Below are 72,089 nucleotides of genomic sequence, written 5' to 3' on the forward strand. Positions count from 1 at the left end.
CTCGAAAGGAGCCCAGAGGTGCCCTCCCATGCCCCCAGGGACACCCCCTGTCACCCTTGCCCACCCCAGGAGGACGCCCAAGGATGGAGGGACCCATCCCAGGGAACTTAAGGTAAGTTCATGTAAGTTTTTTTTTTTTTTTGTGGCATGGGGGGCCTGATTTGTGCCCCCCTCCAATTGCGATTTGGAATGGCGTTAGCCGGCGTTAAATTTTTTGACGCACAACTGCGTTGGCGCAGTTGTGCGCCAAAAAGTATAAATACGGCCCTCTGTGTGTAATTAGGTTCACAGGAGTTAGTACGAATGTTAGTTTTAGAATTTTGTTATGTTATATTTATTATAGGCTTTGCTCAATTATACTTAACAGAATAAACTCACCATTTAAGAAGAATCGCATCGTGTATCATTCTGAACGGTAGCGAGCCGATGTAACAATGCCTTGTCAGGTTTCTGTATTGGCTGCACCCCCAGGAGGTCGTTCTTAATTGTTGCAGCCAAATTATGGAACACACTGCCAGTAGTCTACCATCATGATGAAGGACAATTATTGGTTCACAAGAAAAATAAAGCATGGTTTCATTCTATTTAATAGTACTGGTCAGGATCCTCTGCAAATGAAAAGTGCTTTATCAGTAGCAAGAGGCTTTGGCATGTATGTGCTCTAAAAATAAAATTAACCTTAACTGCATATATGTCAACCGGTGAAATAATGTCTCACCTCAGGTCCACTCCGAATATGGCATAGAAGGTCCTACTACAGTGCTTAGTGGATGAAACGTGCAGTTTGTGTCACTTAGAGAAAACGGTCGCACTTAAAAGAAATGTCTGCATACTCCAGAAGCATGCCAGCTGGTTGTGGTGAAGTCAAACCAGCGAAGAATGAGCAAACACTTTTCTTTGTGTCAACTCAAGTCATGTGATACTGGGTGCAGTGGTCAGTTATTTGCAGCCCAAGAATTCCTTTGAGAACTTTACACGTCACACTTAAAGTATTTACAAACAACACAGTCTTCATCCATATTTTCTCTAAGCAATTCTTGTAAATTTGGTAATTCAGTGTTTGGAAAGATTCCTTTATTGTAGTGTAAATGGCGGTTTACTTCAACAGAGACTTTGTTTCTCTTCCCTAATTATGTAGTGTGTTTTGAACTAAAGGACGCATCAGTAAAACTAATGTACCCCACATTTCTTTGATGAAGTATTATCAGTTCCAATAGATCTGGTGGTAACTTAAAACAAACATGAGACATATCAGCTTTCCAGTGCTTCTTTATATTGCAGGCCCAATCTCATGAGTTAGCAGTTTCATACTTTTCACCTGCCCAAGCTATGAGATTTAATTAAATAGAATACATTAAAAAATATTCTCAACCAAATGTGCTAATTGCATGCGCTAAGACCTTTGAAAACCTGCTATCAGCAGGCTGCAGTACCAGAGAACACTACTAGAGGCCCCGAGACCTTGAGTCAGATACAAGTCCTTGCTCCTGCAGTCTGCAGTATTTCCTGCTGACATCCATATTACTAGCTTATTCGTGTGAGGTAAGAGCCAGATGACTGCTCCCCTCCTCATCCTTCCCCCTACTCCCCTGGCGCCCAAGAAAAATTTCACACTGGGTATGCTCTGTCCAGAATCCTTCAGCTGGGACCAGGGTCAAGCTCCCAAACTCAGAACCTTCTATAATGAAGGCGAATTACGAACTAACGAATCTATGAGAGAGATATTTACCCTATCCCAAAATGCGACTTACCAAATAGGACAAGTTTTACATTGAGCTGGTCACCCGAAGGCCTGCCGGGCCTTAGAAAGTAAGGAAACACCCATAGAATCACTGTACCTCTCAAATATTAGACACAAAAGCATCTCATGGCTTTACCGCTACATTCTCAAGCTCACCGTCGCAAAGAAGCATGCATGCATGGTAGAATGGGAAAGAGAATTGGGAACAGACATCTCCGAGAATATATGGGAGCAATTGGCAACAGGTGTCTAAATCCTCAGTTTGCCTTTTGCACAAAGAAAACTCCTATACACATGTTTCACAATGGTATTTGACACCAGTATGGCATCACAGAATGACTGGGAGTTCGATTTCTCTGCTGGAAGAGATGCGGAGAACAGGGCACATTTCTACACACATGGTGGACTTGCCCGAATATACAGTCTTTTTGGGATGAAGTCTTACTCATCATACACAGCATAACTAATGTCACAATTCCTTGCGATCCACTGCTTGTCCTCTTGGATGACCCAAGCACAGAGAGGGCTATCCTCACAAGCACTCCAAAGGGGAGGTTTCTGTCCCACCTTCTCTTAGCAGTATGACTCTGCATAACACAAATGTGGAAACAGCCGCAGGCACCCACTCTAAATCTATGGTGGTGAAAACTATGGAATTTATATGCCATGGAAAGACTCACTGCTACTATCAGGGACAGAGTGCCTAAGTTCGAGGCTAGATGTGCTCCTTTTTCAAACATATTTGGAGTCAAAATAGAGCAGGAGGCATACATCTTACTATGTCTAAGATGTTAAAAGCTTCTGACATTTGGGTCTTCTCTTCCTCATGCTCCGCAGATGACTTTCCCTGATTTGTCCACTTCTTAGGCCCAACCTTCTGTGTTGTTGCATTGTTTTGGGAGTGAGGTGACATCTACAGTTGGGTATGATTGTTGCTGTTGCCACAAGGGTCGACATAATTTTCTTGTGGGAGGCTGGTGGGAGGGAGGGGCCTGATGGGTCCTTTTAGAACATTTTTGAATTATCTTTTGATGTTCTGCTACATATCCTTGGGGTGGCTTCCTCTACGAAGACTTCTTGCCACCAATGATAATTGATGACACTAAAGTTTTTCTTATATCAAAAATGCTAAATAAAGTTGTTAAAAAAGAATGACCTTCTGGCTACCCTTGTAATTGTTATGATGGTGCTACCTTTAAGTAACCACTAACTGAGCGTAACACCCATAAGTCTCTCCAATTAGGTCGTAATGAAGATGGGTCCTAATCCACAGAGATCTCAAGTACAGAGTAAATTAGAATGGGGATGGAATAGATCCTTGAGCAATTCTGTGCTTCAGCTATTGTGTCTTTAAACAGAAAACATATAATCTGCTTACACTGATAACAACTGTGAGAGGAGCCATCGCGAAATGGTTCATGTAACCCATCTAGGGTTAATCTTCAAAGGATGAGGTGGTGGTACATGGTGTGATACCCTACTGGTAAATCATGAAGAATAACCACTTCAAAACTACCACTATCAGCTTCTCACGTCAGATCATCCAGTACAGACAAAACTGCAAGCATTACATTTTTCTCACGCCTAAAACCAGCATGGGAAGAGGCAAGTTTCATGAATTAGCAAACACTCCTCAGGCTAATAAAAAAAAGTAACTAGACTCACTGGCAAAAGTGCATTAACGAAGCGCTCGACTTGTGCCCAGCGAGATCGCGCTCCGAAAACAGAGAAAAAGTAGTCCACAACCCCAGCGAGCCTCACATGTTTTCCGTACTTGGTCGCTGCGCTCGAGGAGGGCTAACCACGGAAAAGGCATGACGTATGCATCCCTTCCACTAATAAAAAGAAGCAGATTCTAACAGGCAAGCCAACTTGCCAATGAAAGACACTCACGTGACGTCGACGGGGCTCCGAGCCCTTTTCTAATACCTTAAGCGTCTCGCTAGTGATACGCATGCGCTAGCGCATGCGCTGCAGACTCGACCCTAAAAAAAGCCCCATAAGCTTGGCCCCACAATGTAAAGCAAACTTCATTCACATTGTAACCTGCCAAGGCAAAGTGACCAAAGATTGCTTTTAGATATGTTTTCTTACTACATCAGTGGCTTCTTTATACAGCATAGCAGTTTGCTGTCGCCAAAGACCCTATTGGTAACAATATGTATATTAATTATTTAGCAGACTTCTCCCCTATAGCCATGTAAATCATGAGCAGGTCCAGATCAGAGAGTAATACAGTTGAATTAGCCTAGTTGTTTCTTGGCATTACAAGATAAATAATGATGCAGGATGACACTCACTTCCATAACAAGACATTGAGCATCTTTGTAATCTTTGTAATCTCTCTGAAGAACAGAGTAGCATGAAGGTGTGCTAAGTGGTTATCATTAATAGTTTATCTGTTGTGATCAAATCTTAAAGGGGTGCAAATGTATCTCCATCAAAGCACATTCTGGACATGCGGTGGGATTGTCCTGCTGGAAAGAGGAGTTTGAGAGCTTTGAAATGAGACAGGCGGGAGAGACAACTAATGAAAGGTTACTAGTAACGAGATACTCAATGAAAGGTACATAGAAGGGAATTAAGAACAGGGAACAAGAAATTGTTAAGAAGAATGAACGAGGAAAGGAAAGAAATAAAAGTTCTTTTGAGGCTGGAAAAACTTCATCCCAAGGGGTTTTCAAAGAGCAACAAAGATTACACTCTGGTAATCACTGATATTTACAACATAATGAATATCCCATCCTCCTTATTACAAGTGCATTATGTCCTAATGCACTTGGAATAGAGAGGATAGGATATCTGTCACGCCTGTCAGGAACTATTTTATGAAGGTTACAGAACAGGGATAGGCCAAGTGTGTGTAACTGTTACATACTTATACAAGTCACTATGTTAGTATGTTTCTGCCACAATGCAATCAGATGAAATTAGATTCTCTGTGGGACATAGAATGTAAATAGAAAAATACAGATTGCATTGTTTCAGGCTACCACTGACAGCTTTGAGCTCCTATATACTTGGAGGGCATGGTAAAAAAATAGGTGGTCATTTAGACATTGGTGATAAAAGCCACCTATCCCCGCGGACACAGCCACCAAAAGACCGTCACTGTGGCTACCATCTGTCCGCCAGACTATGAGCACTGCCGGACTTCCGCCACAAGAAGGGCAGAAATCCGGCAGTGTTCAGACTGGCGGTCGGTGGTAATCTGGCACTGCTACAACCAGTACCGCCACACCAGTTAAACACCGCCAGTCATATCTTGACCTGTGATATGGCCTGACAGTGTTCAGCTGGCGGGCGGTGCTCATCTCGTTCTCTGCCAGAGGACCTCCCCGGAGCGGGTAAGGTGATCATCCGACAGAGGGCGGGGGGTGTTGTGCGTGTGTGTGTGTATGTCTTGAAGAATGCGTGTATGAATGCATGTATGCCAGTATGTGTATGAATGCATGTATGGATGAGTGTAAGTTAATGGGTGTATGCATGGTGCATGTCTGTGTGCATGTATGGGGTTGGAGGGCTGTGTGGATGAATCAGAGGGGGTAGGGGCTTAGTGTGTGTGCATGGAGGGGTTTGGGGGGGTGTCTGAATGTCAGGGGGGTCAGTGTGTGTATTGAGTTTGGATGGAGGGGATGTGGGGGGTGTCAGGTGAGTGTTGGAGGGGTGGGGGAGCCGCCTACCTGTGACAGGGAAGGCATTCCCTGTCACCAGTGGGGCCTACCGCCATGATTTTCCTGGCTTTGCTAATGCCACAGAAAGCATGGCGGTAGGCTGGCTCAGGGGGCGGTACTCTGTTGGCCGCCGGGTTAGGGATTCACAGTTGATGATCGACAGGGACATAATGAGGGCCATAGTGTGGGCAACTTTGCTTTTACTAGCCCTCTTCTCTGGGAGGTTCAGCATACTTGCACTACTTCTGCCCCCTTCCAGTTGAGAGGTCTGGTCGTGGTTGAAATAGATTACAGTAGAACAGCTCTAACACTTGGGAACAGGGTTAAGGGATCAATCAATTGAAGGATACAAGGAATTAGATAAAGCATTCATCTGACATGACGGGAAGATGACTCAATGCGATTCAAATATGACGTAGCAGACCACAGACTCCCAAATTACTTAACAAGAATGCAAAATAGGGAGACCTCACAAATGTAACAATATAACCAAGGGGCAGCTCCATTTTTGCATTTTCTTTCTTGTGGCCAGGTCTGGATTTTATAGCCAGAGTGTGCTGGAATTTTCTTTTTAATAATATCTGCTGACTGAGAAGGAGCAATAGCTTGTGAAGCTCTGGAAGATCTCAGAACAGCTAAACAGATGACACACCCCAGCTGGTCTAAATAATGTTAAGTAAAGGGAAGCATAGTTCCACCACCAGTCAAGTATCAGCATGGTCCCCTGATGATTTGACGCAGAAACCCCAAAAACAATTTTTAAAAGTCTGGTATTTGCACCACATTACTCAATTTGCATTTATCACTCATGCTATTAGTAATCATTATTTAAAAACAATAGCAACTGTAATGTGCAAGTCTTTCCTCATTGGAGTAGGTAGCTGAGGATGGATCCTCATCTAAGCTGTCTGAGGTTGAGAGTCAAGGCAAATAGAGAGTCAAGGCAAATAGGTCTCAGAGCAACACAAGATGTGATAGTCTGATCAACATTATACAGTCTGTAGTTAATGAAAAGTGATAAGGTTACTCAAAAGTGTGAGAGTAAAATTACATGTGATGTATTCATGGGTAAGACTACCTTTGTGAAAAGGCCCCATTGTCTGCAGCTCAGATATTTGTCTATATACCTGAAATGAGAAGCACACTCCTTCATTGCTTTGGCAACCATTTATAGCAGTTGGCCATTCAGCTGTTCCAGAACAACAATTAAAAAGTAGTCTTGAATGGAGCCTCCCATTTAGGACAAATAGACATCAGAAAACCCTTGCCTTCCACCAATGAAAATGGGAGAAGAGCCAGTGCCAAAATGTTTTCGTCTGTTTCCATTTGTATAAACGGACCAAACATTGGTACTATTGGAATATTCTTTCCTTGCACAAGATAGTCATGATAGTGCTGTATTTTTTGGAAGTCAAACCTAACATGACTTCTGTATTTCTATGCTTCTTGGACTGTGATATCACCGTTTCCATGTGCCAGCAGAGGTTACTGCTGGAGCCGGTTGCATGCTACGAGGAGCAAAGCCTGCTGCCCTGAAAAGAACATCTTCTTAGTGAATGTCATCATCTACTTCAAGTTCTTCTATTTGATCAGCAACCATTATTCTTAGTTGCTGTTCCTATATCACTGCATGCATTTTTACACAAGTGAATGGACCATCAATACCATGATGTCTACCAGAGATCCCATAACACACTAATATGAGAAATAGTTATGCTTTCTGCAATGTGTTCCTTCTTCAGCCTGTTATGGAGGCCCACCCAAGGGAGGAGAACTTATGTACTGGTAGCACAGGCATGGCAGAATAGTAGTGCCACTTTCAAAGGGGATGATGACAGATTCATCCACCTCAATGTTAACTCTTTTTTTAAGAATGTTCATTTTTCGTTGTCTCACAGTTGAACAATGTTGTCCATTTCATCTGAAGTTGAACTTGGATATGCTGTGAGAGAAGATGGCCATCTTGTCCATGGGTAGTGAGTACAAGCAATGCAGTAACAGAGTTATGCTGTGCATCAAGCCCTCCTTTGTGCTCTTCCACTACCTCAAGAGATTCAGATGTAGCAGACTATTGTTATTTTTCTGTTTGCTGAGAATTTATTTTTGCTGATACTCTTCCAATTCTGACTCACTGGTCTTATCCATGATGCCAGTCAATGCAGCTTTGATAGATTTGAACTTTGGTTTTTGTGGTGGTACTATAATTTTTGTAAAGTTTCCTATTACTTTCTGCCTAGATAAAGGTGTATGAAGTACATCACATTGTGCAGTTTAGCAAAAAAGAAAGGGGTGGATTACTCCTCATCAATAGTTTTTCTCTTGACAGAAACTAGTTACTTGGGTGACTTCTTTTAGCTTCCCTTTGACTAAAAGAAAGGTTGAGGCTCTGGTATCAACAAGTTCACTCTGGAAGCTCTGTTTCAGTCTCACTGACCCACAGGTAATAAAAAATAAGAAGGTTCATGGGCAGGTCTGGCAATGCAAATAATCATAAAACATAACAATAACACTATTTGTAAAATATTTTGTAGAATAATCCCCAATGTAAAAAAATATATATATATTCATGAAATACTGATATTACACAAATGTAAAACACTGTTTTAATCTTGAAAGTGCTTTTAACTAACAGCTGATACAAAGATACAATAGTTATGTCAACATCCCCCTCACTACAGTCATAGACCAATAGTTGTCACAGTTCCGAGCAGGTCTGTCAGGACTCTGGTAGGGGCTCCACTTGAGTTCACAGAATATGTCCCAAAGAGGTAGTGTACCGAAGCAGAAGAGCAGCTAAAAGCATACACAGGGAATGGGCAGCTATGGTAAGGCACAGAAAACAGGAAGGTGAAGGCAGAGCAACCTCAGTGTGAACAAACGAGGAACTAATCAGTAATGGACAAGCACGCTGGGGTTATCACTAAGGTTGTACATAGGGTAGGGCTCAGAACATCCCACAGCAACAGGGAACATCAATGCCTCTGTGCAGATTACTCTTACAGATAGTCACCCCGCAAGCTCCATAGAAAGAAGGCAGCAGAAGTGATTATTTTTCTGGACTCTTAGGGCACAAACAAGGATTGTTCTTACATACACAAGACTAGCCCTTGTGGGTCCAGCTGTAAACACAGTGTCAATTCCTGGAAAACAGCAATAGCACACTGTCACTTTTAGGCACTAAAGACTACATATGACACTAGACAAAGGATGGGGGCTGGAATTGCCTCCTGGAAACCAGGAGCCAACCCCAATACAAAGGAAAATACTTATACACAGGTGAGGACTGATAGTACACTTACCAGACACAATCACCCAAGAGGAAACAGAAACAGAAGGAAGAAACTAGGAGGCGAAGGCAGGAACAAGGAACAGGCTCAGGCTGCAGCAAAGGCATGAACATGACTGGAAAATCAGGGAGCAGACTCCGGCTGGAAAAAGCAGGAAAAGGACTGTGAAACAGAGAGCAGGCTCTGGGTAGAAAGAGCAAGAACAGGACTGGAATACCGGGAGCTGGAACAAGTGGGAACAGGACTGGGAAACAGGGAGCAGGTTCAGGCTGAAACAAGACAGGAACAGGACTGGAAAACAGGGAGCAGGCTCTGGCTAAAACAAGTAGGAACGGGGCTGAGAAACAGGGAGCAGACTCTGGCTGAAACAAGCAGGAACAGGGCTGAGAAACAGAGAGCATGTTCAGACTGAAGCAGAACAGGAATAGTACTGGAACACAATCCAACAAGGGGTCTGGTACACAAAGGAATTGAACTCCAATACACGAGAAGGAGCTTTAGGAAATGGCAGCTTATAAGCAGTTTCAGGCAGCAGCAAACCCAGGGTGGAGTCACATGTCTGGGTTGCACAAGATAGGTCATAGGTGTCTGCAGTTTCAGTCTCTCACAAGCCCTTGAGGAGAAAATACAGTGCAAAGGAACAAACAGGCTTTTCCCATAGGAAGCAACGGACAGAAGATTACAGGTCTTACCGACTACTAGGCAGTGTATTTTGGGGCCTCAAGTCCATGGGAGCAAATGTAGTTCTTCTGTAGCATGCCATATTGAAAAGGGACTCAAACAGGAGTCAGAAAAAGACTCTGGGTGAGTGTTAATGATGATTCCCAGGCTACGGATAGTCAGATTACGCGCCCCCTAGAGATGGGATGACAGAAACGAAATGATAGTAGACAGAAGGGGCTAATACTTGGTATCCCTCCAAGCCCTATAAGATCTATATGAAAGCATTAAGGATGCTGGCAAAAATTGATGAAATGTTTTAAAAACAATAACCATAGCTTTCAAGCCTGTCACACTGTCAGGAAAATCCTGTAAAATAAATAAGTAACAATAGTTAGTCTGCCTCTAAGATTCATGGGACCCACTTAAGAGCACAGGGATGCTGACAAAAATTGGCTACATTAATTAATAAGCAGAACGTACAGACTACAACCAATTGGTAAGCACAATAGCAGAAAATACAGACAAACTTACTAAAGAGTTAGAAAACTGACTGTGGGATTCAGAAGGCCCCTAGCACATAATGGGGCTAGGCAAACATTTTTAAAAGTGTCAGAATTGGTCAGAAGTAATTATTAATTAGATACACATGTATTTATTTAATAATATAGTGTCTGAAAACTTGGGTCCATATTTATAAAATGTTTGCGCTGCCTATAAATAATTTTTACGCTAAAACGGTACAAAATAACACCATATTTATATTTTGACGCTAGACCCGTCCAGCATCAACATTTTGGAGCTAGAGCCATTTTAAGGGAGCGCAAAAACACCTTGCATCTCATTATGACAATGAGATGCAAGGTAGGCACTCCCTTTGAAAAAATTATGCTAGCCCTTTAGTGCCATTTTTATCTACCAATGCAAAATCAATGCTAACCAAGGAAGCAGACTTAAATATAAGTCTGATTAGAGTCATATTTTAATGCCTGTTCAGACCAGGGGTTAAAAACAGGCCCACACACCACCACTCAAGGAAAACACACTTTGGGGGTCATTACAACCCTGGCGGTCGGTGTTAAAGCGGCCGTAAAACCGCCAACAGGCTGGCGGTAAAAAAAATTGAATCACGACCGTGGCGGAAACCGACAACATAGACAGCCACTTTAACACTCCGACCGCCACGGCGGTACAAACAAACAACATGGCGGTCACCGGCAACAGACAGGCGGAAGACAATGTACCACCCACAGTATCATGAGAGGCCAATCCGCCAACTTTTCTGGGGCGGATTCACCACCAACAAAAACACAGCGGAAACAGGACTCGGAAGGGGAACTGCTCACCTCCACACACCCCACCAGGAACCAGGACACCATGGAGCCGGAACTCCATATTCTACCTGCCATTGTCTTCTTGCTCCTCTACCAGGAGCACGAACGCCAGCGGTGAAGACCACGGTAAGTACTGCACCTACGACACAGGGGAGGGGAGAGGGGAAAGAGAGTGACACACACATTACAACCCTGGCGGTCGGTGTTAAATCGGCCGTAAAACCGCCAACAGGCTGGCGGTAAAAAAAATGGAATCACGACTGTTAGAAATGGGGTTTTTGGTTGGCAGTCAGGTTGCCCTCTGTCCAAGCAAGAACCCTCACTCTAGTCAGGGTAAGTCACACAAAATCCAAAATCAGCCTGTGCTCACCCTCCGGTAGCTTGGCACGAGCAGTCAGGCTTAACGTAGAAGGCAATGTGTAAAGCATTTGTGCAATAAATCATTCAACACCATAGCATAACACCACAAAAATACACCACACAGTGTTTAGAAAAATATATAATATTTATGTGGGTATCTTCAGGTCAAAACGACCAAGGTGCAATACGAATTTGTAAAGTTATCACTGAGAAGTGATAGAAAGTGTCTTAAGTCTTTAGAAAGTAAACAAAGTCTCTTTCAAACACAAAGTACCTGGTTTCTGGTGGAAAATCTCCTCAGAGGGCCACAGGAGAAGAGGTGCGTGGAAAACTGGTGTGTGCGTCGATTTCTCCTCAGCACACACAGACTTGCATCGTTATTTTCCACGCGGGGAGTCGGGCGTCGTTTTCCGGCGTGCGGACAGTCTCTTACTGTGGTTTGCGGGGAGTACCAGATGTCCCGGGTCTGTGCGTGGATTTTCCTGCTTGTTTTCCGGCTGCGCGTCGTTCTGCGGGGCTGCGCGTCGAAGTTTCGATCTCACGCCAGGCGTCGCGTCGATTTCTCCGGCGGAGTCAGGCAGCGTTGTCCTTGCGAGGCCGTGCGTCAAAGTTTTGATCTCACGGCAGGCGTCGCGTCGATTTCTCCTGGAAAGTCGGGCGGCGTTGTCCTTTCGAGGCCATGCGTCAAAGTTTCGATCTCACGGCAGGTGTCGCGTCGATTTCTCCTGAGGAGTCGGGCGGCGTTGTCCTTGCGAGGCCGTGCGTCAAAGTTTCGGTCGTCCGGAAGACGTCGCATTGATCAGCGTCGGTGTGCGGTGTTTTTCTTGCCCCGGAACAAGCTGTGCGTCGAAACGTTCGGCGCACGGAGCGTCCAAGAGGAAGAGAGAAGTCTTTTTGGTCCTGAGACTTCAAGGAACAGGAGGCAAGCTCTATCCAAGCCCTTGGAGAGCACTTTCACAGCCAGACAAGAGTTCAGCAAGGCAGCAGGGCAACAGCAAGGCAGCAGTCCTTTGTAGAAAGCAGACAGGTGAGTCCTTTGAGCAGCCAGGCAGTTCTTCTTGGCAGGATGTAGTTTCTGGTTCAGGTTTCTTCTCCAGCAAGTGTCTGATGAGGTAGGGCAGAGGCCCTGTTTTATACTAAGTTGTGCCTTTGAAGTGGGGGTGACTTCAAAGAGTCTCTAAGAGATGCACCAAGCCCCCTTTCAGCTCAATCCTGTCTGCCAGAGTCCCAGTAGGGGGTGTGGCAGTCCTTTGTGTGAGGGCAGGCCCTCCACCCTCCCAGCCCAGGAAGACCAATTCAAAATGCAGATGTATGCAAGTGAGGCTGAGTACCCTGTGTTTGGGGTGTGTCTGAGTGAATGCACAAGGAGCTGTCAACTAAAACTAGCCAGACGTGGATTGAAGGGCACAACAAGATTTTAGTGCAAAGAAATGCTCACTTTCTAAAAGTGGCATTTCTAGAATAGTAATATTAAATCCGACTTCACCAGTCAGCAGGATTTTATATTACCATTCTGGCCATACTAAATATGACCTTCCTGCTCCTTTCAGATCAGCAGCTGCTACTTCAACAATGTATGAGAGCAGCCCCAATGTTAGCCTATGAAGGGAGCAGGCCTCACAGTAGTGTGAAAACGAATTTAGGAGTTTTACACTACCAGGACATATAACCACACAAGTACATGTCCTGCCTTTTACCCACACAGCACCCTGCTCTAGGGGTTACCTAGGGCACACATTAGGGGTGACTTATGTATAGAAAAAGGGGAGTTCTAGGCTTGGCAAATACCTTTAAATGCCAAGTCGAAGTGGCAGTGAAACTGCACACACAGGCCTTGCAATGGCAGGCCTGAGACAAGGTTAAGGGGCTACTGAGGTGGGTGGCACAACCAGTGCTGCAGGCCCACTAGTAGCATTTAATCTACCTGCCCTAGGCACATGTAGTGCACTCTACCAGGGACTTACAAGTAAATTAAATAGTCAATCATGGATAAACCAATCAGTAGTACAATTTACACAGAGAGCATATGCACTTTAGCACTGGTTAGCAGTGGTAAAGTGCCCAGAGGTCAAAAGCCAACAACAACAGGTCAGAAAAAATAGGAGGCAAAAAGTTTGGGGATGTCCCCGTCAAAAAGCCAGGTCCAACATGACCCCCTACCAGCCTAAAGCCAGGGGAGAACAATCACTATCCTGATGTACTTTCCTGTTTGAGGCGACAGAACAAGGACCCAGGCCCACAACAGCAGGGGCATGCTCCAGTTCTTCGCCTTCCTGACTCCAATTGGATCACTCTGTCCATACTCTCAGGGCCCACTAAGCCAACCCATGGGGAACCTTTCTCCTTACCTGCGGATCCCATCTGTGCAGCACCTAACCTTACTTTGCTCACAGATGTATCCCAGGAGCAGGATAGTACCACCATGACCAACACAGTGGTGTTGCCCACTCTACCCCCGGGGTGTGACACTTGTCCCCTCCCCAGGGATAACTCTGTCCACCCGGACAGCAAGCCACAGTGATTACTGACAGCTGCCAGGGATGAGAGCCAGGCCCCAGGCCTCTCAAAGCTCTCCAACCACTGTGGCTGTGGAGAGTGGGGGGCGGTAGCCCCAGGTGCTGGGCACCCTTTAACCACTCTCCCTTCAACCAGGTCAGGGATGACAGCCTGAACCTGGTCCTCCCCTCTGGGGCTCTGTACCCTCCCTCCTGGAGCGGTACCCCCAGAGTCCAACATGGTCAGGATGCTTACAGAAGTCGCCCTGTACCATTCCTCCACCAGTGCAGGGCTGTTAACCTGCAACTGGCCCTCCAACCTGGGGCCTGTACCTTCAGGTTGGACTAGGGCCGGGGCGAGGCTTCCCTCCCCCTGCCCTCCCTTCTGGGGTCCAGCACCCTACAACTAGGAGTGGCCTCCTCAGAAGACAACATGGTAGGGGCACTGTTATCAGTAGCCCCTCCCTCCAGGTCCGGGGAGACACCCTGAACCTGGTCTTCCAGCCCAGGGTCTGTACCCTCAGACTGGCTCACTGCCTGGCAAACCAGGACTTCCTGGGGGGCACACCTACCCCCCACCAGGTCAGAGTTTAACCTCTGCACCTGACCATTCAACTCAGAGTCACCACCCTGAAGTTGAACAATTGCCTGGCACGCCAGGACTTCCTGGGGGGCACACTGACCCTCCACCAGGTCAGAGTTTAACCTCTGAACTTGGCCATTCAACTCAGAGTCACCACCCTGAAGTTGAACAATTGCCTGGCACGCCAGGACTTCCTGGAGGGCACACTGACCCTCCACCAGGTCAGAGTTTAACCTCTGGACCTGGTTCTCCAACCTAGGGTCACCACCTTGAGGTTGGGCAACTGCCTGGCACGCCAGGGCTTTTTGGGGGGCACACCTACCCCCCACCAGGTCAGAGTTTAACCTCTGAACCCGGTTATCCAACCCAGAGTCAGCACCCTGAGGTTGGACAACTGCCTGGTACACCAGGACTTTCAGGGAGGCACACCTACCTCTCATCAGGTCAGAGTTTAACCTCTGAGCCTGGTTCCCCAACCCAGGGTCACCACCCTGAGGTTGGGCAATTGCCTGACACTCCAGGACTTTCTGGGGGGCACACCTACCCCCCACCAGGTCAGAGTTTAACCTCTGAACCTGGTCATCCAACCCAGAGTCAACACCCTGAGGTTGGACAATTGCCTGGCACAGCAGGACTTCTTGGGAGGCACACCTACCTCCCACCAGGTCAGAGTTTAACCTCTGAACCTGGGTATCCAACCCAGAGTCACCACCCTGAGGTTGGCCAACTGCCTGGCACACCAGGACTTTCTGGGAGGCACGCCTACCTCCCACCAGGTCAGAGGTTAACCTCTGAACCTGGTTCTCCAACCCAGGGTCACCACCCTGAGGTTGAACAATTTCCTGGCACGCCAGGACTTTCTGGGGGGCACACCTACCCCCCACCAGGTCAGAGTTTAACCTCTGAACCCGGTTATCCAACCCAGAGTCAGCACTCTGAGGTTGGACCACTGCCTGGTACACCAGGACTTTCTGGGGGGCACACCTACCCCCCAACAGGTCAGAGTATATCCCCTGAACCTGGTTAGCCAATCCAGAGTCACCACCCTGAAGTTGAACCATTGCCTGGCAGGCCAGGACTTCCAGGGAGGCACACCTACCTCCCACCAGGTCAGAGTTTAACCTCTGAGCCTGGTTCCCCAACCCAGGGTCACCACCCTGAGGTTGGGCAATTGCCTGGCACGCCAGGACTTTCTGGGGGGCACACCTACCCCCCACCAGGTCAGAGTTTAACCTCTGAACCTGGTCATCCAACCCAGAGTCAACACCCTGAGGTTGGACAATTGCCTGGCACAGCAGGACTTCTTGGGAGGCACATCTACCTCCTACCAGGTCAGAGTTTAACCTCTGAACCTGGGTATCCAACCTAGAGTCACCACCCTGAGGTTGAATCTTTGCCTGGCATGCCTGGACTTCCTGGGGGGCACTCTCACCCCCCACAAGGGACATACCGTCCCCAAGGGTCACACAAGAGTCTGGTTGGCGCAGGTCTCCCAACCTCTGCCCATCCGGCAGAGTCTGGGTTTCCCCCAAACCAGAAACGGTTTCACCTGGGTCATTCCTGGGGGGCTCTGCTCTCAGAGCTGTCCCCTGACTCTCAAGGTCCTCCACTGGGGTCTGCAACCCCCTCTCAACCCTATGTCTGGACTTCTGCACCCCCTCACTAGGAGGGGTACTGCCAGACACCAGAACTGGTGGGATGCTGGCTACAGTCACCCCCCCAAGTTCTTCTGACACTGCGGGGCTTCCCTCAAAAGATGGCCCTACGGTACAGGCTAGGCTTCCCTCCTGGTGTTCCCTCATGGAACCCTCTAGGACCTGGGACCTACCTGGGACACTACAATCCTTTCCCACCTTACTCGGTTGGGAACCACCTAGACCACTCCCTTCAGGAGAACCCCCAAATGCCTCTTCAGACTCTCTGGTACTCACCCAGAAGTCTGCCTCCATTGTAAGTTCCCTGGGGTCAGAGAACTCACACTCCACCTGGTGTTGGCGTAGCTCTGGAAAATAAGGACCAGACATATGCTCTCCAGCAATTACATCATTCTGCCCTTCACGTGTATTAACCACAGTACCCTTCACCCAACCACCCAGTAACTCCACCTTGGAAAAGCACTCTACTTCACCCTCCTGAGACTGGTGAGACAGTATCTGTCTGTCCCTGACACTCAACCCATACTCTTCTGGGATGTCTCTACACTCTATATCCAGGACGTCCACCAGGGGGGAACCCTTTTCTCTGTCACTCTCTGCTAGAGTCAGTAAAGTGTCCCTCCCCCCAGTAGGAATATGACTCCCTGTGCCAGTTCCCCAATCCTTCTCAGGGACCCTGTGCATAACGGGAACTACCTCATACCCTTGAACTGCCTGGGGTGTGTCAACTCCCTTCTTCAAGTTGGGCACCACATCTCTGGGCTTGTGCCCTTCTTCAGCAGTACTAGATGCAAGATTTTTGCTGCCACCATCTGAACTGGACTCAGCCCTTCCGGCCTCCAGTTTCAGCTCTTTACAGCTCAGCTCTTGAGCTGTAATCTTTTCTTCTTCCAGGGCTAAGAGTCTTTTTGCCTCAACCTCTGCAAGATACTCCTCTAATTGTTGCTCCTGTCGCCTTTGACTTCGGAGCCATTCATCTATTTCTGGGTCACTGTCCAACTCTGAGTAGTCTTCCTCCTCATCTGAGTAGTCTTCCTCCTCATGTGCGTAGTCCTCCTCCTCATCTGAGGGGTACTTAGTCATTTGGTTTCTTGCTGCCTCTCTCTCTGCCCATCTTTCCTCCCCCCAGACTATGTAGTGATGGAGCATCTCTGCTTTAGTAGATCTCCTTGCTACAGGAAGGCCCCATTGTCTGCAAAGCTTCCTTAGGTCAGCCTTAGTGAGGTGGTCAGTACGAACAAAGAATGAGTAGGTAAGCAATCCCATTCTGATAAGATCTTACTAGCAAAAAACAAAATCCAAAGTCCAAAATATCAATAGTATATCCAGGAGGACATCAGAGAACCAAAAGCCAAAAAAGATGAAAAATCAAGTTGACCTTCAACTGTGGGTAGGTAGTGAAATACTTAGCTACTGTATGTCACTGCACAAACACAAGTCCTATCCTCACCGCTGATCACCAATGTTAGAAATGGGGTTTTTGGTTGGCAGTCAGGTTGCCCTCTGTCCAAGCAAGAACCCTCACTCTAGTCAGGGTAAGTCACACACAATCCAAAATCAGCCTGTGCTCACCCTCCGGTAGCTTGGCACGAGCAGTCAGGCTTAACTTAGAAGGCAATGTGTAAAGCATTTGTGCAATAAATCATACAACACCGTAGCATAACACCACAAAAATACACCACACAGTGTTTAGAAAAATATATAATATTTATCTGGGTATCTTCAGGTCAAAACGATCAAAGTTGCAATACGAATTTGTAAAGTTATCACTGAGAAGTGATAGAAAGTGTCTTAAGTCTTTAGAAAGTAAACAAAGTCTCTTTCAAACACAAAGTACCTGGTTTCTGGTGGAAAATCTCCTCAGAGGGCCACAGGAGAAGAGGTGCGTGGAAAACTGGTGCGTGCGTCGATTTCTCCTCAGCACACACGGACTTGCATCGTTATTTTCCACGCGGGGAGTCGGGCGTCGTTTTCCGGCGCGCGGACAGTCTCTTACTGTGGTTTGCGGGGAGTACCAGATGTCCCGGGTCTGTGCGTGGATTTTCCTGCTTGTTTTCCGGCTGCGCGTCGTTCTGCGGGGCTGCGCGTTGAAGTTTCGATCTCACGGCAGGCGTCGCGTCGATTTCTCCGGCGGAGTCGGGTGGCGTTGTCCTTGCGAGGCCGTGCGTCAAAGTTTTGATCTCACGGCAGGCGTCGCGTCGATTTCTCCTGAGGAGTCGGGCGGCGTTGTTCTTGCGAGGCCGTGCGTCAAAGTTTCGGTCGTCCCGAAGACGTCGCGTTGATCAGCGTCGGTGTGCGGCGTTTTTCTTGCCGCGGAACAAGCTGTGCATCGAAAAGTTCGGCGCACGGAGCGTCCAAGAGGAAGAGAGAAGTCTTTTTGGTCCTGAGACTTCAAGGAACAGGAGGCAAGCTCTATCCAAGCCCTTGGAGAGCACTTTCACAGCCAGACAAGAGTTCAGCAAGGCAGCAGGGCAACAGCAAGGCAGCAGTCCTTTGTAGAAAGCAGACATGTGAGTCCTTTGAGCAGCCAGGCAGTTCTTCTTGGCAGGATGTAGTTTCTGGTTCAGGTTTCTTCTCCAGCAAGTGTCTGATGAGGTAGGGCAGAGGCCCTGTTTTATACTAAGTTGTGCCTTTGAAGTGGGGGTGACTTCAAAGAGTCTCTAAGAGATGCACCAAGCCCCCTTTCAGCTCAATCCTGTCTGCCAGAGTCCCAGTAGGCGGTGTGGCAGTCCTTTGTGTGAGGGCAGGCCCTCCACCCTCCCAGCCCAGGAAGACCCATTCAAAATGCAGATGTATGCAAGTGAGGCTGAGTACCCTGTGTTTGGGGTGTGTCTGAGTGAATGCACAAGGAGCTGTCAACTAAACCTAGCCAGACGTGGATTGAAGGGCACAACAAGATTTTAGTGCAAAGAAATGCTCACTTTCTAAAAGTGGCATTTCTAGAATAGTAATATTAAATCCGACTTCACCAGTCAGCAGGATTTTATATTACCATTCTGGCCATACTAAATATGACCTTCCTGCTCCTTTCAGATCAGCAGCTGCTACTTCAACAATGTATGAGAGCAGCCCCAATGTTAGCCTATGAAGGGAGCAGGCCTCACAGTAGTGTGAAAACGAATTTAGGAGTTTTACACTACCAGGACATATAACCACACAAGTACATGTCCTGCCTTTTACCCACACAGCACCCTGCTCTAGGGGTTACCTAGGGCACACATTAGGGGTGACTTATGTATAGAAAAAGGGGAGTTCTAGGCTTGGCAAATACCTTTAAATGCCAAGTCGAAGTGGCAGTGAAACTGCACACACAGGCCTTGCAATGGCAGGCCTGAGACAAGGTTAAGGGGCTACTGAGGTGGGTGGCACAACCAGTGCTGCAGGCCCACTAGTAGCATTTAATCTACCTGCCCTAGGCACATGTAGTGCACTCTACCAGGGACTTACAAGTAAATTAAATAGTCAATCATGGATAAACCAATCAGTAGTACAATTTACACAGAGAGCATATGCACTTTAGCACTGGTTAGCAGTGGTAAAGTGCCCAGAGGTCAAAAGCCAACAACCACAGGTCAGAAAAAATAGGAGGAAGGAGGCAAAAAGTTTGGGGATGTCCCCGTCAAAAAGCCAGGTCCAACAACGACCGTGGCGGAAACCGACAACATAGACAGCCACTTTAACACTCAGACCGCCACAGCAGTACAAACAAACACCGTGGCGGTAACCGCCAACAGACAGGCGGAAGACAAGGTTCCGCCCACTGTATTACAACAGGCTAATCCGCCACCTTTTCCGGGGTGGATTCACCGCGAACAAAAACACGGCGGAAACAGGACTTGGAAGGGAAAACGCTCACCTCTACACCCCCCACAAGGAAGCAGGACGCCATGGAACCCGAGCTCCAGATACTCCAAGCCTTTATCTTCCTGCTCCTCTACCAGGAACAACAAAGACGGCGGCAAAGACCAGGGCAGGGTGAGTACTGCACCTACGACACAGGGGAGGGGGGAGGGAAAAAAGAGTGACACACACACGCAACACGCTACACTCCCACCCCCACCCTCACCCACTACAACACACACACAAGTACAAAAAAATAAATATATATATATATATATATATATATATATATATATATATATTTACACTATAAACAAATATATACATCAAGAACACAAGTCCAACGTATTCCACCATCATAGTCCGTGGACCACTGGGCCCAAAATACATGGGTGAGGCCCACACTCAATACCCCATCAAAACAGAGAGAACACTGCTGGTGCATCAGATAGTAATACAACAGGCACCTCAGGGGGGATGAAAGGGGGGGCACCTCAGCCGGAGGAGTGCACAATGCCAGATCCACGAGGGGGCTCCATGCCCACTGCTGTATCCAGGGGAGTGCAAAGCCACAGTCTCTCAAGTCTTTCCAGTGGGTGGGTTCCCCACTGCAGCATCCTGGGGAGTGCAAAGCCACAGTCTCACAAGTCTTTCCAGTGGGTGGGTTGCCCACTGCTGCATCATGGGGAGTGCCAAGCCACAGTCTCTCAAGTGGATGCCTTACTCCACTGGTTCTGGAGTGGGCTTTGTGCGCAGAGTGCATCATCCTGCCAAGGACTGAGGTAGTGGATGTGATACTCCACTGGTTCTGGAGGGGGCTTTGTGCCCAGAGTGCTTCATCCTGCCAAGGACTGAGGAAGTGGATGTGATACTCCACTGGTTCTGGAGGGGGCTTTGTGCCCAGAGTGCTTCATCCTGCCAAGGACAGAGGTAGTGGATGTAAATCTCCACTGGTTCTGGAGGGGGCTTTGTGCCCAGAGTGCTTCATCCTGCCAAGGACAAGGGTAGTGGATGTAAATCTCCACTGGTTCTGGAGGGGGGCCTTGTGCCCAGAGTGATTCATCCTGCTTGTGGTGGCCTCAGTAGCATCGGAAGCTTTGGCGCTCATTGGCCTGTGGTGCTGGTGGCGGCGGTGTCCTGTTCAGCGGTGCTGGTGGTGGCAGAGTCCTTGGCAGCGGTGCTTGTGGCTGCGGTGTCCTTGGCAGCGGTGCTTGTGGTGGCGGTGTCTTGTTCAGCGGTGCTGGTGGTGGCGGTGTCCTGTTCAGCGGTGCTTGTGGCGGCAGTGTCCTTGGCAGCGGTGCTGGTGGCGGCGGAGTCCTGTTCAGCGGTGCTGGTGACGGTGGTGTCCTTGGCAGCGGTGCTTGTGGTGGCGGTGTCCTTGGCAGCGGTGCTGGTGGCGGTCTTGTCCACCGTGCAGGTTTTCGCCGACTTGCCTGTTTTTCTGTGCCCCCTCCCAACCTAGGATGGTGGCGCAGCTGTCTTCCCACTCCCAACTGTACCCCTGGCAGAGGCTTTGGTGGTAGATGTTTTGCCCCTCTCCCGCTGGGCACTGGCCAACTTTTTGTGCTTTTGAGGTGGGGGACTGTCCGTGGTCTGGCTTCCTTGGCACACTAGATGCCCTGCTGTTTGTCGCACTCCAGAAGCCGGTTACTACTGGCACTACTGTTCCCGCAGATGTTGTGGCTGAGGTGCTGGGTTGGGACCTGGAAAGGCGGGCCCTGGGAGACTGAAGGGGTGGGGGAGGTGAGGGGAAGAGGACAAGATTGGACAGGAAAAGTTTTTGGGACACACTGGGATGAGTAGATGGAGGGGGTTTGGGAGTGAAGGAAGAGTTAGTGGTTGTAGGAGGTGTACGTTTGCTGACTTTGGGTGAAGGTGCATGGGCTGGAGGCTGTCGTGAGGTGGATGGCTGTTGGGTGGGCGTGTGTACCTTGGGAGGTGGGCTCACAGACACACTGGGAGAGGACACAGGGGATGTGTGAATGTTAGTGGGGGTGGTGACTGCACATGAGCGGGGTGTGGTGGTGGTGTGCTGGTGATGGATTTAGTGGCTGAAGATGTAGTGCATGCAGGTGTGAGTGGAGACGAGACTGGGAGGGAGGAGGGAGACGAGGATGAGGGTCACAGTGGAGGCAGTGGATGTTGGTATGTCTGCATGTGTATGATGCTTGCTTGAGTGCCTGTGGGATGTGTGGTGCTTATTTTTGCCTGAGCTTCCCTTGTGTATTGACGTGTGTGCATGCTGGTCTGATGGTGTGCTTGGGATAGGCTGAGGTACAGGGGTTTGGGTCTGGGTGGAGGAAGTTGGAGTGGGGAGGCTAGAGACAGGGACAATGGCTGCCATCAATGCTGAGGCCAGAGTCTGAAAAGCTCGCTGTTGGGCTGCCTGACCAGAATGAATGCCCACCAGGTATGCATTGGTCTGTTGCAACTGCCTCTCTACACCCTGGATGGCATTCAAAATGGTAGACTGCCCAACAGTGAGGGCATCCGCCATCTTCTTGCTCCAGCGTCGAATGTCCTCCCATCTTTTACGGCAGTGGGTGCTCTGTCTGTGGTGGACCCCCAGGGACCAGACTTCCTTGGTGATGGCACGCCAAATATCCTTCTTCTGGTGGGTGCTGACCTACAGGAATAGTACAAGGGAAAAGGGGAAGATATTATTATCCGCACCGTCACAGTCATTGGCCTGCATCCCTACCCTTGCCATGACGCACATGCACTCACCGTCTTTTCATGCACGCCTCATTCTCCCCCCCCTATCTTTCATCAACACCACTCCAAATAGGCATTGCCCATTCGGCATGCTCACAGTGTACTTACCTGCTTGTCTGGAGGACCGTAGAGTAGCGTCTACTGGGGGAGGACCCCATCCACTAGTTTCTCCAACTCCTCCGTGCTGAAGGCAGGGGCCCGTTCTCCAGACACACGAGCCATTGTCTCTTCCAGACTGAGGTCACAGCAGCACTTGCAGTGTAGGTCCTCTCCTGTCGAAGATCAGGTATCAAGTGATTGAACAAAGAGAAAATGGCGGTGACGTCCGCGGCGGTGCGTACTGTCACCGCCGGCGTACATCGTCAGTGGCTCCTGGGACCCATAGGGTCACTGTTAACCAATGCAGGATTGCGACGGGGTCATCGACTGCCTACCTCGACGGTGTACAACGCCAGCGCAGTTACCTCATATCCCCTTGTCCCATATTACAGGTCAGGCAGCCGCCATTTCAGGGGGCCACATGGCTTTAATTTAGAATGCGTCACACATATCTAGGCCTTTGCTTAAACACTAATACATCCATATATCGATTTTCAAACATTTTGCTATAAAGTTGTGTTTACGTACCTCAGTGTTCTCGCTGTTCTCCTCCATAGAGCACGTCCGCTGGGGCAGGTGAGGAGATGGCGGCATCCTCCGGTGTACAGACCGCTGGTGGACCTGTCGACAATTAAGGAGCAACATGTAATTGTCACATACAGACTTGATCGTACCACAATCCTGGAACTGTGTGCCCAGTTGGAGCCAGACCTGATGTCAGCTATCCGCCATCCTACACGAATCCCCGCTCTAGTGCAGGTCCTGTCAGTACTCCATTTCCTAGCAAGTGGGTCTTTTCAAACAACAGTGGCCATTGCATCAGGGATGTCCCAGCCTATGTTCTCCAACGTGTTGTCCAGAGTGTTGTCTGCCCTGCTGAAACACATGCGCAGCTACATCGTGTTCCCTCAGGTGGAGGATTTGCCTACAGTGAAAGGTGACTTCTATGCCCTGGGACATATCCCCAACATCATAGGTGCCATTGATGGGACACATGTGGCCCTGGTCCCCCCCGCAGGAGTGAACAGGTGTACAGAAACCGCAGAGTTACCATTCTCTGAATGTGCAGATGGTGTGTTTGGCCGACCAGTACATCTCCCATGTGAATGCCAAGTTTCCTAGCTCAGTGCATGACGCTTACATTCTGTGGAATAGCAGCATTCCTTATGTGATGGGGCAACTCCAGAGGCACTGTGTGTGGCCATTAGGTGAGGACATGGACCCAATACAGTGTGACTAGGTGTCTGGGTCTGGGGATGTCCCTAAGAGTTAGTCTGTGTCTAACAGTTGTCCCTCGACATTTGCAGGTGACTCTGGTTACCCCAACCTGTCATGGCTACTGACCCCAATGAAGAATCCCAGGACAAGGGCAGAGGAACGCTACAATGAGGCCCATGGGCGAACCACGAGGATTATAGAGAGGACCTTCGGCCTCCTGAAGGCCAGATTCTGGTCCCTCCATATGACAGGTGGTTCCCTATTCTACTCACCAAAGAAGGTGTGCCAGATCATCGTGGCCTACTGTATGCTTCACAACTTGGCTTTGCGACAACAGGTGCCTTTTCTGCAGGAGGATGGTCCAGATGGAGGTGTTGTGGCAGCTCTGGAGCCTGTGGACAGTGAAGACGAGGAAGCAGAAGAAGAGGACGTAGACAACAGGAACACGGTGATCCAGCAATACTTCCAGTGAGACACAGGTAAGAAGACAACACTACCTGCTACATCTGATTTAATTCTTCTACCTCTCATCTGTCTGTCATTTTCACCCAGTGTATGTACACTGAGTTGTCACTTTCCCTTACGATTTCACAGATGTGTGTCCCACTGTGTGACCTCTGCTTTGTTTCCGCATGGACTAGAGCTAAGTGACATAGGTATGTTGACATTACATTGGATATAGCATTTTTCCACAGTTATTGCAAATACACATTTTTGAAATCACAGACTGACTCCAGATTGTTTTGTGATTTAAGGGTGTTTATTTAAGAGCTAAATAGTGGAGGGGGTTGTAAAATGGTCAGGGGTGATGGTGGAGGAATATCCATGGCAGAGTCCAGTCTATTAGTCTCACAGGTGCATTGTCCAAATGGGTATAGGAAGTGGAGCTAGGGCAGTTTAAGTATGGACAGGGTGAAAAAGTGGGACAGAAGGATTACAATCAGGGTGGTCTAATTTCTTGGCGGGGTCTTGGCATTGTTCTCTGTCTTTGTCCTGGATCTCAGGGACCGCTTGCGGCTGGTTCTCCATCTGCAGGGGGTGGGGTGCTGGTGTCGTGGTGCCTCCTGTCCACTAGCGCTGGTGGAGGTGGTGGGCAGTTCATCGTCCAGGCTAGTGTCAGGGGCCCCTTGTTGTGCCACAGTGTCCCTCCTGGTGTTGACAAGTTCCTTCAGCACCCCTACAATGGTGCCCAGGGTGGTGTTGCCGTTGCCATCGTCTCCTGGGAATGGTGGTAGGCTCCCATGATGTTGGAGAGGGCCTCGTGGAGAGTGGGTTCCCTGGGCCTATCCTCCCCCTGTCGCGCAGCAGCCCTCCCAGTTTCCCTGTGTTCCTGGGCCTCTCTCCCCTGAACCGTGTGCCCACTACCACTGCCCCCAGGTCCCTGGTGTTGTTGGGGTGGTGGATTAGCCTGGGTTCCCTGTAATGGTGGACACACTGCTGCTTGACGTGTCCTGGGGACAGAGGGATGGGTCCGCTAGGTGGGTGCTGTGCTGGTGTTTCCAGAGGGTGGAAGCTCTGTGGTGGCCTGTGCCAGTGTGAGGGGAACCGACTGTCCCGAGGTCCCAGATGGGCCGGGCTGGTCATCTAGATCCAGTTGGACAGAGCTGCTGTCATCACTGTGGGCCTCTTCTGTGGGTTTAGTGGACATGTCTGGACCCTCCCGTTGGGTAGGGGTCCTGCAGGGGTGGAACGGCATGATTATTGCATCTGTGTATGCCATGGTGTGCAATGGGTGGGTCACCCTGTACCCCAGTGCTTTCATTCTTGTGTGGGACCTTCTGTGATAATGGTTTAGGGGGGTGTATGGGTATGTGCATTGGACATGCTTTGGTGATGGGTGTCCATGCTTTGGTGTTGCATGTAGGGCTTGGGTTTGAGATGTGTGGTTTGTGATAGTGGGACATGTGTGAGGAGTTGGAGTGATGGGGGTGAGGGCGAGGGTGGGGGTATGTGATTGCATGCAGGTAAGGTGGGGGATATGGTAGTTAAAGGTTTGACTTACCAGAGTCCATTCCTCCTGCTACTCCTGCGATTCCCTCAGGATGCAGTATAGCCAAGACCTGCTCCTCCTATGTTGTTAGTTCTGGGGGAGGAGGTGGGGGTCCGCCGCCAGTCCTCTGAACTGCAATCTGGTGTCTTGAGACCACGGAATGCACCTTCCCCCGTAGGTCGTTTCACCTCTTCCTGATGTCATCCCTAGTTCTTGGGTGCTATCCCACAGCATTGACCATGTCCACGATTCTGCGCCATAGCTCCATCTTCCTAGCTATGGTGGTGTGCTGCACCTGTGATCTGAATAGCTGTGGCTCTACCCGAATGATTTCCTCCATCATGACCCTGAGCTCCTCCTCAGAAAACCTGGGGTGTCTTTGCGGTGCCATGGGGTGGTGTGGGTGATGTGTGGGGTGGTGTGTGTTGTGATGTGTGGGGTGATACTTAGAGGTGTGTTGTGTGAGGTGCATGGATGTTGTGTGAGTGATGGTGTTGAGTGCCTGTGGATGCTAGTGTTGTTTCTGGTGGTGTCTCTCTCTGACCTTCTGTCGCAATTGTTGTCGTAGGGGTTTGTTGGTGATGTGGGTGTGTGTTTTATATTGTATTGGGTGTGTGGGAGTGGTGTGTGTATGTGTATCAGGTGTGTGTTTTTCAATGTGTCCAATGTGGTAGTATTTTGAAAATGTGTGTTTATTTTGAGCGCTGCGGTGTGTACCGCCAATGGAATACCGCGGTTGAAAGACCGCCGCTTGGATTCGTGGGTCGTGATAGTGTGGGCGTATTCCTGTTGGTGTGACAGTGTAGGTTTTGTTATCGCCAGTTTATCACTGACCTTTGGTGTGGCGGACTTGTGTGGGTGTCTAGATTTTGGCGGATTCCGAGCTGTGGGTCATAATAGCTGTGGCGGAATTCCACGGCCGTGGCGGTGTGTTGGCGGTCTTCTGCGTGGCGGTAAGCAGCTTTTACCGCCAATGTTGTAATGACCCCCTATGTTTTTTACTGCTCCACCTTGGCATCAGCGAAGACAGCAGGTACTTTCACCACCACTGCTGCAACCCCAAACACTACCAGAGCAGCCACAAAGGCAGCACAGAAGGAAGGAGAGGATCTTCAGACAGTGCACAACCATCCTTGGACTGAGGGAATAAGATGTCATCCGGATGTACAGACTCAACCGGGAGTCCATTGTACACCTGCTGCTCCATATTGCGCCACACATCACAGCAAGGGAGCAAACTTCCACTAACATTCCACCCATAACGAAACTCCTCACTGTCCTCCATATGTTGCCATCTGGATCATTTCAGATAACGAGTGCACAAGTGGCTGGTATCTCCCAGTCATTCTTCTCGGCCCTTTTACCTAAGGTCCTGTTAGCTATCATACTCCTCACACCCCACCATATCTCCTTCCCAGCACCCAGCATTTGCAGCACGAGACCAAGCAAGGATTCTGCATTTGTTGGGTGCAATGGACTGCACCCATGTGCAACTGGTACCACCTGCAGCAACTGAACATCTATATAGAAACCGCAAGCACACACATTCTGTCAATGTGCAGACCATCGTGGACCACCATGGGCTCTTCACCAGCCTCCTTGCTAAATGTCCTGGCATAGCCTTTGATGCATACATATTTTTTAATTGCACCATCAATGAGTGGTTCCAGGATGGCCAATATGGCAATAGACTACTCATGGATAAGCCACCATACCAATCATAACACACAACACACCAACCATCTAGGACAAACAAGGCAAACATCACACTTAGTACACATGGGCAGGCCCACATAGATGTACAGCCAACAACACATATGCAGCATGCCACACTGCACTGCATACATTGCACTTCACAAACACATAAACCTACATGTACATAACACAGCCACACTCTGACTGGCACCCCACATGTGGACAGGTGGAGTCAAGTCCACTTTGGACACAGAAGCTGCTCACAAACCACTACAAGTGTCCACAGGTTGACAACTAAATACAGATCACGCACACACATTACACCAATCAAAGACGCACCCAGGCATGTCAATGGCATAGGCCATGGTCATTTTGAGTGAGTCACTCATAGGCACAGTCCCATGTAAATCATGGTCTGCAAGCCTCTGGCAGAACCTAAATCAAATTCTGCCCAAGTGGTGCCATAAGCAACTGCATATCATTCACACATACCTGTAGTGGAGACCACGCCAAGGATGAAAAGTCTAACACGTGTCTCCCCCCAGCTGAAAGTGGGTGCAACTACCCAACCTCATGGGAGTTCTCACCACTAAGGTGGAAGAATCTGGACAAACCATCAGCACTGGCGTGTTCAGTACCAGGGCGGTGTTCCACCGTAAGGTCCATCTCCTGTAGGGAAATGGACCACCTCAACAGCTTTGGATTCTCACCCCTCATCTGCATTAACCATCTGAGGGGCCTGTGGTCGGTCTGAACCCGGAAGTGAGTTCTAAATAAGTAGGACCTTAGCTTCTTCAGTACCCAGACCACAGCAAACACTTCACGTTCTATGGCACTCCACCTACGTTCCCTGGGAAGTAACCTCCTGCTAATGAAGGCTACGGGTTGATCTAGGCCCTCTTCATTAAGCTGTGAGATTATTGCTCCACTACCATGCTCTGAGGCATCTGTTTGCACAACAAACTCCTTGGAGTAGTAAGGTGTCTTAAGCACAGGTGCTGTGCACATGGCAGCCTTCAGGGCACCAAAAGCGGTCTGGCAAGCTTCTGTCCAGATCACCTTTTTGGGTTGCTTCTTAAAAGTCAACTCAGTCAAGGGGGTAAAAATGGTACCCTATCCCTTGACAAACCTCCTGTAGTGGCCAGGGAGACCTAAAAAGGCTCTCACATTAGTCTGGGTTTTGGGAGGTTCCCAAGCCAGAATGGAGTCAATTTATGGCTGTAGGGGTGCCACCTGGCCACTTTCTTCCTGGTGTCTCAAGTACACCACAGAACCCTGCTATATTTGGCACTTGCTTGCCTTAATAGTGAGTCCTGCCTTCTGCAGGGCCTCCAACACTCTACAGAGGTGTTGCAGATGTTCCTCCCATGTGGAACTAAATACAGCAATGTCATCCAGTTAGGCGGCGCTGAACTCGTCCAGCCCAGCCAACACCTGGTTGACCAACCTCTGAAAGGTGGGAGGGGTATTTTTCACCCCAAAGGGCATCACTTTAAATTGAAAGTGCCCATCTGGGATAGGAAATGCACACCTCTCCTTGGCCCCCTCAGTTAAGGTGATCTGCGAGTACCCAGAGGTTAAGTCAAACTGGCAAATCCCAACCAGTCAATGAACTCATCAGCTTGGGGGATGGGGTGTGCGTCAGTCTTGCTGTCCCAGTAGTCCACACAGAACCTGAGTTCTGGAATGGCACAAGGTGCACCAGCCTTTGGGACCAATACCACTGGGCTGGACAAGGACTGCTGCAATGCTCAATAAACACTAGGGATAACATTTTGGAAACTTCATCCTTAATGCTAGCAGCCCTGACCCTGTCAGTCACCCGGTAAACTTTCTGTTTAATGGGTGGACTGTCCCCAGTGTCCACATCATGTGTGCAAAAGAGTGTGACCCCTGGGATCAGGGAAAACAGTGAGGCGAACAGTTCCAACACCTGGTGACAGTCCCTCTGCTGCTCTGCAGTCAGGGAGGGGGAGAGGATCACTCCCTCCACAGACCCATCTTTTTCTCCTGCAGACAGGTCAGGAAAAGGCTCACTCTCCTCCTCCACCACATCATCTGTTGCAAGGAGCATGGACAGTTCAGTCCTCTCAAAGAGGGGTTTGAGGCGGTTAACATGCAGGACCCTTAAAGGGATCCAGGGAGTCTGCAAGTCCACCAGATAGGTGACTTTACTCTTGCACTCCACCACCTCATAAGGCCCAGTCCACTTGTCTTGGAGCACCCTAGGCTCCACTGGTGCCATCACCCACACTTTTTGACCAGGTTGAAACACAACCAGAGTGGCATTCCAGTCATACCACCGTTTCATATCCTCCTGGCTTGCTTCAAGGTTCTCCTGTGCGAGACTCCTGAAGCGAGCCAGCTTGTAGCCAGCATGTAGCTAAATACATCCTGGGGGGTTTACTAGGAGATTTTTCCAAAGCCTCCTTCACCAGACTTAAAGGTCCCCTCACAGGGTGGCCATGTATCAGCTCAAAGAAACTAAACCCAAGTCCCTTTTGAGGCACCTCCCTGTAAGCAAACAGAAGGCATGGCAAGAGGACGTCCCACTTCCGCCTCAAGGGCTCTGACAGGCCCATGATCATGCCTTTCATGGTGCGGTTGAATCTCTCAACCAGACCATTACTTTGGGGGAGGTAAGGGGTGGTGAACTTGTAGGTTACCCCACACTCCTTCCACAGAGACTTCATATACGTGGATATGAAGTTGGTACCCCTATCAGATACCGCTTCCTTGGGGAACCCCATGCGGGTAAAAACCCCCATCAAAGCACGAACCACCACAGGGGAAGTGATTGACCTCAGAGGAATGACTTCTGGGTACCGGGTGGCATGGTTCACCAAGACCAGGATGAACCTGTTGCCCATGGCTGTCTTGGGATCCAGAGGCCCCACAATGTCAATACCAACCCTTTCAAAGGGGGTACTAACAACAGGAAAAGGTTGGAGGGGACCCTTACATTTCCCCCGACTATTGCCACTTGTCTGACAAGTTTGGCAAGACCTGCAATGTGCATCTGAATGCCTGCGCTTTAGGGGCCAGTGAAAGTGGGTGGCAACCCTCTCAAAGGTCTTGTCCCACCCCAAATGTCCAGCTAAAGTCACATCATGAGCCAACCCCAGTAGTAAGGCACTGAAGCACTGGGGTACCACCTGACCCAGGCTCAGGAACTTTAGGCTCACTATACAGGAGGCCATCCTCCCAATAGATCAGGTGACATCCTGGCTCCTTGCCAGCACCTGGTCTGCAGCCAGCTGCTGCAAACCCTGCAGAGTAGGGCATGTCTTCTGTGCTGCACTGAATGCTTCCCTGGTGGGTCCTCCTTCCTGCTGTCACTGCGACAGCTCAGGAACCTCCCCAGTTCAGCTACCTGTTCCCCTGTAGGCTCCGGAGCATCACCCTCAGGCTCCATCTCCTCCCGGACCGTGGAAACTTCTGGGGCCGGTTTCCTGCGCCCCCTGCCCTTCTTCTTCTTGGGGTCCCCTGGGCCACTTTTTCAGGCTCCATGGGCTCTTGACCACCCTGACGGGCTGCCATTGACCAGGTGGATACACATACCCAACCAGGCAGACCCAACATCTCCAAGTGAAACCTGTGTTCCACCTCCTTCCATAGGGAATCCTCCAGGCCATTGCCTAGCAAACAATCTACAGGCATGGTTGGACTTACAGCTACCTTCAAGGAACCTGAGACCCCCCCATTCATAGGGAACCTTTGCCACTCTGCACAGGTACTCTGAGTTGCCCACTGCAACTACTTGGTGAAATACTGTTGGAAAATGGGTTATTGATAGGGCAGGTAGGTACCTACACCTAGCAACAAGCCACAAACCTCCACAAAAGTACAGTTAGGTCTCAGTAAATTAATCCCAGCTCTACCCTTGGTAGCTTAGCATCGAGCGTCAAGGCTTAACTTAGGAGACAAAGTGTAAAGCATTCAAATATCACACAACAGTAATTAAATAAAACACAGGAAACAGTTTAAAAATCCAAAACCAATTTATAAAAATAGCTTATATTTTTATCTTTAAAATGACACAAAAACGATTAAAATCGGTTCAGGGGAACCGGAGATATGAATTTTTAAAGTATTATTATTTTCTAGCGCTCAGAAACGAAAAGCGCCAATCGGGTCATCTGGTTGCACCAGGACCGGGGCAAAGTCAAACTTTCAGGCCGACCGCGATGGAGCCCTGCTCGGCTACAAGTCGCGGGAGGCCTCGGTCAAAAAGTTACCTTCTGACTTAGTCTCTTTTTCGATGTTTTTCTTCCCCGGGACGAACCTGCCAGTTGGATCCGACCTCCTGGAGCCCTTGTCCGGATACGCGAAGTCGGTTTCCTCGGTGGTGATTTTTACCTTCGGACTTAGTCGTTTTTTCGAGACGAAAATCCTTCGACCGGGGTAAACCTGGATCTTGATCCGACGTCCGTGGAGCCCTTCTCGGATACGATGGCTGGAAGGTCCCGGTCAACTTTTTACGTTCGGACTTAGTCTTTTTTTCGGATGTTTTTCTTGACCGGGACGAACCACGAATTCAGGCCGGGTCGCGGTTGAGGCAAGCCGGCTAGAATTTCCGCGTCGAGTCGGTCACTTTATGGAGCTTTTTTCTAAAATTTCTCCAATCTTTTCCAAACTTCTGGGGCTTCACCCAGATGTTCTTTTAAGGTTCTTTTGGGGTCCACAGCTCACCCCAAGGGTCCAGAAGTTCTGTGATGGTCCTTGGGAAGTGCGGACTTCAACTCCCAGAGTGCACCTGGCGCAGACTCCTTTTTGGCCACTGGACAGTGGTCAGCTGGTCACTTTTTCAGGAGTTGGTGCAGGGGACTCTGGTTAGCAATTTTTCACCTGTAGCAAACAGGGAGTCCCTCCTTGAACCAGTTGAAGCCAGGCAAAGTCCTTCTTGTGGTGAAGCCCAAGTGTGCAGCTGGTGCAGTCCTTCTGAGTGCAGGTTCCAGGTGCAGGCCAGGGGTCCAGCAGGGCAGTCCTTCTTCTTCTTTAGTTCCTTTCTTGTTGAATTCTGGAGGGGATCTGAGGCGTGGGTGCAGGTCTGCCAGTTTTATCCTTGCTCCTGGGTGAAAAGCAGGGGGGCCCTGGTCCTCCAATCAGGGACAGGGTCGTCCCCCTGTGATGACCACTTCCTGGGAAGTGTGGCAAAAATCCATCCCAGAAGGCAACAGTCTCTAAAAATCCAAAATGGATGAATCTGATTTTTAGAGGAGAGATCTGGCTGAGCCCACCCACTGGTGTGGCTAAAAATCATAAACACACCCCTCTCCTGCCCTCTCCTAATCTAATCAAGGGGGCACCTAGCTGTCTGGGGTTGCTGGATGTGGGGGTGTTGCTGGGTGCTCCAGATGTCCTTCTCTGCCTTTGAAGACCAGTTTGGCAGCCCTCCCCCTTCCTGCTTCCCCATCTGCTGAGGGGAGATTCTCTCCCCCAAGCACATTCCTTTGTGTGAAGTCAGGCCACTTCACACCTCATTAAAGTAGCCTGGCAGAAGCTGCTGCAGGCTGGCCAATCAGAGCACAGGAGCAAAAACAATGCAGAGCTGAAATTGGCAACTTTTTAGGTAAAGTCTAAACTTTTTACCTGCACTAGTTATATTAAATCCAACAACTGGAAGTTGTGGGATTTATTATAACAATCAATTTGATACCAAATTCTTGGTATGTAACATTTAAGGAGACTTTAAAATTTAAAATAAAGTCTGCCCATTCTAGCCTATGAAGGCCATTTACTTCAATGAGGGAAAAACGAATTTGGCTGTTTTTACCTCACCAGGGCTTATAAATCTATTTTTATAAAGTCCCTGCTTATAGTTACATGGCACCCAGCCCTAGGGGCACATAGGGCACACCTTAGGGGTGACTTATATGTAAAAATAAGGTAGTTTAAGACTTTGGAAGTACCTTTAATTCCAAAGTCGAATTTGCATATAACTTTAATTTAAAAGCAGCCAGCAAGGCAGGCTTGCTTTTAAAATGACACTGGGCACCTCAGCAATGCACCTAGGTGTGCACCACCTATGCTGTGGTCCCTAAACCTACATGCCCTACCATATACTAGGGACTTATAGGTAGGTTAACTTAGCCAATTATAATTAGCCTAATTTGCATATCCATTTTACACAGAGCACAGGCCCTGGGACTGGTTAGCAGTACCCAGGGCACCATCAGAGTCAGGAAAACACCAGCATAAAGTGGAAAATGGGGGCAAAAAGTTATGGGGCACTTGTAATCAGCCCCAGTTTCTCACACAACCCCCCCCCAGCCCACACGCCCAGGAGACTCAGCCCAACCCTGGGAGAGTCTTCCTGGCTTGTTAGGCGAGGAAGACAGTGAAGAAAACTGGCTGTCCCTTTGCAGGGCCTACTCTGCCTTATATCCTCCTGTCAGGGTCACTCCCTCTGGGTAGTGAAGCCATCCCAACAGTAAAAGGACCCAAGTCAAACTGAAACTTCCCTCTAGGGGGGTCTTCCTCCTCTCTCTCTGCCAACTTGGGTAGTGAGGTGCCCACCTCCCCTACTCCAAACTTTGCTAGGGCAACACCTAGCTTACCCAAAGAGGTCACCCAACACTTGAGCAACCCCACCATGACCAACAGGGTCAGGGGGCCTACTTTGCTATTGGCCCTGGGGTCTGCCTCCCAGGCCAAGTACAGTGCTGCCAGGAAGGCTAGCACCCAGCAGAGGCTACTGACAGCTGTCAGTACCCAGAACCACACCCTAAGCTCTCCACTGACAGGTGGCTGAGCTGCTTTAGGGGCATCTTTGGGGTCCTGGCACCCCTCTTGCTGTCTTGAGTGGGGGGCTACCACCTCCTGTGGCAGACACCCTCCTTCCACTCTCCCTTCTGTCAGTGCAGGGGCAACACCCTGCATCTGGACAGCTGCCTGACTACTCAGGACTTCCTTGGGGTCAGGTGAGGCCTCACCAGTGCCAACTCTGGGCTCCCCCCCTACTGGGGCAGAAGGCCTTTGGCTCCCTGGAACTCTCTTTAAGAGTGGCCTACCCTTCCTTTTCTTCTTTCCTTTTCTTGGGGACCCCTGTCTCCTAACTGTAGGGACTGACTCCCCAGGACTTTGGGTTGGGGGGGCGCCCTGGGCGACCACCCCATCTGTGACCAGACTCTCCTCTGGGAGGTCATTGCCCAGGATACAATCTAGGGGAAGGTCAGCACTGACTACCACCCTAATCCAGTCAAGGATACCCTCCCTCTCTAGGGGCACTATGGCTACAGGTTTGGAGGTGACCTCCCCTGTGGCTATCCTGACTTTCTTTGTCTTTCCTGGGACATACATGTCTGGGGTCACTAACCGGTCACTCACTACAGTGTGACTGGCACAGGTGTCTCTCAGGCCAGTGGTAGGGATCCCATTCACTTGAATGTGGTGGAAGTGCCTACTCCCACCCTCAGGGATCACCAGCTTACCATCTGGTCCTGTCTCCCAGCACAATGCTAGGAGGACTTCATCATCTGAGGAATCCTCCTCTATGGCTACACTGGACAGCCCAGTGCTAACCACCTTCTTTGGACAGGCTGCATCTCCTCTGAAGTGACCTGTCTGCTGACAGTCAAAGCAAGCCCTACTGTCCAAGAGCTTTTTTAACCCTGGGTCTCCCTGTCTCTGCATGTCAGAGTGGGAGTGGGATTTACTCTCCTCCTTCTTAGGGTTCTGGGGTACAGAGGGAGTCTCTGTGGTGGGCTTACCACCTCCCTCCTTAGGTTTTTGGGGACCTGTCCCCCCCTTCTTGGAGTCTCCCCCCTGGGACTTGACAACCACCCTGGTTCTCAACCACTCATCAGCTGCCTCCCCTAGCTCTCTAGGGTTGGTCAGCTTAGAGTCCACTAGATGCTGGCGTAACCTTTCTTGGATACAATTGGTCAAGATGTGCTCTCTCATGATCAGATTGTATAACCCCTCATAAGTATTTACTTTGTTGCCAATAATCCAGCCCTCTAGTGCCTTTAGTGAGGTGTCCACAAAGTCAACCCAAGACTGGGTACTGACCTTCTGGGTGTCCCTGAACTTCATTCTATATTGCTCTGGGGTCAGACCAAACTTCTTGACTAAGCACCTCTTCATACTAGGGTATGAATCTGCCTCCTCCCCCCTTAAGGTCAGAAGCCTATCCCTCCCTGAGTTGGGGACCAACTCCCACAAAAGGGAACCCCAGTATTGAGGCTTAACCCTTCTCATTTGGAGTGCCCTCTCAAAGGCCCCTAGCCACTTATCTATGTCATCCCCCTCTACATAAGCAGGAACCACCCCCTTGGGTAATCTGGGGCAAACTCCCCCACCCATGGACACCTCAGCTTCTTTATCGCTGCTTTCATCTCTTTTTTCTTTGTATGCCCACTTTTTCTTCTCTAGGGCCAGCTTCTCTGCTTCCAAAGCTATGTAGGCTAGCTGGGCTTCCAGCTCTCTTTCCCTGATGGATGGGTTCTCTCCTCCTGAAAGGACCCTCTTCCTACCACTAGCTTTGGGTCTGCCCCTAGTGACTGTATCCAGTGAGGACCGTTCCTCCTCTTCCTCACTTGGGGTCTGATGCCTTCCCTCCCCTGAGTGGTTAGAGTTAGCATCCTCCCTTCTTTCTCCCTCCTCTGGAGCTTCTTCTGACTCTACCTCTTGGGCCTCAGCCCATGCTGTCAGGGATGTGATCAGGATTTGCTTCCTGAGATCAGTGGTTGCAGGCAACCCTCTCTCAATACACAACCCCCTAAGCTGGACTACTGTTAGTGTGGGTAGGCTAGCCAGATCAAGCTCCATGGTTCCCTAGTTTTGTGTCAACAAAAACTTTTTGCAAAAATTGGAAACAAGAATTTAGAAAAATTACAAAAATTCAATAATTGAAATTAATCCAAATTAATTTTTAAAAAAATATTTAAAATTAAAAATTAAAAACAATTTTTGCACTAGGACAATTTAAAGGATTTTTAATTTGTTTTATCTAAAACTGTAACGTGATATTGAACACAAGTACAGGATCCCGTCGCTGCTTCCAATTATGTTGGAAAATGGGTTATTGATAGGGCAGGTAGGTACCTACACCTAGCAACAAGCCACAAACCTCCACAAAAGTACAGTTAGGTCTCAGTAAATTAATCCCAGCTCTACCCTTGGTAGCTTAGCATCGAGCGTCAAGGCTTAACTTAGGAGACAAAGTGTAAAGCATTCAAATATCACACAACAGTAATTAAATAAAACACAGGAAACAGTTTAAAAATCCAAAACCAATTTATAAAAATAGCTTATATTTTTATCTTTAAAATGACACAAAAACGATTAAAATCGGTTCAGGGGAACCGGAGATATGAATTTTTAAAGTATTATTATTTTCTAGCGCTCAGAAACGAAAAGCGCCAATCGGGTCATCTGGTTGCACCAGGACCGGGGCAAAGTCAAACTTTCAGGCCGACCGCGATGGAGCCCTGCTCGGCTACAAGTCGCGGGAGGCCTCGGTCAAAAAGTTACCTTCTGACTTAGTCTCTTTTTCGATGTTTTTCTTCCCCGGGACGAACCTGCCAGTTGGATCCGACCTCCTGGAGCCCTTGTCCGGATACGCGAAGTCGGTTTCCTCGGTGGTGATTTTTACCTTCGGACTTAGTCGTTTTTTCGAGACGAAAATCCTTCGACCGGGGTAAACCTGGATCTTGATCCGACGTCCGTGGAGCCCTTCTCGGATACGATGGCTGGAAGGTCCCGGTCAACTTTTTACGTTCGGACTTAGTCTTTTTTTCGGATGTTTTTCTTGACCGGGACGAACCACGAATTCAGGCCGGGTCGCGGTTGAGGCAAGCCGGCTACAATTTCCGCGTCGAGTCGGTCACTTTATGGAGCTTTTTTCTAAAATTTCTCCAATCTTTTCCAAACTTCTGGGGCTTCACCCAGATGTTCTTTTAAGGTTCTTTTGGGGTCCACAGCTCACCCCAAGGGTCCAGAAGTTCTGTGATGGTCCTTGGGAAGTGCGGACTTCAACTCCCAGAGTGCACCTGGCGCAGACTCCTTTTTGGCCACTGGACAGTGGTCAGCTGGTCACTTTTTCAGGAGTTGGTGCAGGGGACTCTGGTTAGCAATTTTTCACCTGTAGCAAACAGGGAGTCCCTCCTTGAACCAGTTGAAGCCAGGCAAAGTCCTTCTTGTGGTGAAGCCCAAGTGTGCAGCTGGTGCAGTCCTTCTGAGTGCAGGTTCCAGGTGCAGGCCAGGGGTCCAGCAGGGCAGTCCTTCTTCTTCTTTAGTTCCTTTCTTGTTGAATTCTGGAGGGGATCTGAGGCGTGGGTGCAGGTCTGCCAGTTTTATCCTTGCTCCTGGGTGAAAAGCAGGGGGGCCCTGGTCCTCCAATCAGGGACAGGGTCGTCCCCCTGTGATGACCACTTCCTGGGAAGTGTGGCAAAAATCCATCCCAGAAGGCAACAGTCTCTAAAAATCCAAAATGGATGAATCTGATTTTTAGAGGAGAGATCTGGCTGAGCCCACCCACTGGTGTGGCTAAAAATCATAAACACACCCCTCTCCTGCCCTCTCCTAATCTAATCAAGGGGGCACCTAGCTGTCTGGGGTTGCAGGATGTGGGGGTGTTGTTGGGTGCTCCAGATGTCCTTCTCTGCCTTTGAAGACCAGTTTGGCAGCCCTCCCCCTTCCTGCTTCCCCATCTGCTGAGGGGAGATTCTCTCCCCCAAGCACATTCCTTTGTGTGAAGTCAGGCCACTTCACACCTCATTAAAGTAGCCTGGCAGAAGCTGCTGCAGGCTGGCCAATCAGAGCACAGGAGCAAAAACAATGCAGAGCTGAAATTGGCAACTTTTTAGGTAAAGTCTAAACTTTTTACCTGCACTAGTTATATTAAATCCAACAACTGGAAGTTGTGGGATTTATTATAACAATCAATTTGATACCAAATTCTTGGTATGTAACATTTAAGGAGACTTTAAAATTTAAAATAAAGTCTGCCCATTCTAGCCTATGAAGGCCATTTACTTCAATGAGGGAAAAACGAATTTGGCTGTTTTTACCTCACCAGGGCTTATAAATCTATTTTTATAAAGTCCCTGCTTATAGTTACATGGCACCCAGCCCTAGGGGCACATAGGGCACACCTTAGGGGTGACTTATATGTAAAAATAAGGTAGTTTAAGACTTTGGAAGTACCTTTAATTCCAAAGTCGAATTTGCATATAACTTTAATTTAAAAGCAGCCAGCAAGGCAGGCTTGCTTTTAAAATGACACTGGGCACCTCAGCAATGCACCTAGGTGTGCACCACCTATGCTGTGGTCCCTAAACCTACATGCCCTACCATATACTAGGGACTTATAGGTAGGTTAACTTAGCCAATTATAATTAGCCTAATTTGCATATCCATTTTACACAGAGCACAGGCCCTGGGACTGGTTAGCAGTACCCAGGGCACCATCAGAGTCAGGAAAACACCAGCATAAAGTGGAAAATGGGGGCAAAAAGTTATGGGGCCCTTGCAATCAGCCCCAGTTTCTCACAAATACACAGGGATCAATCTGCTCTTCAGACACTAGCTGACTCCTCACTGTAGTCACACTGGCTCCTGTGTCTCTCAGAGCATCCACCCTTTGTCCATTGATGGTGAACCACTGCCTGTACTTTTTAGTGTTCTGAGGCATGAGGGTTCTCACTGACTCCTAGTGAGACAAGGGTAATCTCAGCTGGCTCCCACCCACCTGGAACCAACTCCTCTCCAAGCGCTACACTAGCAAAAACCTGGGGCTGCGCACCGCTGGGTGCCTGTATACTCTTGGGGCATTTGGGGTCCCCCCTCACATGACTCACCTGGTCACATGAATAACACTTACGTGGGGGGGGCCCCTGCCACTGGCTTCCCTTTGGAGAACCATGGCTTCTTCTCACTAGGAGGTTGGGAAGCTTTACCCTGGGAATCGGTTTAGGACCCTTTAGAGAACTCCCCCTGTTTACCCTTACCTCCCCTTTCTTCTGAGAGGGACCCTGTCCACCCTTGGCGTGGTCTCCCCTACACCTCTTTTGGACCATGGTGCTCTCCCAGTGGTCCGCTTCCTGCGCAACCTTCCTGGGATCAGTCAACTTGTTGTTAATCAGGTGCTGGTGCAGCTCTGGAAAACATAAACTGTACAAGTGCTCCCAAGCAATCAGATTGTAAAGCCCCTCATACGTCACTACCTTACTGCCCTTCACCCAACCATCCAGTGACCTGCAGTAAGAATCAACACATTCTAACCATGTTTGGGATTCCTTCTTCTTATAGGACCTAAACTTGTCATTATATTGCTCAAGGGTGAGACCATATCTTGTGAGTAGGGCATCCTTCAGGATACTGTAGGTGAGATTCTGAGCATCCCCTAAGGCTGCCAGTGTATTCCTCCCCTCTACCTGAAAGTGCTTCCACAGACCCCCCCAATGAGCTTCAGGGACCAGATTCAAGGTACCCCTTGAACCACAAGTATATGCCATCCTTCCTTTGTAATCCTTCACAAGCTCTTTAGGAATGTACACCCTCCTCTCTGGCTGCACTGTGATGTGGCTGCCAATATCTCTACTATACTGGCTCCTCTGATCTATTTCTCTTAAGCTACATTCATGAGCCAACAAGATCTTTTTCTCCTCTAGGACCATCCTCATTTTCTCCAACTCCCTCTGGCACTCCCTCTCTGCCTCTCTGTCCTGCAATTGTTCAGAGATCAGACCCTTAGATGAGACACTGCTACCTGCCCTGGACACCCTCTTCCTGGACATAACAGGCCCACCCACAATACCATTGTCTATGAAATGCTCTTCCTCCTCCTCATCCTCCTCATCCTCCTCATCCTCCTCATCCTCCTCATCCTCTGTGTGCCCTTCAGTGTTCTTGGCTATCAGCCATGCCCTCAGCGCCTTTTCCAGCTCCTTGTTCTTGGATGAGCTCTTAATGGGACAGTCAAAACTTTTACAGACCTGCTTCAACTGAGCCACTGCATAGTTCTCTAATTTCTCTAGGTCAAAAGCAGCCCCAACTGATGTATCTCCAGATTGGGACATGATGAAAAGTCAACAAAAGTGCAAAATTCCAAAAGGCAGAAAACAAGTTCCCAATGAAGTTCAGAAGTCAATCAAAGATTACCACAAAAATGGATGTAGGGAAAAATCCAAGAAAAAGAGAAAAAGCAAAAATCACAAGACAAGTAGTATGTGGTCCCGTAGTGGTCTGAACTCAAAAGTGAACACTTAATCACTGTATGTCAAGTAGAAATACAAGTCCAGTCCCACAGCTGCCACCAGTGTTAGAAATGGGGTCTTTGGTTGGCAGTCAGGTTACACCCTGTCCAAGCAAGGACCCTCACTACAGTCAGGGTAAAAGAGACTCACCCTCAGCTAACCCCCGCTCGCCCGCTTGGTAGCTTGGCACAAACAGGCAGGCTTAACTTCACAGTGCTAGGTGTAAAGTATTTGTACCAACACACACAGTAACTTAATGAAAATGCTACAAAATGACCCAACACAAGTTTATAACAATAGAAAATATTTATCTAAACAAAACAAGACGAAAACAACAAAAATCCACAATACACAAGTCAAGTTATCATTAAAAATGCAAAGAGAGTCCTATTGTAATTTTAAACACAACGTTAACGCTGTTACCATTAAAATGCACCTGGGCGCGTCAAAATTAACCCCGCATTCCCCTAAGTCTCCTGATAAAAATGGTACCTCACTTGTGTGGGTAGGCATAGTGCCCGCGACAGGAAATGCTCCAAAACACAACGTGGACACATCAATTTTTCGACAGAAAACATAGGTGTTTTTTGCAAAGTGCCTACCTGTGGATTTTGACCTCTAGCTCAGCCGCCAACTTGGGAAACCTACCAAACATGTGCATTTTTGAAAATTAGAGACCTAGGGGAATCCAAGATGGGGTGACTTGTTGAGCTCTTACCAGGTTCTGTTACCCAGTATCCTTTGCAAACCTCAAAATGTGGCTAAAAAAACACTTTTTCCTCACATTTCGGTGATAAAAAGTTCTGGAATCTGAGAGGAGCCACGAATTTCCTTCCACTTAGCGTTCCCCCGAGTCTCCCGATAAAAATGGTACCTCACTTGTGTGGGTAGGCATAGTGCCCGCGACAGGAAATGCCCCAAAACACAACATGGACACATCAATTTTTTCGACAGAAAACAAAGGTGTTTTTTGCAAAGTGCCTACCTGTGGATTTTGACCCCTAGCTCAGCCGCCACCTAGGGAAACCTACCAAACCGGTGCATTTTTTAAAACTAGAGACCGAGGGGAATCCAAGATGGGGTGACTTGTCAAGATCTCTCCATGTTCTGTTACCCAGAATCCTTTGGAAACCTCAAAATGTGGCTAAAAAAACACTTTTTCCTCACATTTTGGTGACAGAAAGTTCTGGAATCTGAGAGGAGCCACAAATTTCCTTCCACCCAGCATTCCCCCAAGTCTCCTGATAAAAATGGCACCTCACTCGTGTGAGTAGGCACAGAGCTTGCGACAGGAAATGCTCCAAAACACAACGTGGTGTTTTTTCAAAGTGCCTACCTGTGGATTTTGGCCTCTAGCTCAGCCGCCACCTAGGGAAACCTACCAAACCTGTGCATTTTTAAAAACTAGAGACCTAGGGGAATCCATGATGGGGTGACTTGTCAAGATCTCACCAGGTTCTGTTACCCAGAATCCTTTGCAAACCTCAAAATGTGGCTGAAAAAACACTTTTTCCTCACATTTCGGTGACAGAAAGTTCTGGAATCTGAGAGGAGCCACAAATTTCCTTCCACCCAGCATTTCCCCAAGCCTCCCAATAAAAATGTTACCTCACTTGTGTGGGTAGGCATAATGCCCGCGACAGGAAGTGCCCCAAAACACCATCTGGACACATCAAAATTATCAAATAGAAAACTACCTGTTTTTGAGGGGGGCACCTGCGTTTTTGGTCCTGGACTCAGCAGCCATCTAGGGAAACCTACCTAACCCAGACATTTCTGAAAACTAGACACCTGATGGAGTCAAGGGAGGTGTGACTTGCGTGGATCCCCCAATATTTTCTTACCCAGAATCCTCAGCAAACCACAAATCTAGCTAAAACATCACATTTTTCCCACATTTCTGTGTGGGATCACTGCATGGGGACAAATTTCCTACCACCCAGCGTTCCCCTCAGTCTCCCGGTAAAAATGATACCTCACTTGTGTAGGTGGGCCAAGTGTTTGTGACAGGGAAGAGCCAAAAACACGTCGAAATTGAGGGGGAACCAAAGTGGATCCAAAAGGCCAGTTTGAAAAAAAACATTTTGAGGCTGACAAGTGCAGCAGAAATGTTATTGCTATAGATGAGACAATGCTGGGTGGTAGGAAATTTTGTGGATTCCTGCAGATTCCGTAAGGTTCTTTCACAAAAATGTGGGAAAAATGTGTGCTTTCCAGCAAAGTTGAAGGTTTGTAGGGCATTGTGGGTAAGGAAATGGTGCGGGGTGCATGTGAAGCACACCACCCTGGAATCAACTAGATGTTTAATTTTCAGATGTGTCTAGGTCTTGTGGATTTTTCTATATGCCAGCGTCCCAAAGTAAAAAAAAGTGCAGCTCTCACCATTCAAAGTGGGACGATTTTGAGAGTTACCTAGCTCTCATGAACCAAATCTAAAACAAAAAACAAAAATAATCAAATGTCCTCTTGCTTGCTATGGGATAAGATGTTTTAGTGTGCGGGGAGAGCTGAAAGACTGTTAGCCCCTTCAGTTCGGGTGGGGGCATAACCAGGCCCATACTGGTTGGTAGCCACCACCCCACTATTTTCTTTAATTTTTTTTATTCCCTGGCATCTGGTAGACTTTCTGTCCCCCTGGGGTGTGGATCCGGGGTAATTGCCCAATCTGCCCACTGGTGGGCTGAACAACTTTGGGCCCATTTATTTGGGGTGGGGGTATGGCCATACCCCCAACCTCTTATTTTGAAAAAAAATCTTCCCTGGTCTCTGGTGGGCTTTCTGCCCCCCTTGGGGGAAGATGGGCCCTCCAAAATAGGTCAGTCTGCCCCAAGGGGGCAGTTATGGCCAACAGTAATGTGCCCCCACGGGGAGGGACCCTTGCCCAAGGGTCTGCCCCCTCCAAACAAAACACACACACCAATCATGGTGTTTAGAGGTTTCTGCCCCAAAGGGGCCAGATTGGCCTAACAAAAATAGGCCGATCTGCCTCCAAGGGAGGCAGATATGGCCTAGACTTTTTTTTGCTGGGGGAGCGATCCTTGTCTAAGGGGTCGCTCCCCATACATAAAAACATAAAGTAAATATATATATATATCCCTGGTGTCTAGAGGTTTCTGCCCCCGGGGGCAAATCCGCCAAATTATATTAGGCGATCTGCCTCCGGGGGGGGGACGTAAAGGCCTAAAAATATTTCCCACCCCCGGGGAGTGGCCCTTGCCAAAGGGGCCGCTCCCCTAATGCGTTAGTATAAAAAAATAAAAAAAATCCCTGGTGTCTTATGGTTTCTGCCCCCAGGGGGTGCAGAAATGGCCTAATAATAATTTGCCCCCCCTTGAGCGACCCTTGCTGAAGTGGTCGTTCCCCAACAAAACAAAAGAACAAAAATAAATAAAGAACATTTTCCCTGATGTCTAGTGGATTTCTGCCCCCCCTCCCCGGGGGCAGAGCGGCCTAATAATATTAGGGGGGGGCAGAAATGGCTTAGAAATAATTTGCCCCCCAAGGAGCATCCCTTGCCCAAGGGTCTGCTCCCCTTACTTCAAATACCCCAACAAAAATATATATTCCCTGGTGTCTAGTGGGTTCTGCCCCCCCTGGGGGCAGAGTGGCCTAATAATATTAGGGGGGGCAGAAATGGCCTAGAAATATTTTGCCCCCCCGAGGAGCATCCCTTGCCCAAGGGTCTGCTCCCCTTACTTCAAATAGCCCAACAAAAATATATAGTGTCTAGTGATTTCTGCCCCCCAGAAATGGCCTAGAAAATGTTTTGCCCCCAGGGGTCGCTCCCCACAAAATAAAAAATAAAAACCTGGTTTCTGTTTTTTTTTTGCCTCCTCCTGGGGGAGGGGTGTGCCTGGCCATCGGGGGAGCACTAGTGCTCCCCCGGGGGGCCCATAGCAGGACGAGGTGGTCTTGTCCAGGGCACACAAGGAGTTAAGCAAGAAAATGCTCACTTTCTAAAAGTGGCATTTTCAAACACACAATCTCAAAATCAACTTTACTAAAAGATGTATTTTCAAATTGTGAGCTCAGAGACCCCACCCCGTCTATCCTCTCCCAAAGGGAATCTACACTTTAAGCATATTTAAAGGTAGCCCCCATATTAACCTTTGAGAGGGAAAGGCCTTGCAACAGTGAAAAATGAATTTAGCAATATTTCCCTGTCAGGACATATAAAACACATTACTATGGCCCTCGTTACAACCCTGCCGGTCGGTGTTAAAGCGGAGGTAAAACCGTCAACAGGCCGGCGGTAAAAAAATTGAATCACGACCTGGCGGAAACCGCCAACATAGACAGCCACTTTAACACTCCGACCGCCACGGCAGTACAAACAAACAACATGGCGGTCACCGGCAACAGACAGGCGGAAGACAATGTACCGCCCACAGTATCATGAGAGGCCAATCCGCCACCTTTTCTGGGGCGGATTCACCACCAACAAAAACACAGCGGAAACAGGACTTGGAAGGGGAACTGCTCACCTCTACATACCCCACGAGGAACCAGGACACCATGGAGCCGGAACTCCATATTCTACCTGCCATTGTCTTCTTGCTCCTCTACCAGGAGCACGAACGCCAGCGGCGAAGACCACGGTAAGTACTGCGCCTACGACACAGGGGAGGGGGGAGGGGAAAGAGAGTGACACACACATGCAACACGCAAACCCCCCACCCCAACCTCACCCACTACAACACACACACTAATACATGTTGATACATTACAGTTACACTCCCCAACCCCCCCTGGAAGAATGCAAGGACAAAAGGAAATGAGTTGAACAATTGTAATCAATAAAAATCCATTACTCAAAAATATATATACACTATTAACAAATATATACACCAAGAATTCAAGTCCATGTACTGCACCTACATAGTCCGTGGACAACTGGGTCCAAAATGCATGGGCGAGGCTCACACTCAATAACCGATCAAAACGGAGAGAACACTGCAGGGGCATCAGATGGAAATAAAACAGGCACCTCAGGGGGAAGGGAAGGGGGGCACCTCAGCCGGATGAGTGCACAATGCCAGATCCACGAGGGGGCTCCATGCTGTGCCACAGTCTCACAAGTCTTTCCAGTGGGTGGGTTGCCCACTGCTGCATCCTGGGGAGTGCAAAGCCACAGTCTCACGAGTCTTTACAGTGGGTGGTTTGCCCATTGCTGCATCCTGGGGAGTGCAAAGCCACAGTCTCCCAAGTGTGTGACATGTTCCACTGGTTCTAGAGGGGGCTTTGTGCCCAAAGCGCTTCATTCTGCCAAGGACTGAGGTAGTGGATGGGATACTCAACTGGTTCTGGAGGGGGATTTGTGCCCAGAATGCTTCATCCTGCCAAGAACTGAGGTAGTGGATGGTATAATCCACTATTTCTGGAGGGGGCTTTGTTCCCAGAGTGCTTCATCCTGCCAAGGACTGAGGTAGTGGATGCCTTTCTCCACTTGTTTTGGAGGAATCTTTGTGCCCAGAGTGCTTCATCCTGCCAAGGACAGAGGTAGTGGATGCCTTTCTCCACTGGTTCTGGAGTGGGCTTTGTGCCCAGAGTGCTTCATCCTGCCAAGAACTGAGGTAGTGGATGGGATACTCCACTGGTTCTGGAGGAGGCTTTGTGCCCAGAGAGCTTCATCCTGCCAAGAACTGAGGTAGTGGATGGGATAATCCATTGGTTCTGGAGGGGGCTCTGTGCCCAGAGTGCTTCATCCTGCCAAGGACAGAGGTAGTGTCTGCCTTTCTCCACTGGTTCTGGAGGGGGCTTTGTGCCCAGGGTGATTCATCCTGCCAAGGACTGAGGTAGTGGATGGATACTCCACTGGTTCTGGAGGGGGCTTTGTGCCCAGAGTGCTTCATCCTGCCAAGAACTGAGGTAGTGGATGGGATACTCCACTGGTTCAGGAGGGGGCTCTGTGCCCAGAGTGCTTCATCCTGCCAAGGACAGAGGTAGTGTCTGCCTTTCTCCACTGGTTCTGGAGGGGGCTTTGTGCCCAGAGTGATTCATCCTGCCAAGGACTGAGGTAGTGGATGGATTCTCCACTGGTTCTGGAGGGGGCTTTGTGCCCAGAGTGCTTCATCCTGCCAAGGACAGAGGCAGTGGATGCCTTTCTCCACTGGTTCTGGAGGGGGCGTGGTGCCCAGAGTGCTTCATCCTGCCAAGGACAGAGGTAGTGGATGCCTTTCTCCACTGGTTCTGGAGGGGGCTTTGTGCCCAGAGTGCTTTATCCTGCCAAGGACTGAGGTAGTGGATGGGATACTCCACTGGTTCTGGAGGGGGCTTAGTGCCCAGAGTACTTCATCCTGCCAAGGACAGTGGTAGTGTCTGCCTTTCTCCACTGGTTCTGGAGGGGGCTTTGTGCCCAGAGTGCTTCATCCTGCCAAGGACTGAGGTAGTGGATGGATACTCCACTGGTTCAGGAGGGGGCTTTGTGCCCAGAGTGCTTCATCCTGCCAAGAACTGAGGTAGTGGATGGGATACTCCACTGGTTCTGGAGGGGGCTCTGTGCCCAGAGTGCTTCATCCTGCCAAGGACAGAGGTAGTGTCTGCCTTTCTCCACTGGTTCTGGAGGGGGCTTTGTGCCCAGAGTGATTCATCCTGCCAAGGACTGAGGTAGTGGATGGATTCTCCACTGGTTCTGGAGGGGGCTTTGTGCCCAGAGTGCTTCATCCTGCCAAGGACAGAGGCAGTGGATGCCTTTCTCCACTGGTTCTGGACGGGGCTTTGTGCCCAGAGTGCTTCATCCTGCCAAGGACTGAGGTAGTGGATGGGATACTCCACTGGTTCTGGAGGGGGCTTAGTGCCCAGAGTGATTCATCCTGCCAAGGACTGAGGTAGTGGATGGATTCTCCACTGGTTCTGGAGGGGGCTTTGTGCCCAGAGTGCTTCATCCTGCCAAGGACAGAGGCAGTGGATGCCTTTCTCCACTGGTTCTGGAGGGGGCGTGGTGCCCAGAGTGCTTCATCCTGCCAAGGACAGAGGTAGTGGATGCCTTTCTCCACTGGTTCTGGAGGGGGCTTTGTGCCCAGAGTGCTTCATCCTGCCAAGGACTGAGGTAGTGGATGGGATACTCCACTGGTTCTGGAGGGGGCTTAGTGCCCAGAGTACTTCATCCTGCCAAGGACAGTGGTAGTGTCTGCCTTTCTCCACTGGTTCTGGAGGGGGCTTTGTGCCCAGAGTGCTTCATCCTGCCAAGGACTGAGGTAGTGGATGGATACTCCACTGGTTCTGGAGGGGGCTTTGTGCCCAGAGTGCTTCATCCTGCCAAGGACAGAGGCAGTGGATGCCTTTCTCCACTGGTTCTGGAGGGGGCGTGGTGCCCAGAGTGCTTCATCCTGCCAAGGACAGAGGCAGTGGATGCCTTTCTCCACTGGTTCTGGAGGGGGCGTGGTGCCCAGAGTGCTTCATCCTGCCAAGGACAGAGGTAGTGGATGCCTTTCTCCACTGGTTCTGGAGGGGGCGTGGTGCCCAGAGTGCTTCATCCTGCCAAGGACTGAGGTAGTGGATGGGATACTCCACTGGTTCTGGAGGGGGCTTAGTGCCCAGAGTACTTCATCCTGCCAAGGACAGTGGTAGTGTCTGCCTTTCTCCACTGGTTCTGGAGGGGGCTTTGTGCCCAGAGTGCTTCATCCTGCCAAGGACTGAGGTAGTGGATGGATACTCCACTGGTTCTGGAGGGGGCTTTGTGCCCAGAGTGCTTCATCCTGCCAAGGACAGAGGCAGTGGATGCCTTTCTCCACTGGTTCTGGAGGGGGCTCTGTGCCCAGAGTGCTTCATCCTGCCAAGGACAGAGGTAGTGGATGCCTTTCTCCACTGGTTCTGGAGGGGGCGTGGTGCCCAGAGTGCTTCATCCTGCCAAGGACAGAGGTAGTGGATGCCTTTCTCCACTGGTTCTGGAGGGGGCGTGGTGCCCAGAGTGCTTCATCCTGCCAAGGACAGAGGTAGTGGATGCCTTTCTCCACTGGTTCTGGAGGGGGCTTTGTGCCCAGAGTGCTTCATCCTGCCAAGGACTGAGGTAGTGGATGGATACTCCACTGGTTCTGGAGGGGGCTTTGTGCCCAGAGTGCTTCATCCTGCCAAGAACTGAGGTAGTGGATGGGATACTCCACTTGTTCTGGAGGGTGCTCTGTGCCCAGAGTGCTTCATCCTGCCAAGGACAGAGGTAGTGTCTGCCTTTCTCCACTGGTTCTGGAGGGGGCTTTGTGCCCAGAGTGATTCATCCTGCCAAGGACTGAGGTAGTGGATGGATACTCCACTGGTTCTGGAGGGGGCTTTGTGCCCAGAGTGCTTCATCCTGCCAAGGACAGAGGCAGTGGATGCCTTTCTCCACTGGTTCTGGAGGGGGCGTGGTGTCCAGAGTGCTTCATCCTGCCAAGGACAGAGGTAGTGGATGCCTTTCTCCACTGGTTCTGGAGGGGGCTTTGTGCCCAGAGTGCTTCATCCTGCCAAGAACTTCGGTAGGGGATGGGATACTCCACTGGTTCTGGAGGGGGCTCTGTGCCCAGAGTGCTTCATCCTGCCAAGGACAGAGGTAGTGTCTGCCTTTCTCCACTGGTTCTGGAGGGGGCTTTGTGCCCAGAGTGATTCATCCTGCCAAGGACTGAGGTAGTGGATGGATTCTCCACTGGTTCTGGAGGGGGCTTTGTGCCCAGAGTGCTTCATCCTGATAAGGACAGAGGCAGTGGATGCCTTTCTCCACTGGTTCTGGACGGGGCTTTGTGCCCAGAGTGCTTCATCCTGCCAAGGACTGAGGTAGTGGATGGGATTCTCCACTGGTTCTGGAGGGGGCTTAGTGCCCAGAGTGATTCATCCTGCCAAGGACTGAGGTAGTGGATGGATTCTCCACTGGTTCTGGAGGGGGCTTTGTGCCCAGAGTGCTTCATCCTGCCAAGGACAGAGGCAGTGGATGCCTTTCTCCACTGGTTCTGGAGGGGGCGTGGTGCCCAGAGTGCTTCATCCTGCCAAGGACAGAGGTAGTGGATGCCTTTCTCCACTGGTTCTGGAGGGGGCTTTGTGCCCAGAGTGCTTCATCCTGCCAAGGACTGAGGTAGTGGATGGGATACTCCACTGGTTCTGGAGGGGGCTTAGTGCCCAGAGTACTTCATCCTGCCAAGGACAGTGGTAGTGTCTGCCTTTCTCCACTGGTTCAGGAGGGGGCTTTGTGCCCAGAGTGCTTCATCCTGCCAAGGACTGAGGTAGTGGATGGATACTCCACTGGTTCTGGAGGGGGCTTTGTGCCCAGAGTGCTTCATCCTGCCAAGGACAGAGGCAGTGGATGCCTTTCTCCACTGGTTCTGGAGGGGGCGTGGTGCCCAGAGTGCTTCATCCTGCCAAGGACAGAGGCAGTGGATGCCTTTCTCCACTGGTTCTGGAGGGGGCGTGGTGCCCAGAGTGCTTCATCCTGCCAAGGACAGAGGTAGTGGATACCTTTCTCCACTGGTTCTGGAGGGGGCGTGGTGCCCAGAGTGCTTCATCCTGCCAAGGACTGAGGTAGTGGATGGGATTCTCCACTGGTTCTGGAGGGGGCTTAGTGCCCAGAGTACTTCATCCTGCCAAGGACAGTGGTAGTGTCTGCCTTTCTCCTCTGGTTCTGGAGGGGGCTTTGTGCCCAGAGTGCTTCATCCTGCCAAGGACTGAGGTAGTGGATGGATACTCCACTGGTTCTGGAGGGGGCTTTGTGCCCAGAGTGCTTCATCCTGCCAAGGACAGAGGCAGTGGATGCCTTTCTCCACTGGTTCTGGAGGGGGCGTGGTGCCCAGAGTGCTTCATCCTGCCAAGGACAGAGGTAGTGGATGCCTTTCTCCACTGGTTCTGGAGGGGGCGTGGTGCCCAGAGTGCTTCATCCTGCCAAGGACAGAGGTAGTGGATGCCTTTCTCCACTGGTTCTGGAGGGGGCGTGGTGCCCAGAGTGCTTCATCCTGCCAAGGACAGAGGTAGTGGATGCCTTTCTCCACTGGTTCTGGAGGGGGCTTTGTGCCCAGAGTGCTTCATCCTGCCAAGGACTGAGGTAGTGGATGGATACTCCACTGGTTCTGGAGGGGGCTTTGTGCCCAGAGTGCTTCATCCTGCCAAGAACTGAGGTAGTGGATGGGATTCTCCACTTGTTCTGGAGGGTGCTCTGTGCCCAGAGTGCTTCATCCTGCCAAGGACAGAGGTAGTGTCTGCCTTTCTCCACTGGTTCTGGAGGGGGCTTTGTGCCCAGAGTGATTCATCCTGCCAAGGACTGAGGTAGTGGATGGATACTCCACTGGTTCTGGAGGGGGCTTTGTGCCCAGAGTGCTTCATCCTGCCAAGGACAGAGGCAGTGGATGCCTTTCTCCACTGGTTCTGGAGGGGGCGTGGTGCCCAGAGTGCTTCATCCTGCCAAGGACAGAGGTAGTGGATGCCTTTCTCCACTGGTTCTGGAGGGGGCTTTGTGCCCAGAGTGCTTCATCCTGCCAAGAACTTCGGTAGGGGATGGGATACTCCACTGGTTCTGGAGGCGGCTCTGTGCCCAGAGTGCTTCATCCTGCCAAGGACAGAGGTAGTGTCTGCCTTTCTCCACTGGTTCTGGAGGGGGCTTTGTGCCCAGAGTGATTCATCCTGCCAAGGACTGAGGTAGTGGATGGATTCTCCACTGGTTCTGGAGGGGGCTTTGTGCCCAGAGTGCTTCATCCTGCCAAGGACAGAGGCAGTGGATGCCTTTCTCCACTGGTTCTGGACGGGGCTTTGTGCCCAGAGTGCTTCATCCTGCCAAGGACTGAGGTAGTGGATGGGATACTCCACTGGTTCTGGAGGGGGCTTAGTGCCCAGAGTGATTCATCCTGCCAAGGACTGAGGTAGTGGATGGATTCTCCACTGGTTCTGGAGGGGGCTTTGTACCCAGAGTGCTTCATCCTGCCAAGGACAGAGGCAGTGGATGCCTTTCTCCACTGGTTCTGGAGGGGGCGTGGTGCCCAGAGTGCTTCATCCTGCCAAGGACAGAGGTAGTGGATGCCTTTCTCCACTGGTTCTGGAGGGGGCTTTGTGCCCATAGTGCTTCATCCTGCCAAGGACTGAGGTAGTGGATGGGATACTCCACTGGTTCTGGAGGGGGCTTAGTGCCCAGAGTACTTCATCCTGCCAAGGACAGTGGTAGTGTCTGTCTTTCTCCACTTGTTCTGGAGGGGGCTTTGTGCCCAGAGTGCTTCATCCTGCCAAGGACTGAGGTAGTGGATGGATACTCCACTGGTTCTGGAGGGGGCTTTGTGCCCAGAGTGCTTCATCCTGCCAAGGACAGAGGCAGTGGATGCCTTTCTCCACTGGTTCTGGAGGGGGCGTGGTGCCCAGATTGCTTCATCCTGCCAAGGACAGAGGCAGTGGATGCCTTTCTCCACTGGTTCTGGAGGGGGCGTGGTGCCCAGAGTGCTTCATCCTGCCAAGGACAGAGGTAGTGGATGCCTTTCTCCACTGGTTCTGGAGGGGGCGTGGTGCCCAGAGTGCTTCATCCTGCCAAGGACTGAGGTAGTGGATGGGATACTCCACTGGTTCTGGAGGGGGCTTAGTGCCCAGAGTACTTCATCCTGCCAAGGACAGTGGTAGTGTCTGCCTTTCTCCACTGGTTCTGGAAGGGGCTTTGTGCCTAGAGTGCTTCATCCTGCCAAGGACTGAGGTAGTGGATGGATACTCCACTGGTTCTGGAGGGGGCTTTGTGCCCAGAGTGCTTCATCCTGCCAAGGACAGAGGTAGTGGATGCCTTTCTCCACTGGTTCTGGAGGGGGCGTGGTGCCCAGAGTGCTTCATCCTGCCAAGGACAGAGGTAGTGGATGCCTTTCTCCACTGGTTCTGGAGGGGGCTTTGTGCCCAGAGTGCTTCATCCTGCCAAGGACTGAGGTAGTGGATGGATACTCCACTGGTTCTGGAGGGGGCTTTGTGCCCAGAGTGCTTCATCCTGCCAAGAACTGAGGTAGTGGATGGGATACTCCACTTGTTCTGGAGGGTTCTCTGTGCCCAGAGTGCTTCATCCTGCCAAGGACAGAGGTAGTGTCTGCCTTTCTCCACTGGTTCTGGAGGGGGCTTTGTGCCCAGAGTGATTCATCCTGCCAAGGACTGAGGTAGTGGATGGATACTCCACTGGTTCTGGAGGGGGCTTTGTGCCCAGAGTGCTTCATCCTGCCAAGGACAGAGGCAGTGGATGCCTTTCTCCACTGGTTCTGGAGGGGGCTTGGTGCCCAGAGTGCTTCATCCTGCCAAGGACAGAGGTAGTGGATGCCTTTCTCCACTGGTTCTGGAGGGGGCTTTGTGCCCAGAGTGCTTCATCCTGCCAAGGACTGAGGTAGTGGATGGGATACTCCACTGGTTCTGGAGGGGGCTTAGTGCCCAGAGTGCTTCATCCTGCCAAGGACAGAGGTAGTGTCTGCCTTTCTCCACTGGTTCTGGAGGGGGCTTTGTGGCCAGAGTGCTTCATCCTGCCAAGGACTGAGGTAGTGGATGGATACTCCACTGGTTCTGGAGGGGGCTTTGTGCCCAGAGTGCTTCATCCTGCCAAGGACAGAGGCAGTGGATGCCTTTCTCCACTGGTTCTGGAGGGGGCGTGGTGCCCAGAGTGCTTCATCCTGCCAAGGACAGAGGTAGTGTCTGCCTTTCTTCACTGGTTCTGGAGGGGGCTTTGTGCCCAGAGTGCTTCATCCTGCCAAGGACTGAGGTAGTGGATGAGATACTCCACTGGTTCTGGAGGGGGCTTAGTGCCCAGAGTGCTTCATCCTGCCAAGGACTGAGGTAGTGGATGGGATACTCCACTGGTTCTGGAGGGGGTTTTGTGCCCAGAGTGCTTCATCCTGCCAAGGACAGAGGTAGTGTCTGCCTTTCTCCACTGGTTCTGGAGGGGGCTTTGTGCCCAGAGTGATTCATCCTGCCAAGGACTGAGGTAGTGGATGGATACTCCACTGGTTCTGGAGGGGGCTTTGTGCCCAGAGTGCTTCATCCTGCCAAGAACTGAGGTAGTGGATGGGATACTCCACTGGTCTGGAGGGGGCTCTGTGCCCAGAGTGCTTCATCCTGCCAAGGACAGAGGTGGTGAATGCCTTTCTCCACTGATTCTGGAGGGGGCTTGATGCCCAGAGTACTTCATCCTGCCAAGGACAGAGGTAGTGAATGCCTTTTTCCACTGACGGTGGGCCTACATGGAAGCTGTCCAGGCCCCTGAAACTGACCACCAGCTTCGTACGACTGACCACTGGGGATGGCAACCATGTCTGCGGTGGTGCCACTGGCACATGATGTGGCGTGGCGGCTGGCGGTGCTTGCAGCGGCCTCAGTAGCGGTGGTGCTTGCGGCGCTCATTGGTCTGCGGTGCTAGTGGGTGGCTCAGTGAGCGTGCTGGTGGCGGCGGTGTCCTGGGAAGCGGTGCTGGTGGCGGCGGTGTCCTTGGCAGCGGTGCTGGTGGCGGTGGTGTCCTGGGAAGCGGTGCTGGTGGCAGCGGTGTCCTTGGCAGCGGTGCTGGTGGCAGCGGTGTCCTTGGCAGAGGTGCTGATGGCAGCGGTGTCCTGGGAAGTGGTGCTAGTGGCGGCGGTGTCTAGGGAACTGGTGCTGGTGACGGGGGTGTCCTGGGAAGCGGTGCTGGTGGTGGCGGTGTCCTGTGAAGCGGTGCTGGTGACGGCGGTGTCCTTGGCAGCTGTGCTGGTGGTGGTCTTGTCCGCCGTGCAGGTTGGCGGCGACTTCCCTTTCTTTCTCGGCCCCTTCCCCACCTTGGATGGTGGCGCAGCTGTCTTGCCACTCCCAACTGTAGTCCTGGGAGAGCCCTTGGTGGTAGGTGTTTTGCCCTTCTCCCTCCGGGCTGTGGCCAACTTTTTATGTTTCTGAGGTGGGGGACTCTCTGTGGTTTGGCTCCTTGGCACACTGGCTGCCCTGCTGCTTGGCACACTCCAGAAGCCGGTTACTGCTGGCACCACTGTTCCCGGTGATGCAGTGGCTGAGGTGCTGGGTTGGGACCTGGAAAGGCATGCCCTAGGGGATGGAAGGGGTGGGGGAGGTGTAGGGAAGAGGTCAACATTTAAGAGGAAAAGTTTTTTAGACACACTGGGACGGGTAGATGGAGGGGGATTGGGAGTGGAGGAAGAGGTAGTGGTTGTAGGAGGTGTGCGTTTGCTGACTTTGGGTGAAGGTGCATGGGCTGGAGGCTGTCGTGAGGTGGATGGTTGTTGGGTGGGTGTGTGACTTCATTTGTGAACTTTGGGAGGTGGGCTCACAGACACACTGGAAGAGGACACAGGGGATGTGTGAATGGTAGTGGGGTGGTGAGTGCACGTGAGCGGTCTGTGGTGATGGGCGTGCTGGTGATGGACGTAGTGACTGAAGATGTAGTGCATGCAGGTGTGAGTGAGACGTGACGGGGAGGGAGGAGAGAGACGAGGAGGAGGGGGACACAGTGGAGGCATTGGATGTTGGTATGTGTGCATGGGTATGATGCTTGTGTGAGTGCTTTTGGGATGTGTGGTGCTTATGTTTGCCAGAGCTACCCTTGTGTGTTGAGGTGTGTGCGTGCTGGTCTGATGGTGTGCTTAGGATAGGCTGAGGTACAGGGTATTGGGGCTGGGTGGAAGAAGTTGGAGGGGGGAGGCTGGACACAGGGACAATGGCTGCCATCAGTGCTGAGGCCAGAGTCTGAAGAGCTCGCTGTTGGGCTGCCTGACCAGAATGAATGCCCTCCAGGTATGCATTTGTCTGTTGCAACTGCCTCTCTACACCCTGGATGGCATTCAGAATGGTAGACTGCTCAACAGTGAGGGATCTGAGGAGGTCAATGGCCTCCTCACTGAGGGCAGCAGGGCTGACAGGGGCAGGGGCTGGGGTGCCTGGGGCGAAGGAGATGCCCACCCTCCTGGGTGAGCGGCCACGGGGTACACGCTGAGGGGCTGCTGGGAGGGCGGTGCTGGTGGGGGTTGGTGGCTGTACCTGTAGATGAGGGGGGCACAGAGGGGCCCGCCACCGCAAGGGAGCTCCCATCAGAGGAGGAGTCCATGTCGGTGTTGCTGGTCTCAGCTCCTGTCCCCGCCGTGGAGCTCCCCTCGCCCTCCTTCCCACTGGTGAATTCGGAGTCCGTAGTTTCACCCTCCAGGGCCATGTGGGATGGAGCTCCCTCCTGCTCTGGTGCCCCTGCTCCTCCACCTGATGATGCTATTGCACACAAGAACAGGGAGACCACATAAAGGGGGGGGAATACAGAAGAAAGACATGTTCAGTGCATGCAATACCGCTACCTTTGGCGGACACTACAGACACAGCAGCCCTCTGCACTACGCTATGCACTTAGAGTTCCCTAATTAATCACAGTGCCATGGGGTATAAGGCCTATGCCCGATTGCTGCACACATGGAAGTCACAGGAGCCTGACTAGGTGTCGTTGGCTCTTAACACTGGTGGGGTGGGGTGACACATGGCCTGCCTTACGATGAGACCTTGCCTAGAAAACTCGCCCTGGCCTAGGGGTACCCACAGCCCACAGCCCACCTCCCCCACCCAGACACCTCCAATGCGCGCTGATTCAGCTGAATGAGACTGTACTCACCCCCTTGTGGCTGCTGTGATGCTCTCAAGCGCCCATCCAACTCCGGGAACGCCACCGCCAGGATCCGGAACATCAGGGGGGTCATGGTGCAACGGGCACCCCTCCCACATTGGGAGGCCATCCCCAGCTGGGCATCCGCCATCTTCTTGCTCCAGCGGCGAATGTCCTCCCATCTTTTCCAGCACTGGGTGCTCCGTCTGTGGTGGACCCCCAGGGTCCAGACTTCCTTGCTGATGACACGCCAAACATCCTTCTTCTGGTGGGCGCTGACCTACAGGAATAGTACAGGGGAAAAGGAGAAGATATAACCGTCAGGACCGTCACAGTAATTGGCCTGCGTTCTTACCCTTGCCATGACGCACATACACTCACCGTCGTTTCATGCACGCCTCATTCTCCCCCCGTATCTTCCATCCACACCACTCCACACAGGCATTGCCCATACTGCATGCTCACAGTGTACTTACCAGTTTGTCTGGGGGACTGTAGAGTAGCGTGTACTGGGAGAGGACCCCATCCACTAGTTTCTCCAGCTCCTCCGTGGTGAAGGCAGGGGCCCTTTCCCCAGACCCATGAGCGATTGTCACTTCCAGACTGAGGTCACAGCAGCACTTGCAGTGTAGGTCATCCCCTGTCGAAGATCAGGTATCAAGTGAGTGAACAGATAGAAAATGGCGGTCATGTCTACAGCGGTGTGTACCGTCACCGCCAGCGTACATCGTCATTGGCTCCTGGGACCCATAGGGCCCAATGTTAACGAATGCAGGAATGCGCTGCAGTCTTCAATCGCCTACCGCAACGGTGCACAACGCCAGCGCAGTTACCTCATATCCCATTGTCCCACCTTACAGGTCAGGCAGCCGCCATTTCAGGGGGCCACATGGCATTATTTTTAAATGCGTCACACATATCTAGGCCTTGCATACACACTAACACAGGCCAATAGCGGATTGAACAATGTGTGCAATAAAGTTCTGTTTTCGTACCTCCGTGTTGGCTGATCCTCTGCTTGCTGTTCTCCTCCATAGAGCACGTCCCCTGGTGCAGTTGAGGAGATGGCGGCATCCTCCGGTGTACAGACCGCTGGTGGACCTGTCGACAATGGAAGAGCGACATGTAATTGTCACCTACAGACTGGACCATGCCACAATCCATGAACTGTGTGCCCAGTTGGAGCCAGACCTGATGTCAGCTATCCGCCATCCCACAAGGATATTCCCACTAGTGCAGGTGCTGTCAGTACTCCATTTCCTGGCAAGTGGGTCTTTTCAGACGACAGTGGCCATAGCATCAGGAATGTCCCAGCCTATGTTCTCCAACGTGTTGCCCTGCTGAAACACATGTGCAGCTACATCGTGTTTCCTCAGGTGGAGGATTTGCCTACAGTGAAAGGTGATTTCTATGCTTTGGAACATATCCCCAACATGATAGGTGCCATTGATGGGACACATGTGGCCTTGGTCCCCCCCCCCCACAGGAGTGAAAAGGTGTACAGAAACTGGAAGAGTTGCCAATCTATGAATGTGCAGATGGTGTGTTTGGCCGACCAGTGCATCTCCCATGTGAATGCCAAATTTCCTGGCTCAGTGCATGACTCTTACAATCTGAGGAATAACAGCATCCATTATGTAATGGGGCAACGCCAGAGGCACCGTGTGTGGCTATTAGGTGAGGAAATGGACCCTATACAGTGTGAATAGTTGCCTGGGGTTGTCCCTAAGGGTTAGAGTGTGTCTAACAGTAGTCCCTCGACATTTGCAGGTGACTCTGGATACCCCAACCTGTCATGGCTACTGACCCCAGTGAGAAATCCCAGGACAAGGGCAGAGGAACGCTACAATGCGGCACATGGGCGAACTAGGAGGGTTATAGAGAGGATCTTCGGCCTCCTGAAGGCCAGGTTCAGGTGCCTCATATGACGGGTGGTTCCCTATCCTACTCACCAAAGAAGGTGTGCCAGATCATCGTGGCCTGCTGTATGCTGCACACCTTGGCTTTGCGACGACAGGTGCCTTTTCTGCAGGAGGATGGTCCTGAAAGAGGTGTTGTGGCAGCTGTGGAGCCTGTGGACTGTGAAGAAGAGGAGCCAGAAGAAGAGGATATCGACAACAGAAACACTGTGATTCATCAATACTTTCTAATGTAAGAAGACATCACTGCCTGCTACATCTGATACACTTGTTCTACCTCTCATCTGTCTGTCACTTTCACCCAGTGTATGGACCCTGATTTGTCACTTTCCCTTTCGATTTCACAGATGTGGGTCCCACTGTGTGACCTCTGCTATGTTTCCTCATGGACTAGAGCTGTGTGACATAGGTATGTTGACAATACAATGGATATTGCTATTTCCCGCGGTTATTGCAAATACACATTTGTAAAAGCACAGACTGACTCCAGATAGTTTTGTGATTTAAGGGTGTTTATTTAAGTGCTAAATAGTGCAGGGGGTTGTAAAATGGGTAGGGGTGAAGGTGGAGGAATGTCCATGTCAGAGTCCAGTCTATTTGTTTCACAGGTGCATTGTCCAAAGGAGCATAGGAAGTGGAGCTGGGGCAGTTGATGGATGAACAGGGTGACAAAGTGGGACAGAAGGATGACAATCAGGGTGGTCTCATTTCTTGGCGGGGGTCTTGGCATTGTTCTCTGTCTTTGTCCTGGATATCAGGGACCAATTGCGGGGTGGTTCTCCATCTAAAGGGGGTGGGGTGCTGGTGTCGTGGTCCTGTGGCGGTGCCTCCTGTCCACTAGAGCCGGTGGAGGTGGTGGGCAGTTCATCGTCCAGGCTAGTGTTAGGGGCCCCTTGTTGTGCCACAGTGTCCCTCCTGGTGTTCACGAGTTCCTTCAGCACCCCTACAATGGTGCCCAGGGTGGTATTGATGGATTTGAGTTCCTCCCTGAACCCCAAATACTGTTCCTCCTGCAGCCGCAGGGTCTCCTGAAACTTGGTCAGTACCGTTGCCATCGTCTCCTGGGAATGGTGGCAGGCTCCAATGATGTTGGAGAGGGCCTTGTGGAGAGTGGGTTCCCTTGGCCTGTCCTCCCCCTGTCGCACAGCAGCCCTCCCAGTTCCCCTGTGTTCCTGGGCCTATGTCCCCTGAACCGTGTGCCCACTGCCACTGCCCCAAGGTCCCTGCTGTTCTTGGGGTGGTGGGTTAGCCTGCGTTTCCTGTAGTGGTGGACACACTGCTGCTTGACGTGTCCTGGGGACAGAGGTATGGGCCCACTGGGTGGGTGCTGTGCTTGTGTTTCCAGAGGTGGGAGGCTCTGTTGTGGCTTGTGCCAGGGTGGAGGAACCGACTGTCCTGAGGTCCCAGATGGGCCAGGCTGGTCATCTAGATCCAGTTGGACAGAGCTGCTGTCATCACTGTGGGCCTCTTCTGTGGGGGGAGTGGACATGTCTCGAACCTCCTGTCAGGTGACGTTGGGTAGAGGTCCTGCAGGGGTGTAAAGGCATATTTTTTGTATCTGTGTGTGCCATGGTGTGCAATGGGTGGGTGACCCTGAACCCCAGTGCTTGCATTCCTGTGTAGGACCTTGTGTGCTAATTGTTTAGGGGTCTGTGTGGGTATGTGCAGTGGACATGCATTGGTGATGGGTGTCCATGCTTTGTTATTGCATGCAGGGCTTGGTGTTGGGATGTGTGGTTTGTGATAGGGGGACATATGTGAGGAGTTGGAGTGATGGGGGTGAGGGTGAGGGTAGGGGTATGTGTTAGAATGCAGGTAGGGTGGGGGATGTAATAGTTAAGATTTTACTTTCCAGAGTCCATTCCTCCAGCTACTCCTGAGAGGCCCTCAGGATGCAGTATAGCCAAAATCTGCTCCTCCCATGTTGTTAGTTGTGGGGGAGGAGGTGGGGGTCTGCCACCAGTCCTCTGAACCGCGATGTGGTGTCTTGTGACCCTGTCCACGATTCTGCACCATAGCTCAATCTTCCTAGCTATGGTGGTGTGCTGCACCTGTGATCCGAATAGCTGTGGCTCTACCCGGATGATTTCCTCCACCATGACCCTGAGCTCCTCCTCAGAAAACCTGGGGTGTCTTTGAGGTGCCATGGGGTGGTGTGGGTGATGTGTGAGGTGGTGTGTGTTGTGATGTGTGGGGTGATGTTTAGGGGTGTGTGGTGTTTTGTGCGTGGATGTGTATGTGTGATGGTGTTGTGTGCCTCTGTATGGTGGTGTTGTCTTTGCTGTGCTGTCTCTCTGGCCTTCGTCAATATTTTAGGTAGTAAGGGTTTGTGGGTGATGTGGGCGGGTGTTTTATAGTGGTGTGGGTGTGTGGGAGTGGTGTGTGTATGTGTATCAGGTGTGTGTATTTGGAATTGTCCAATTGTTGTTGTGTTTTGTAAGAGTGTGTGTATTTTGAGTGTGGTGGTGTGTACTGCCAATAGTTTACCGCGGTTGAAAGGCGTATTCCTGTTGGTGTGACGGTGGAGGTTTAAATCTCACCACTTTATTACTGACCTTTGGTGTGGCGGACTTGTGTGGGTGTCTAAATTTTGGCAGATTCCGAGCTGTGGGTCGTAATAGCTGTGGCAGAATTCCGTGGCGGTGTGTTGGCGGTCTTCTGCATGGCGGTAAGCGGGATTTACCGCCAATGTTGTAATGAGGGCCTATATGTCCTACCGTATCCATACACTGCACCCTGCCCTTGGGGCTACCTAGGGCCTACCCTAGGGGTGTCTGTCATGTAAGAAAAGGGAAGGTTTAGGCCTGGCAAGTGGGTACACTTCTCAAGTCATATTTACAGTAAACACTGCACACACAGACACTGCAGTGGCAGATATGAGACATGATTACAGAGCTACTTATGTGGGAGCACAACCAGTGCTGCAGGCCCACTAGTAGCATTTGATTTACAGGCCCTGGCACCTCTAGTGCACTTTACTAGAGACTTACTAGTAAATCAAATATGCCAATCATGGATAAGCCAATTACAATACAATTTACACAGAGAGCATATGCACTTTAGCACTGGTTAGCAGTGGTAAAGTGCTCAGATTTCAAAAGCCAACAGCAACACGTCAGAAAAAATAGGAGGCAGGAGGCAAAAAGATTGGGGATGACCCTGCATAAGCAAAAAAAGTCCAACATGGCCCCCTACCAGCCTAAAGCCAGGGGAGAACAATCAATACCTCGATGTACTTCCCTGACCGGGGCGATAGAACAAGGACCCAGGCCCACAGCAGAAGGGGCATGTTCCAGTTCTATGCCATCCTGACTCCAGTTGGATCCCTCTGTCCATACTCTCAGGGCCCACTAAGCTAACCGAACAGAAAGAATGAAGTACACCGTCAGGCTAATGTGTGCTGAGGATCAAAGAATTATGTCAGTAATTGACGAAGGGGAAAGAGAATGGGACCATGAATGAGGCCCCTGGCCAGCCTATGGAGACGTGGTGAAAGCAAGATGGCAACCTCCTGCCTTCCAGGTATGGTGGTGTGGAAGTGACTTCATTCCGCCGGCGTTAGCCGTCATGGCGGTAGGCGGTGTTCACCGTCGTGCACCTGATCATTGGATGACATGGTTGTCAGTGGGGAACCTGGGCCAATCATGATTGCTGCCGGCAGTGACAGTGCACACCGCCGCAGTATCTACCGCCATTTTGACAGACACTTGACTCCTGCATCACGTGAAGTGTATAACTCCACTGCGTGTGCTGCTTTGTCCTGACTGTTCCCTGAGATGGTGTTTTTATTCACTGTGTGACAGCCCAGCCGTAGGTTGCTTGGTACTTTCTGATTGTAATGTGTTAATTTGCAAGTCTCCATGGGCCATGTCAGGATGAACGGGCATGGCATTTGTTTATGGGGCACCCACACTGATGTCTGTTTCTTTACTCTGCGTGTCCCATGCAAGTCAGCGCCCATCAAAAGAGAGGCCTGGGGCAAGCCATCACCAAGGAAGTGCGGACCCTGGGGGTCTAAAACCCGCGGAGCACCAGCTGCAGAAAGCAGTGGGAGGACCAGAGGCACCGGGTCAGGAAGACCGGAGACGCCCTGCTGGGTAAGGCCTCCCAGTGAGGATGCCTGTTGGACCCTGAACCTCCTAATGGTCTCATTCTGGTGGTGCCATATCTGGATTTGGATGGGTGCTTGAAGGCAGCACAGCAGCCACAAGGGGGTGAGTACCAACACTGTTGTGATACCACTATGATGGGTGTAGTTGAGTGCTGTGGGATGCATGCATTGTAGTGCCAGGCACTTAGACAGGTGTGTCCTTGCAGTCCTGTCCCCCTCCACGTCCTTGGGATAGTGTCATAGATAGTTTTGGCAGGGTCTGTAGGCCTATGAGGGGTCACTTCACACAGTGTATCAGAGTCATGTTTCAGAAAGGTAACGTGGTGTATTCTGGGGTCATGTCTACTAATCAGGGGCACATACATAACGTATGTTGTGTCTGCTGAGAGTTCGTGCCTGACCTGGGTGGGGGAGTCTGTGTCTCAAAATGTACCTATTTCAGGGATTTGACATACTCTTTTCTTGTTTTGTTTCCCCGCCCCTGTGCTCTTGTGTCCCTATGTACATTAGGATCATCTGGCGAGGGAGCTGAGGCACCGGCAAGTGGGAATGCAGCAGCCCATGGTTCCAAGGAGGCAGAGTCGACCGACGCCAAGGGGACCAGTGGGTTGAAGGGTGAGGGGAGTACCATGGGGGAGGCAACTACCACTGGAGGTAGTGACTATGATACCTCCTCTGATGGCAGCTCCCTGGTGGTGGTGGACCCTACTGGGCCCACCCATTCTTTGTCATCTTCTTCCACCCCCATACCATCACCGCCCTCCCAGTTGCTCCACACCGAGTTACCCATGCCCGCTCACCCAGAAGGGTGGGCGTCTCCTTCGCCCCAGGCACCTCATCCCCTGCCCCAGTCAGCCTTACTGCCCTCAGCGAGGAGGCTATTGACCTGCTGAGATCCATCTCTGTAGGGCAGACAACCATTGTGAATGCCATCCAGGGGCTAGCATCCCAGATGCATCAATGCAATGCATACCTGGAAGGCATTCATGGTGGCATGTCTGGCCTACAGAGATCTTTTCAGGCTATGGCTTGCTCTTTGACCAGTGTCCCTGGTCTTTCCGTCCACCCTCCCACCACCTCTACCCCTTCCAGAATCCTACTCCCTTCACCCATCCCAAGCACACCTACAGATAGCCATTCACACAGATCAACATACAAGAAACACAAGCACCCTGTCTGTCACCTCAGCATGCACACCCACATGCACTGCACCCTCAGTCACTGCTGCTGCCCCCATTCATGTAGTCAGCACAACAGCTAACATCCAAACATGCACCCAGGATACCACACCTGCACTCTCCATGACTACATTCACGTACACTCGCAGCACACTCACTAGACATGCAGACACCCACACAATATCCATCTACACTGGCAGCCTTTATTCTCCCACTGTGTATACCCCATCTCCCAAAACACTCAAACGTCCACACACATCCACACCACACACATCCACCATACAAAAAAATACTAAACAGGCACCTGCATCCATGTCCGGCACACCTACACCTGGTACAACCACTCCCCCAACCACCACTCCCAGACCTGACTCCAGATGCTCTCCAACTGCACCTAAGAAGCTTTTCCTATCCCTTGCTGACCTGTTTGACCATACTGGCCCATCCCATCTTGTCCCTAAAAGTTCCCATGCCCTTTCCCAGTCCACTCCTTCCTCGTCTAATTCCCCCCCAGTCTGCCCTTCCCATTCCGGTGCCCCTTCCGCAGGGAGGAAGGAGCTCAGGTGGCACAATGCCTTGCCCAGTATGTACTTGGTGGCATGAAGTTACTTTTTGTGCCTTGATGCCGCCTTGTATATATGGCCCCTTCACACCCAGCACTTTGCATGGAAGGTGTGTGCAATGGGCGTTGCTCTGGGAGTTCCACAGCAACACCCATTGCTTTTTGACAGTGCCTCAGTATTTGGACTATTTCTATTCCGGACACTGGGCCAATATCTGACACCAACCCAGGGGTGGATGTAGCATGGCAAACTCCAGGAGTAATGCTTACATTTGTACTGCATTTCTTGCTTTTACTATTTGTACTGCATTCTGCTGCACACAGAGTAAAAGCAAATTGCACTTTAAGTTTGTTCTGATGCAGGATGGTGTTTCTTCCTGCAAATAAACATTCTCCCCCTCAACACAGCCATCCTTGCACTATGGTGCAAGGTGGCTGCATTGGCGTACAACATCTGATTTCCACTTTTGCAGGGAGGTACACAGGGGTGCTGTGTATTCTGATTTATTTGGTGCATCCCTGGGTTTTTAAAATTATGGTGCGTGATGCTGCCTAATTTCGCACAGCAGCACGAACCATCATTTTCTTTTTGATCTAGCCCTTTAAATTGACAAATGGTGAGACTGCAGCCACTTTTTCAGCTGCATAATTGATGTTCACATACATGCAAATGTGTTGCATGCATTTTATTTTGTGGCCATTCCCATATGACGCATATGGTTGTCTGTGAGTTGCCGTGGTTTCACCCTGTATGTGTTGTGTTCCACAGGTTGCAATGTTTAGGTCAGATTTGTTCTCATTTGGCATGGCTCAGGGCAGCTGCAAGATGTGTTGCAGTACACTGCAGCAGTTTAGATACGCAGTGGTGTGCCATATTTACTTGAATAAAGCACAGCCCTGCAATTCCCCCTGTGCCTGCACAGATTTGTTCTTCCTGCAACAACACAGGCATTGTTGCAGCATGATGACGGTGTGGCTGCCTTGAAGTGGTGATTTGTTCGTGTGCAGGGAGGTGTCCCTTCCTGCACATCTGTGAGCTATTTTTGCTGAGATGGCATTTCAATGTGTGCTGCAAGATGCAGCACACATCAGTAAAGACAATGCAAGATTGAGGAAGGGAAGCGTTTTGGCCAGAGACACCACTGTGAGACCACCCCTGGTGCGGTATTTACTTCTGCCCTAGTCTCTGATGTCTACATTGTGTTAGTACAGGGGCTTTGACTATATGCAATGGGTGTTGTAATGGCACAGCCACACTATTTCCATGTGCCTACCAGGCAATGTGGTGCTCATTTACATGATGGAGTATAGCCATAGTGAGTAGCCTATTTTGACGTTGTATGTATGTTGGTGTGCATTGAAAAAACTAAGCGTCAGTACATGTGTTGGATTGGGTGAGGATGGTGCATCCTGATTCAAGGCCTATGTGTCCCCATGCAACCCTTTAGCATGCATTGAGTGTGTTCTATGTGCCTCCCCCTTCTGCCATTAGTGGAGTTCCAGATATCCCCCCGCAACTTACCCTGCGTTTGTGGTAGTTCCTGGTAGTCTGCTCTGTCCTGCAATTCCAGTGATCAGCTCCTCGCTGCAACCATCTCCTCCAGCTCATCCAGGTCCCCCTGTTGTGCAGGACTTCCACCTCCAGTCTCCAGTGCTGCCTTATGGTTACTGACAAGTTTCTCCTTAGTCCTGCGCTTGCAATCATGCCAGCGTTGTTGACCTCAGTTACAGTCCTCTTCACCTCAGCGACACTGTTTATTTTGTCCACTATTTGCTGCCATATTGTGTCTCTCCTACCAATTGGCATTTTGGAGGTGACGAACAGCTGAAGTTAGTGCTCCGTCACCTCTCTGACCAGGATGTCATGCTCCTCCTCGCTAAAGCGACACTTGCACTTTCTCTTCTCCTTCTCCTGGGTCTTTTCTGGACCCTCCTGGATGGTATTTGGGTGTTTGGGATCTCCCTAAGCATTCCATCTTCTCTTGCAATTGCACTGTTTCCTGCTTTTGCATTGTATTTTGACGCTAATGCAGTAGAATAATGGCGCTAATCCTTTTGCGACATGTTTAAGTGCCCTAAAATGGTGTAGCGCCACTTTTGCAGCATTAACATAATTTTTCCTTACAACACTGCAGAGCTGTTTGCGCCTTGTTTATGCTATTCATTCCTTAACGCTATCCTATGTTATTTAATAAATATGGCACTAGGATGGAGCTAAGGAATGTCGCTAGTTTGTGTTAATAAAAATGATGCACAACTGCACTAGCGCAGTTGTGCGTCATTTTTCATAAATATGCCCCTTGGTTTGGCAAGAAGTAAACAATATGAAAAACAAAGGGTAAATCAGTACCTAACACAGACAGAAAGGTAGATGAGCACATGGCTTGGAAAGGAAGAAGGCGTGAATAACACAGAGAAATGGCTGCCTACCCGGGAAGTCCTCGACACCTAAAAAAACATATAGCAAGGCAGGGCAAGGATTGCACCACTATGTAACATATATGTGGCTAGGCTCATCCACAGGACAATTCACCACAGCACTGCATTAGTGAAAATTTGAAAAATCTGCTAAAGTTGAACATGATTAAATATCTAAATGTGCAACAGGTGAACCATAAACCAGTAGGCTGAGAGCATGAAAATTAGCCTAAAAATAAATTACAATTAAAATTGTTGTAACACTAACACACCTGGCCAATACCCAGCCAAACAATTTCAAAAGTTATAGAAAATGGACATTAGATGAGAGCTTGCAAATTTTGGGAGCAATTTGGCAGCCAGCTGCTGGCCTGATTGGAGGACTGTGTGACCTACCAGTAGGTTTCTCTGCTATGTAGGTCAAGGAGCTTATGCTAACTCCTAAAGCAAGTTGCAATAAGCAGGATCAATTAAAATGTGATTCAGTCTGGATTTTTACTTGTTAATCACTGGCTAATCTAATAACTGTATTGGATCTTTGAGCCTCACTGCACCCTCCTTTTGTCAGTGTCCTTGCGGTTGGCAGTGCTAGGCTGAATCATTAACTGGATTTTCAGCACAGAAACATTGACAGTGGGCTGAAAAATATTTATTTTCGCTTGTCTTAATGCCCTCTATTTTCATTCCATCTTCAGATCGCTGCACCCTCAGCGCCCTACAGCAGATGGGCTACAGGAGAGTGAAATTATTCTTGGCGATGCTGTAGATGGTGCTAGTGTCAGTTGGATCAGAATGCTCATGACTTTCCCTTTCACCAATCTCCCAAAGATGCTCCAGAGATGGCTAGATCCTCAGATGCTTACTCGCCATCTGACCCATTCTTCTCAGTACCAATCTATGAATCCTATACAAGAACTTCAAATGGATGAAATTACAGCTTCACCTCTGGCTTTCAAATCACACTATGGGCTCTGACCCAAGTTTCTCTCTAAAAGAACGCTTCTTGCCACATTGCCTCTGAAGGCAACTCAACCCCTTGTGGAGACTTTCGACTTCATCTTAACAAAAGCTAAGACAAAACAATCACTTCACAACTTCTCCACTATGCTTTCAGTTTGTTGCAAAAAGCATGTCAATATTTAGTGGATTCCAAGCCCTAAATCTAGCTTTCAATAAACTGATTACTTCTCTCTTCAAGTATCCTGTATTACTATCGCTTCAGCAGAGTAAGTTTCAATACCATTAACCTCTGGCCCTGAGGATTCAAACGACTATTGTGCCCAACTATCAATCTCAATTTCTACCTAATCATTGCTTGATACGATCCTTAGAAGGTTTGCACTATCAAACCAAAAACAGCTACAAAAGTGATGACATTTGAAACCTTAGCTCTTAACATCAGCTCAATGTAGAGGTACAAATAACCTCCTTTACTGAATCAAACAATGAAACTGCACAAAACATGACAGAAATGGAAAGCACAGTATAGGACCTTTAAAAGAGTATGAGATCACAACTCGTGCACCTAGGTGTGAAGATCTGAAAAGCAGATTATATACAGCTAATGTTCATATTGTTGGTGTATCAGAAAGGACAAATGCTAGCATTGTACCCTGTGTTGCCAGCTTGATTAAAGAGTATTTTTTCAGCAAATATTCTGGTCTCCTCTTTATATATGAACTTTTCAATAGCTATAGTACAGATACCTGTTCCACCAAAGCCTGGTAATGAACATTGTATTATTATGATCATTCTCCAAGACTTTAACAGAAATCAAATAGTTTTTTCTATAGCAAGAGAAAAATGTCAAATGTCACCAAAATAAGGCTACGCTTAATGGATTTCCCACATCTTGCTTGGGAAACTGCCTCTTAACGTTCAGAATTGAGAACTCTGATTCCTGAATTCTGGGTAGGTCAATCCCTGTAACCATTTAAGATGGACTTTGCAGATGGACTGCAACTCAGGATCCGCCAAACAATCTTCACCAAACAATCTGAAGCCAAATCTTTCCTATTCAAATTGAACTAAATTATTTATACAAATACTTTTTTCACTGAGAAAGTCTTCTATCATCCTTTTTAAGATGAGTGGTGATGTCCCAACATATTTTCTATACATCCAAATATCAGAATAAGGAGGAAGAGTAAAAAGGGAATTTTAAAAGGGTGGTGGAAATAGGGAAAGGTAGTGATAGTAGAGAAGGAGGCACAAGAGGGATTTGGTGCTTAAGTTTGGGGCTGAAACAAAACAAAAAAACAAAAAAAACAACTGTTTATATAATTTGAGTTTCATGTGTGATTCCGCAATCTTCATTCTAATAAATCATGTTGAAAATACTTTGTTAGTAAATTAATAGGGTAATATTGAAGCATGGCATATGAACCTAAATATTTTAGATTTACAAAAACCATATGTTACCTCTTTTGAGATTAAAACTGCATTTACAGTTAAAAGTGCCAATGAATACATGTGTATTAAAATGTATGATTTCATCAGCTCTTCTACTGCAGCTAGTCTCAGAGGAGTCATTGTTTTCTTTCTTAAGTACCCTTTTACACCACCTCACTTAAAGTGGAAACAGAAGGGGGATAGACACTTCTACATATTATTTCAAGGAAAGAAAGTGTGTAATTCAATCTGTATGTTCGGAACTAAGTACCAAACGCTTTCTCTAATCTTCAATTCGAACTATGTGATTGTGCTAACGCTATCATATTCAATATACTTTTAACTGCATCATGAACACTAAATTAGATTCTTCTAATCTGGCTCACGCTGGATGAATCAGGGAACCAAGATCCAGTACTAATGAAATGAAGGATGTATACAATCTTCCATATTGGTGGACATATCAGAATCCAGAAAAAAGCCTATTCTATCTACCTTATACCTCACAACCAATACTCTTGAATACACTTGAGTAGATTTAGGGGGTCATCATGAACACGGTGGAAACAACCGCTGTGTTCATGCTGGCAGTCAAAACACTGACCGCCAGCGACCCCGGAACCCCACCAGCCACATTCTGAACCTTTCTGTCACAGAAAGGCTCGGCCGGGACATTGACGGCGGCTCCACATGGAGCCGCCATCCATGCCTCTGTGCGGCAGGTGCAGTTGCACCCGACGAGCAGATCACTGCCCGAAAATCGGGCAGTGACCTGCGCAACGGGGCTCTGCAACGGTACCCCTGCACTCCCCATAACCTTTTGCGAATGAGTTAGCACCCATTTGAAATGGGTGCAAACTGCGATTGGTTTGCCACCGCGGTCGCAGTCACAAAACAATCCTACATTGCACTGCGAGTCGCAATTAGGAAGGGAACACCCCTTCCTAATTGCGAGTCGCAAACCCATTTTGCGATTCGGTAACCAGGTTACCGAATCGCAAAACTAGGTTTGTGCAAAAAGCTACCTACATGTGGCCCCTAGTTCTTTCTTTGTTGTCAGAAGCCATAGTTTATTTTCTTCAAAATGAGAAAGACCCTACAGACTGTAAACCTTACCAACCTATATCACTGCTCGAGGTCCAATCTAAAATGTTTACACAAATTCTAATAAGTAGATTAAACACCACCACTCCATTACTCAAATCCAAATCTCAACATGAGTTTATCGGCTGCAAAAACATTTCTCGGGACATAGACTCCGACACCCTTATCTAGTGTAAAAGTCAATTTATTAGGACAGGCTTCCTCAATAAACATAACACATCAATGTAACCAGAACTTAAATAACAACATTTATTTTTAACCTTGTAACACCCTTTCTTCCATTCACATTTAAATCCTCCACTTATCCTTTCCATCACCCAAATTCCACTTCCATTTCCACACATCCCCCTTTTTTCCGTTTCTCCCTTGCCTGACTCTGGCTTCCCCCCATCTGTCATCCTTCACCTGCTTCTTTCCCCCCCCGGAAGGGTGGGCAAGCCCGCATCTGACTCTCCACCCTCCCCCATCTACCGCCCATGCCAAGCAACATGCCCTAAAACTGGCAATGAAAAAATCCCACTCTCACTCCAGACCCATCCATCTCTCCTTTCTTACATGTAGGGCGGGCAAGTGGCCAACCTCTGCGCAGTGTGACTTGCTGGCGCCGAAGAGGCCAATCCTCCCAACCCCACCCCACTTTGTACCGTCCCAAGCCCCTTCCCCTTCCTAACTCACCAACCTATACCACCCAAGGCCGACTACTTCTGGCCCGAGAGCTTCCATGAAAAGACTGGACTGGGTCCAGCTCTTCATGGGGCCCTATTAGGACATAGACTCCAACACCCTTATTTAGTGTAAAAGGCCATTTATTAGGACATGCTTCCTCAATAAACATAACACATAATTGTTACCAGAACTTAAATCACAACATTTATTTTTTAACCTTGTAACTCCCTTTCTTCCATTCACATTTAAATCCTCCACTTATCCTTCGCATCACCCAAATTCCACTTCCATTTCCACACATCCCCTTTTTTCCTTTTATCCCTTGCCTGACTCTCGCCTCCCTCCGTCTGTCATACTTCACCTGCTTCTTTCCCCCCCCCCCTAGAAGGGTGGACAAGCTTGCATCTGAATCTCCACCCTCCCCCATCTACCCCCACTCAGTAAAACCAACTTGGCATTTTGCTGCCCCACCAGAGAACTCACTGCAACCTCATGCTTGACCATCCACATCTTCCCGCCTAAAACCTTCGCCCCACAAATTAGTCAGCAAGAAACGTAACTCCATCAGATAATGTGCATTCCCCATGTCCGAGAGATGCACACCGTCATCCCTGAAAAGCACCTGTTCCTCCTCCTTCAGGCCCTCATGCTTCAGAACCTTAATGTCATGAGCCCCGCAAAAAACCTGAATAGCCCTATTGAGCTTCCTCCGTGCCCTCTGAATTGCCCCACATTTTTGTGCCCCACACCATTTCCTTCTTGGCACAAATTCTGTCCACACCAAGCAAGTCCCATGCATGTTGCGCCTCATCAGGACCAGATCTCGCTGCATGTGTTGCAGTGGGGTGAGCCCTGAAAGATGGACCAAGTCATTTTCCCCAAGGTGTACCACCAGCACATCCGGACATCTCCACGTCGGCAAAATTTATGTAATAAATGGAAGCAAATTGCCCCACCTCATGTCGCTCTTTCCCCACCACAGCACTTCATGCCGGCTGCTCGGGAGTCCCAAAGATCGTCCCTAGACATGTTTCCCACATACTTGGCCACCCAATGCACAAAAGAATGGCTGACCAGCCACACGATTGACTTATTCTTCTCTGGGCCACTTACGCAACCTGGAAAGAGAAACAAAAATCAGTGCATAATACCTCAAAGCCCCCGCCTCCCCCCTGTTACCCAGATCAACCTGCCTCATACTCTCCCCTCAAACGGAAATAGGCTCTAACATTTCTCTCACAGCACTTTGAGTGCCACCGTCCAATGCGCCTGATCCTATCCTAGTCCCACCCCTACCTGGCTGCCTCTGTCGCTGCGCCAATTCTAAAGGAGTGAGTACCAAAATTACTCGCCTGCCTTCCCAGTCGCCTCAGAGCCATCCACAAAACAGACAATAACTGATAGGCTGTAACTTTATAGCCATTCTCATGCCAAAAAAACCATTCTTCCCGACTTCTCCTGCACACCCTGAATTTGTCCCATTCCCGTACAGGGCATGCTTCCACCATTCCTCCTTGCTCCAACCAAATCCACTTAAACTTGCCCAACTGATCCATTTTTGATCGTCTCAACCATCTCCAATCTCCCACCTTGACGTTGCACTTAAATCATCTTTAAACTACACTCTGTCCCCACACGCAACAAATCAGACACTCGAAAGGCCCCAAAAAACATCAACATTATA

The sequence above is a fragment of the Pleurodeles waltl genome, chromosome 3_1, assembly GCF_031143425.1.
Source record: "Pleurodeles waltl isolate 20211129_DDA chromosome 3_1, aPleWal1.hap1.20221129, whole genome shotgun sequence".
NCBI lineage: Eukaryota > Metazoa > Chordata > Amphibia > Caudata > Salamandridae > Pleurodeles > Pleurodeles waltl.